The sequence below is a fragment of the Herpailurus yagouaroundi genome, unplaced genomic scaffold (assembly GCF_014898765.1).
Source record: "Herpailurus yagouaroundi ecotype Mexico unplaced genomic scaffold, PumYag 140, whole genome shotgun sequence".
NCBI classification, from domain to species: domain Eukaryota; kingdom Metazoa; phylum Chordata; class Mammalia; order Carnivora; family Felidae; genus Herpailurus; species Herpailurus yagouaroundi.
Window position 1 is genome coordinate 31,388,078 of NW_024412395.1, and position 72,089 is coordinate 31,460,166.

At 34.8% G+C, this 72,089-nt stretch overlaps 1 pseudogene; it reads right to left on the reverse strand.

The window, feature by feature from the left end:
* Positions 1-18,391: 18,391 nt before the first annotated feature.
* Positions 18,392-41,578, reverse strand: LOC121030324 (prefoldin subunit 5-like; annotated as a pseudogene).
* Positions 41,579-72,089: the final 30,511 nt, after the last annotated feature.

The window sequence follows — 72,089 nt, forward strand, 5'->3', positions numbered from 1 at the left end:
TCCATGATTAAATTCATTCTTACATATTTTATTCCTTTTGATGAAATTATAAAATGGGATTGTTTTCTTAATTTCTCTTCCTGATAGTTTTTTTTTTTGTGTGTGTATAGAAATGCCATAGACATTTGTATATTGATTTTGTATCCTGCAACTTTACTTAATTCATTTATTAGGCCTAACATTTTTTGGTATATTCTTCAGGGGTTTTTATATATATATTATCATGTCATCTGAAAATAATGACAGTTTTACTTTTTTCCTTTCCAATTTGGATGCCTTTTATTTCTTTTTCTCGCCTACTGGCTCTGACTAGGATTTCCATTTACATAATATATTGAATAAAAGAGATGAGATTTGGTACACTTGTCTTGTTCCTGATCTTAGAAGAAAAGTACTCAGGTTTTAACAGTTGTGTATGATACTAGCTTTGAGCTTATCATATGTAGCCTTTATTATGTTGAGGTACATTCCCAACTTGTACATTCTACAAGTCTGGTAGAACTCCCCTGGGAAGCCCTCTGGTCCTGGACTCTTATTTGTTGGGAGATTTTTGATAACCGATTCAATTTCTTCGCTGGTGATGGGTCTGTTCAAGCTTTCTATTTCCTCCTGATTGAGTTTTGGAAGAGTGTGGGTGTTCAGGAATTTGTCCATTTCTTCCAGGTTGTCCAATGTGTTGCATATAATTTTTCATAGTATTCCCTGATAATTGTTTGTATCTCTGAGGGATTGGTTGTAATCATTCCATTTTCATTCATGATTTTATCTATTTGGGTCATCTCCCTTTTCTTTTTGAGAAGCCTGGCTAGAGGTTTGTCAATTTTGTTTATTTTTTCAAAAAACCAACTCTTGGTTTCGTTGATCTGCTCTACAGTTTTTTTAGATTCTATATTGTTTATTTCTGCTCTGATCTTTATTATTTCTCTTCTTCTGCTGGGTTTAGGCTGCCTTTGCTGTTCTGCTTCTATTTCCTTTAGGTGTGCTGTTAGATTTTGTATTTGGGATTTTTCTTGTTTCTTGAGATAGGCCTGGATTGCAATGTATTTTCCTCTCAGGACTGCCTTCGCTGCGTCCCAAAGCGTTTGGATTGTTGTATTTTCATTTTCGTTTGTTTCCATATATTTTTTAATTTCTTCTCTAATTGCCTGGTTGACCCACTCATTCGTTAGTAGGGTGTTCTTTAACCTCCACGCTTTTGGAGGTTTTCCAGACCTTTTTCTGTGGTTGATTTCAAGCTTCATAGCATTGTGGTCTGAAAGTATGCATGGTATGATTTCAATTCTTGTAAACTTATGAAGGGCTGTTTTGTGACCCAGTATATGATCTATCTTGGAGAATGTTCCATGTGCACTCGAGAAGAAAGTGTATTCTGTTGCTTTGGGATGCAGAGTTCTAAATAGATCTGTCAAGTCCATCTGATCCAATGTCTCATTCAGGGCCCTTGTTTCTTTATTGACCGTGTGTCTAGATGATCTATCCATTTCTGTAAGTGGGGTGTTAAAGTCCCCTGCAATTACCACATTCTTCTCAATAAGGTTGCTTATGTTTATGAGTAATTATTTTATATATTTGGGCGCTCCGGTATTCGGCGCATAGACATTTATAATTGTTAGCTCTTCCAGATGGATAGACCCTGTCACTATTATATAATGTCCTTCTTCATCTCTTGTTATAGCCTTTAATTTAAAGTCTAGTTTGTCTGATATAAGTATGGCTACTCCAGCTTTCTTTTGGCTTCCAGTAGCATGATAAATAGTTCTCCATCCCCTCACTCTCAATCTACAGGTGTCCTCAGGTCTAAAATGAGTCTCTTGTAGACAGCAAATAGATGGGTCTTGTTTTTTTATCCATTCTGATACCCTATGTCTTTTGGTTGGCGCATTTAATCCATTTACATTCAGTGTTATTATAGAAAGATACGGGTTTAGAGTCATTGTGATGTCTGTATGTTTTATGCTTGTAGTGATGTCTCTGGTACTTTGTCTCACAGGGTCCCCCTTAGGATCTCTTGTAGGGCTGGTTTAGTGGTGACAAATTCCTTCAGTTTTTGTTTGTTTGGGAAGACCTTTATCTCTCCTTCTATTCTAAATGACAGACTTGCTGGATAAAGGATTCTCGGCTGCATATTTTTTCTGTCTAGCACCCTGAAAGTCTCGTGCCAATTCTTTCTGGCCTGCCAAGTTTCAAAAGAGAGATCAGTCACGAGTCTTATAGGTCTCCCTTTATATGTGAGGGCACGTTTACCCCTTGCTGCTTTCAGAATTTTCTCTTTATCCTTGTATTTTGCCAGTTTCACTATGATATGTTGTGCAGAAGATCGATTCAAGTTACGTCTGAAGGGAGTTCTCTGTGCCTCTTGGATTTCAATGCCTTTTTCCTTCCCCACTTCAGGGAAGTTCTCAGCTATGATTTCTTCAAGTACCCCTTCAGCACCTTTCCCTCTCTCTTCCTCCTCTGGGATACCAATGATGCGTATATTATTTCTTTTTAGTGTATCACTTAGTTCTCTAATTTTCCCCTCATACTCCTGGATTTTTTTATCTCTCTTTTTCTCAGCTTCCTCTTTTTTCCATAACTTTATCTTCTAGTTCACCTATTCTCTCCTCTGCCTCTTCAATCCGAGCTGTGGTGGTTTCCATTTTGTTATGCATTTCGTTTAAAGCGTTTTTCAGCTCCTCGTGACTGTTCCTTAGTCCCTTGATCTCTGTAGCAAGAGATTCTCTGCTGTCAGCTATACTGTTTTCAAGCCCAGCGATTAATTTTATGACTATTATTCTAAATTCACTTTCTGTTATATTATTTAAATCCTTTTTGATCAGCTCATTAGCTGTTGTTATTTCCTGGAGATTCTTCTGAGGGGAATTCTTCCGCTTGGTCATTTTGGATAGTCCCTGGCGTGGTGAGGACCTGCAGGGCACTTCCCCTGTGCTGTGGTGTATAACTGGAGTTGGTGGGCGGAGCTGCAGTCAGCCCTGATGTCTGCCCCCAGCCCACCGCTGTGTCCACAGTCAGACTGGTGTGTGCCTTCTCTTCCCCTCTCCTAGGGGCGGGATTCACTGTGGGGTGGGGTGGCCTGTCTGGGCTACTTGCACACTGCCAGGCTTGTGATGCTGGGGATCTGGCGTCTTAGCTGGGCTGGGTAGGCAAGGTGCACAGGGGCAGGAGGGGCAGGCTTAGCTTGCTTCTCCCTAGGTGATCCACTTCAGGAGGGGCCCTGTGGCAGCAGGAGGGAGTCAGATCCGCTGCCGGAGGTTTGGCTCTGCAGAAGCGCAGAGTTGGGTGTTTGCGCGGACCGAGCAAGTTCCCTGGCAGGAACTGGTTCTCTTTGGGATTTTGGCTGGGGGATGGGCGGGGGAGATGGCGCTGGCGAGCGCCTTTGTTCCCCACCAAACTGAGCTCTGTTGTCAGGGGGCTCAGCAGCTCTCCTTCCCTTTGTCCTCCAGCCTTCCCGCTTTCTGAGCAGAGCTGTTAACTTATGACCTCCCAGATGCTAAGTCGCGCTTGCTGTCAGAACACAGTCCGTCAGGCCCCTCCACTTTTTGCAAGCCAGACTCGGGGGCTCTGCTTGGCCGGCGAGCCTCCCCTCCGCCCCGGCTCCCTCCCGCCAGTCCGTGGAGCGCGCACCGCCTCGCCGCCCTTCCTACCCTCTTCCGTGGGCCTCTCGTCTGTGCTTGGCTCCGGCGACTCCGTTCTGCTAATCCTCTGGCGGTTTTCTGGGTTATTTAGGCAGGTGTAGGTGGAATCTAAGTGATCAGCAGGACGCGCGGTGAGCCCAGCGTCCTCCTACGCCGCCATCTTCCCTCTCCCCCTGGGATATAATAGTTCATTGCTATTATTCTTTGCATTTTTTGTGGTATCAGTTGTAATGTCTTCTCTTTTTCATTTCTGATTTTATTTATTTGAGTCTTCTCTTTTTTTTGGTGACTCTGTCTAAAGACTATCCATCTAGGGGTACCTGGAGGGCTTGGTCGGTTGAGCATCCAACTTCATGATCTCATGATTCATGGGTTTGAGCCCCGTGTTGGGCTCTGTGCTGATAGTCAGAGCCTGGAGGCTGCTTTGGTTTCTGTTTCTGTGTCTCCCTCTCTCTCTTCCCCTCCCCTATTTGCAATCTGTCTCTATCTCTCAAAAATAAATAAACAAAAAGAAAATCTTTAAAGACTACCCATCTTGTCCATTTTATTTATCTTTTCAGGGAACTGATTCTTAGTTTAATTTATCTTTTCTATTGTATTTTTATTGTCTATTTCATTTATATCTGCTCTGATTTTTCTTGTTTCCTTTTTTCCACTAACTCTGGGCTTTGTTACTCTTTCTATTTCCTTGAGATGTAAAGTTAGGCTCTTTCATTGAGACTTTTTCTTGTTCCTTGATTCAGACATTTATTGCTATGAACTTCCCTCTTAGAACTGTTTTTACTGCATCCCATAAGTTTTGATATGTTGCATTTCCATTTTCATTTGTCTCAAGCAATTTTTTTTATTTCCTTTTTGATTTCTTCTTTGATCCATTGGTTGTTCAGTGGCATGTTGTTTAATCACCACATATTTGTGAATTTTTAGGGTTTCTTCTTGTAAAACCATTCTACTTTAAATGGCAACCCCTTTTCATCTTACCTTGTTTTTCTTTTTTTTAAACTTGAATTTTCTGATGCATTATGTAATGTACATATTTCTTGTGTGCCCACACTAGAAGCCAAACAACACTAAGGCAAGGATTTTATAAGTTAATACACTTACTTTCTCAAGGAAGTTGTAGATATAGAATCTCAGTTTTTATAAAATTGTAACATGTAAAGCAAGTGTAAATCAAAGTTAAATTGTTTTCAAACGTACATGTGGTCTGGTCTCACCACAGAAGAAATTATATGTTATACATGTACTGATGGGGTTAAAAAACACTTAGAGGAGCGCCTGGGTGGCGCACTCGGTTAAGCGTCCGACTTCAGCCAGGTCACGATCTCGCGGTCCGGGAGTTCGAGCCCCGCGTCAGGCTCTGGGCTGATGGCTCAGAGCCTGGAGCCTGTTTCCGATTCTGTGTCTCCCTCTCTCTCTGCCCCTCCCCCATTCATGCTCTGTCTCTCTCTGTCCCAAAAATAAATAAACGTTGAAAAAAAAAATTTTTTTAATAAAATAAAAAAAAACACTTAGAATATTATAAGGCAAAATTTTAAAGCAAGAACTTCTAAAGAAGTGCTTTTTATCTAAATAGTTTGTCATCTTATGCCTTTTTTGAATGAATAAAGGCAATATTTTTAAGGCTGCTTTAAAACATTTTTTAATTAAGCATTGGAAACTCTATATTTATTTATTTATTCATTCATTTATTAGTAAAATACTTTTGCACTGAGTCTTGTATGTAAGGGATGAATCATGGGAATCTACTCCCAAAGCCAAGACTACGCTGTATACACTATGTATATTAGCTAACTCGAAAATAAATTCCAAAAAAAAAACCAAAAAAACAAAAAAAAACATTAGTGATCCAATTATTTACTGGGGCTTATTTCAGAAGCTTATATGAACAATGAAGGAGACAAAGTCCCTCCCTCATGGAGCTCACTACCTCTTATGGGAGACAGACAGTAAGCCAGCAAATAATTAAATCCTTTAATTTCGGAAAGTGACATATTTTAAAAAGAAAAATAAAATATGGTAAGCAATAGTGGGTGATGAAGAGCTAGGGTGCTATTTTAGTTTAGATAAGGTGGTTAGGGAAGACTGAGGAAATGATATTGAAGCAGAAACCACCCAGATGATATAAGTGGAAGCCAGGGGTGAGGGAAGAGTGGCCTGGGCAGCAGAATGGAACAGCAAATGGAAAGCCTGTTGAGTCGGCAAGAACTAATGTGTCTGAGGCATAGCAAGAAATCTCATGAGCTGTCATAGAGAAAGTAAGGGAAAGAATGGTTTGAAATAAGACTGAAGAGATTGAAGGGGCAAGACATATAAGGACCTTAGAGTTCCTGTTAAGGAATACTAAATTTAGGTTTGTTTTAACCATGAGAAGAAGCCATATGTGGGTTTTAAGTATGGGATTGATGTGATTTGTGGAATTTAAAACATCTTTGGAAAACATTGAGTGATAACTTTGGTGTTTTGTTTAAAAGCAACTCTTTAAAAGCTATAAAATAATAGACTGATTTTTTTTACTATAAAAATTTCTAATGAGTTAGAAAAAAATCCAAAAATTAAATTAAAAGTTATGTGAAAACTGAGAATTAATATTTGGTAGCTACAATAAAGGAGTTGCTGATTTTCGTAATATAGAAAGAGTGCTAACGATTCAATATAGAAAAAATTCGTTTGTATAAACGACATGAACATTCAGTTTATCAAAGAATTGCAAATGGCTAATACACATATGAAAATGTTCAATTTTCCAACCTCTCCCTTGCACTGTGGAACCACTAGTGATTGATTGCTGCCTGTTACTATATTTTATTATTCTTTTCATCATCTTATTTTAGAGTATTTTTATTATAAGTGCTGTAGCAGTTCCTTTTATATTGCATATGACTGATTGTAATGGTTTTAGGTGGCTAGGCATTTTCAAGAGGGGGGTGGGTGTGTTGGTAGGAGGGTCCAGAATATTGTTTCAGGTTCACTAGTCTTCACAAGGGAGTAGGCTTGTCTGTGTCTTCTTTGTGTAGCTCCCACCCACTCTGCCTCTATAAACCTGAGTCTAGTGGATTCTGCTAACAACTCAGCTCACCTCCGTTCCCATACCTGTGATTGCAAACAAGGCAACTTAAGTATGTTATATACCTTCAGGCCATATTTTTTGCTGTCATTTCTGGGAACTGTATGACAAGGGTCCTTTATCACTACATTTCTCCAAGACTGTTTGCCTCACTTACTGTTATGTGGTTTCTGCTAGTCTTAGCTACTCTTGCCTATTTTAGGGTTTGGGGATTATATCTGAATCTTAATATTGCTGAAAATGTATTGTATGGCATTCTCCATGAAGGAAGGAAAGGAAAGAAAAAGGTAGGGAGGGAGGGATAGATGGATCGATGGACAGAGAGGCAGAGAGACAAGAGAGAAAATGAATAAAGCAGTTACCTCTGAGAGCAAAACTCATGGTCTGGAAAGCAAGAAATCTGGGAAAATGTTGTAAAGATAGCACAGGATGAATTACTAGCTGGCCAAACTTATGAAAGAAGTATTTATTTCAAAAGATAAAATTGGAAAGAGCACAAGAGAGACTAGACATTATAGAAAGTACCTTAAGGAACATAAAAGATCAAAATGGCAATGACAAAAAAGAAAAGAAAGAAAGAACAAAATAATTGGGGAGAAAATTTTGTGTGATTGTGTATAGATAGATAAATTGAGAGAGAGAAACTAAAGAAAAAAACAAAATAATAGAAAAATGTATTTAAAGTTAAAATTTAATAACTTTTATAGACAGATGACAATTTGAATCCACTTATTGAAAGGGCACACCATGGGCCAGGGAAAATTAATCTAGATCTATTAATATGAGGACTTATCCTCTTGAAGTTCCTAGATTTTAATCATGAACAAAGAATGATCAAACCACTGATACAAGAAAAGAATGTTCAGGCTTCTCTCTGATTTATCCACATCAACATTTAGTGGCAGCTGACAATGGAATAACATCTGCTGGATCTTGTAAAACAGGAAGTTTTGTATTTTCGTTTTTTTGATGTTTATTTTTTTATTTATTTTGAGAGAGAGAGAGAGCATGACAGCATGAGAGCATGCAAGAGGGGTAGGGGCAGAAAGAGAAGGAGAGAGAGAATATCAAGCAGGCCCAAGCTCAGCAGGGACCATGACACAGGGTTGATCCAATCACTGGGCAATCACTACCTGAGCCCATATCAAGACTTGGCCACTCAACCTACTGAGCCACCCATGCACCCAGGGTTTTGTGTTTTAAATTAAGTCAAACAGTCTCCAGATGTAAAGACTACAGACAGTTTTGAATTGGAGAATATTATTTCTTTTTGAAAAAATTCCTAGAAAATGAACGGCCAACCAGATGGAAATAACTAGAAAAATTACCACAGAAGGATAAGCAGTGAGCATTAAAAGGATTTAACTGTAAAATAAGGACTAAAATTTAAGAACAAAATGTAAACACTATATTCCCTAAAAATTGAAATGATATATTACATCATTTATTTTCTCCTTTCATCCCATGGTTTTATAGTCATAAGTTTGTTGATTCCCTCCTCCTTAATACTTACAAGTCAAGAAATGTCAGTGAAAGCTGCAAATAACAAAAGTATAAGAAGAATTTAATAGTACAACAAAAAGCACAGAAAAATATTAACTGAAGTGTGATGAATGAAAGGAAAAGCTGGACAGAGCAATAGAAAATATGCTAATATAATTGCTTATAAGAGTAAACTAATAGATCTTGAATACAGAAATAAAAAACAAAGTTATAAAAATTATGTAAGTCAATTTGTAAATGAAAAGTCGCATAAAGTTATAACTACTGGAACAGAGATAGAGAGGGACTAAACATGGAGAAAAATGAGATAAATGATGATAATGTATTTTCTTTTTAAAAAATCCAGAAAACAAGTGAAATAAGAACAGAATGAAAACAGACCATTTCTATTTATCAGAAGCCCACTGTCACTTAACACTGTACTGAAGGGAATCAGCCAAGAGAAAAATTAATGTAAATGGACTTAATTCATGTAATTTTTTTAATGGATTTCCAGCTAAAGCACAGAGCAAAATTCTGTTCTCTGATATATGCAAGAATATAAGTAAATTAAGGAATTTGGGGAATGTTGAGGGGTGCCTGGGTGGCTCAGTCGGTTAAGCATCCTGACTTTGGCTGAGGCCATGATCTTGCAGTTTGTGGGTTTGAGCCCTGCATCAGGCTTTGTGCTGACAGTTCAGAACCTGGAGCCTGCTTTGTATTCTGTGGCTCCCAATCTCTCCCCCCCCTCCTCCTCATGCTCTCTGTCTCTCTGTCTTTCCAAAATAAATAAACATTTAAAAAAAAAAGAATTTTAGGAATGTTGAAAACTAAAGAAAGATAAAAATTAAGTCAAATAAAAGCTAACAAAATACTTATTTCAGACCAGAGGAATCAGTCCACATCAACATCCCATGAGATGTACAAAGTAGTTTTTTTAATGCAAAGGGTATAATTCATAATGATGATGTAGAAAGGAAATATCCTTTTTCCTTATGAATATTTACAAGCCAAATAACATGGTATCAACACTTACAAAACAAAAATAGTTCAGGCACCAGGAAAAATAGTCAAAAACACACTAGACATGGGAAGCTTATTCATTCTCCTCTCAGTTCATGACAGTTTAAGCAGATGTTGGGGGTAAATAGGAAAGAGGAAACACTGCAAATGCATTTGCACAAGTCAGGAACATTTGTAAAGACATCTACTGTCATGACTATCATTTAACATCATGGTGAAGGGAACCAGCCAAGAGAAAGATACAAGAAGCTTTTTAAAAATCAAGAAAGTGAAGTTAAAGCCTTGAATGCAGATGATATTATATACCTGGATCCACCACCCCAAATAAATTCAACTGAGTAACTACTACAAATAATAAGATAATTGTGGTACAAGATTAATAATGTATCCATGTGAATAACTTTCATGTATACCAAAATAACTCTGAATTAAGCCTTAGTGCCATATTGTACCTAGGCATATTGTTTGGGTATTTACCATAGTTTAGGCATATTGTTTGTGTATTTATTTATTATGGCTGCTGTAACAAATTACCATAAATGGTGGCTTAATGCTACAGATAATGATTTTCTCACTGTTCCACATGGCAGAAATCTGAAATATGTGTCACTGGGCCGAAATCAAGATGCTGGCAGGGTCTTCTTTGTCTAAAGAGTCTAGGTGGGGAATCATTTTCTTGCCTCTTCCAGCTTCTAGGGCTGCCAGCAGCTTTGGTTTATGGCCACATCACTTCAATCTCAGGCTCTATGGCCACATTGCCTCTTGCCCTTCTATATATATCTCCTTTTCTCGTATAAGGACCTTTGTAATTGCACTTAGGGCCCACCTGGATAATCCAAGATAATCTGCTCTTTTAAAAGTCCTTTAATCACATCTGGAAATATCCTTTTTCCTTAGAAGGTAATATTTGTTGATTCCAGGCATTAGGGCATAATATCTTTAGGTGACCATTATTCAGCTATGTATATGATGAATTAGCTTCCTTTCTATGGCATATAGAAACTACCTATGGTATAACTAAGAAAATAGTCACATATCACATTTTTTAGAATTTAATTCTCTCACTGACCCAAAGTTGGAAAAGTTTGTATTGGTATATGAACTGACAGAATGAACAGGATAATAAATTCCAGACTAAATAAGCGCAGGAATATTGGAAATGATACAGATGGCATCACGTATCAGTGGGAAAAGTGGATTATTTAATGCATGTTGTTTGGACATTGGGTTAGGCATCTGGAAAGAAAAGTTGAATCCATACCTGCATATCGGAAAGAATTAGGTGGATTATCAGCCAGATTGAACATCTACTGAATATAGCTGGTAAGAGAACATAAAAAGAAAAACCACAATAGTTGAAGATGAAAAGAGGGAAATATCAAAAGATGAATCAAACATGTATAAAAGATATCTACAATTAATAAGCTATATAATCAACAGCAAAAGAGGGAATGTGGGATACATCTAGAAGCAATGTAAGGCATGATATTGGAGACAATAGTTAAAGAAATGGAATGAATACACCACATACTATCTGATAGAGCATCTTTAATTGACCCACTATCTGAATTCTCTTATCTGAATTCTCTGCAAGATCTCCTTCTAGGTGGGGCGCCTGGGTGGCGCAGTCGGTTAAGCGTCCGACTTCAGCCAGGTCACGATCTCGCGGTCCGTGAGTTCGAGCCCCGCGTCGGGCTCTGGGCTGATGGCTCAGAGCCTGGAGCCTGTTTCCGATGCTGTGTCTCCCTCTCTCTCTGCCCCTCCCCCGTTCATGCTCTGTCTCTCTCTGTCCCAAAAATAAATAAATGTTAAAAAAAAAAAAAAAAAAAAAGATCTCCTTCTAGGAAATATATACAAATCCAGAAACAACTCAGCAGTAAGGTTTTTTTCTAGTGGGTACTAAATTACTACCTGTATTTAGTGAGAGTCAAATATGCACTGTTCTCTGTAAATTTCAATCATTGAGCTCTGTGACTGAGAACAAGATTGTGTTTCATTCATATTGAAACATAAGAATGAACAAAAGGGTACAATTTGTCATTACTATACATGTATGGTAGGGTATTGTGGTTTTTAAAAAAAATTTTTTTGATGTTTATTTATTTTTGAGGGAGAGACAGAACATAAGCCGGGGAGGAACAGAGAGAGGGGAAGAGGGAGGGAGACACAGGATCTGAAGCAGGCTTCAGGCTCTGAGCTGCCAGCACAGACCGACACAGAGCTCAAATCCACAAGTCGTGAGATAATGACCTGAGCCAAAGTCAGACGTTTAACCAACTGAGTCACCTAGGCGCCCTGGTAGTGTATTGTGTTTTTATGGGTAGAGTTGTACAGGCCGGAAATTGCAGTTCTAAAAAGGCAAAAAGCTCTGCAATCCAAAAGTTTCTTTTTCCCTCAGCACATTTGGGCAAAACCTAACTGACCTGGGACCATTACAGGCCTACTTAAATTCATCCTGAATTTAAAAACTCTACATGACCATATATCACACAAGGGATTAATATCCAAAACATAAGGAACTCTTATAACTCAATAACCAAAAAGCAATCTGAATAAAAAATGGGTAGAAAGACCCAAATAGACATTTGTCCAAAGAAAACTCACAGGTGGCCAACAGGTACATAAAAAGATGCTCAGCACCACTAATCATCAGGGAAATGCAAAACAAAACCACAATGTGATATCACCTCACACCTGTAAGAATGACTATTATTAAAAAGAAATGAGAAGGGCACCTAGGTGGCTCAGTCAGTTAAGAGTCTAACTTCGGCTTAGGTCGTGTTCTCACGGTTCGTGAGTTCAAGCCCCTCTTCCAGCTCTGTGCTGACAGCTCAGAGCTGGATCCTGCTTCAGATTTTGTGTCTCCCTCTGTCTTTGCCCCTCCCCTGCTCATGTTCGCGCGCTCTCTCTCTCTCTTTCTCTCAAGAATAAATAAACATTAAAAAATTAAAATAAAAAAAATACAAAGATATTTTTGTGGGAAAAAGGAACTCTTATGCACTGTTGGTGAGGAAATAAATTGGTATAGCCATTATGGAAAATAGTATGTAGGGTCCTCAAAAAATTCAGAATAGACCTGCCATATGGTCCCACTTCTGGATATATATCTGAAAGAAATAAGATCACTGTCTGAAAGAGAGAACTGCACCCCTATGCTCATTGCAACATTATTTACAATAGCCAAGACATAGAAGCAACCTAAGTGTCCATCAGTGGATGAATGACTGAATAAAGAAAATACAGATGAATAAAATTTAGCCATAGGAAAAGAAGGACATCCTGCCATTTGTGACAACATGGATAGACCTTGAGAGCATTCTGCTAAGTGAAATGTTAGCCAGACTTATGTATGTCCACACTTACTGTGGAATCTTTAAAAAAAAAAAAAAAAGATTGTGATGAGCACCAGGTATTGTATTCAAGAGTTGAATCACTAAATTCTATACCTGAAACTAATACTATACTGTATGTTAACTAATTGGAATTTAAATTAAAACTTGGGGAAAAAAACTCAAACTCATACATATGGAGAATAATAGAATGGTGGTTGTCGCCAGGGGCTGGAAAGTGGGAGAAATGGGAAATGATTTTTTTCGAAGGACACAAACTTCCAGTTATAAAATGAATTAAATTCTTAGGATCTAGTATTCAGCCTGGTGCTGAATGAACAATAACAGTTAACAGTAACTGTATTATATAGTTGAAAGTTGCTGAGAGAGTAGATCTTAAATGTTCTCACCACACACACACACAAATATAATTAGGTGAGATGATGAATGTGTTAACTAACCTTATTGTGGAATCATTTTGCAGTATAAGCATGTACCAAATCATCATGTTATACACCATAAAGTTACTACTGTTGTATGTCAATTGTATCTCAATAAAGTTGGAGGAAAAAAGACACATCCTCTGAGGGGGGGAAAAACTATTTGTGAATATGTGAAATTATTTATGTTCTATGTTTATTTTTTAATGTTTATTTTTGAGAGCGAGAAACAGAATGTGAACGGGTGCAGGGCAGAGAGAGAGGGAGACACACTATGAAGCAGGCTCCAGGCTCTCAGCTGTCAGTATAGAGCCCGATGCAGGGCTCGAACCCACAAACCGTGAGATCATGACCTGACCTGAAGTCATATGCTTGACTGACTGAGCTGCCCAGGAGTCCCTGCATTCTATGTTTATATCAAAAGTGAGGGGCTCCTGGGCGGCTCAGTCAGTTAAGCGTCAGACTCCATCTCAGCTCAGGTCATGATCTCATGGTTTGTGAGTTCGAGCCCAGCGTCAGGCTTTGCTCTGGCAATGCGGAGCCTGTTTGGGATTATCTCTCTCTCTCCCTCTCTCTCTCTGCCCCTCCCCTGCTCACAACCTCTTTCTCTCTCTCTCTCAAAATAAGTAAATAAACATTTTTTAAAAGGGTGAATATTCACTACAAACAGATTAATGTATTTTATGATGAAATGCTGCCTAAATACCATTGGCTAATGTTACATAAAATTAAGTAAATGAAATTACCTTTCTAAATCTGAAAAACTCCAAATTCCTAAAAATTTGTCCCCAAGAGTTTCTTTTTTTCTTTAAGTTTTACTTTTTTTTTAAGTTTATTTTTATTTATTTTGAGAGAGAGCAAGTAGGAAAGGGGCAGCGAGAGAGGGAAACAGAATCCCAAGGGGGTGGGGGAGGGGTTCCAACTCATCAACCCTGAGATCCTGACCTGTGCTGAAATCAAGAGTCAATGGAGCCATGACTCTTGCATGGAACCAATCCATGGAGCCATGCAGGTGCCCCTCCCCAAGAGTTTCTAAGAGGTGTATAAAAATTATAAAATGAGACATGCGAAGAATTATTGATGGTGTTTATCTATAGAAAGAAGATTGAGGCTTTTTTTTCACTTCATATCCTTTTGTGCATTTTGAATTTTGTATTGATCATGAATTTCTTTAAAAAGTGATTTTAAAAATAAGTTATGGTATATCTCTGTGATCAGGAAACTGTCAGTCTATCTCATGATTTTGAAGTGGGTGGTACTCACTTCAAGAGTCTGGGGAAAGTGGAGATTACTATGAGCTGGAGTAGAAAGGATAGACTTTATGGAAAATTTGGGGGCAAATTTTAAAATATGAGAAAGATTTGGAAAATGATACAGACAATGGAAGAGCATAGCAGAAGGAAGGATAATATTAGGTGAAAATACATAGTGTGTACTTTGATTGGTTTGGTCTTCTTGCTAATTGTACAGATCTGTTAATTTTTACTTTATATTACCCAAGAATTCTTTATTTTATATTGTTATGTATAGGACTTGAAAATATCTTGCAATGGAGATTAATTTAGTAGAATTTTCCTTTCATTGTTCTACATTAATTAGTTAATTAATCAATTGATTTTAACGTGGATTGCATGTCATACAATTTTGAAAACATGAAATAAGGGCACTACACTGTTTTTGCTTCACTCAGATAGCTACTTCAATAAGCTTAAATTATTAGACTCTTCATTTCTTCTAGGTGAAATGTGTGACTGGAAATAATTTTGTGATCTTGCCACATACCTAATTCTTGTTCAACATTTTTAGTTATCTGTTCTTGTCTTTTCTGTTACTGGTAAAGATTGTTTGACTATTACAATTCTTTTTATAGGTTCTTTTTGCCTGTTTGTCATTTATATGAGCTCTTCATTCCCCAACTTTTCTCTTTAATTACTTATTTTTTTCTTAGAAACTCTCAAACTAAGCTTTTAATAACAAAGCAAATATTTCCGTGAATTATAAAGTTAATAGAAATAGTGTCACCACGTGCCTCTATAAATATAATACTATACTATATACTTTTACTATATAATACTATACTATATACTTTTACTATAAATTATAGTAAAGGAATTATTTAAAGCAAATTAAATTTTAATTAAGTGTCTCCAGTTATGTTTCTGTGTGGGATTTATTAAACATCTTTATGTTTAATACAGAATTTTTCCAAATCCAAATGTGATTTTAACCCATATTATTACTTCTTTTAATTGGCATTAGCATGACATATTGTAACTGCATTTAATTTTACCATGAATGCATAGTTTTTTAATCACTTTATAAAACTGATTATGTAAACATAGTAGTCCATATAGCTGCATATGCTACACATGACCATTTAATTATATATATTGTTAAGTTCTTTGATATTTTTAGTTTCATGTATAACTTAGTAATAAAAATATAAAATAAAGCTACCTATTGAAGGAAGGCATTAGTTTTTTTATTGCTTTTGCAGTTCCAACTAAAATTCTAATGTAGACTTTATTTAAGAAGCTTAATAAATACTATTTGATCACAGTATCTTTATGTTATATAATAGATCTTAATATCATTTTCATTTCAAAAAGAAAATAAAGCCATAAAACTCCTAATTTTCTGCTGCAAGTATTACCCAATTTCTTCATCCTAAATATTAATACCTACGGGCTAATTTTCGTACAAATCAGTTGCTACTTGCTACGTTATCTTAACATATATGTACCCTTCCTATCATTCTTTTCTACCTCCAATGTTAAGAGTATGCCATTTATGAAAGACTACTATTCTTTTTCTAATACTTCAAACATGCCGTATTATATCATACAAGCTATTCAAGAGATAGCAGGTTTTAAAAAATGATTGGGAAGCTCACAGTTGCTAAAAATTATCTAGATCCAATTATATTTTATACTTTATGTTATTAAACATTATCATAACATTAAACTTATATTGTGATCTTAAAAGGACAAAACAACAAAGGAGAATTTTAAATGTTTTTGTGATTTACCACATATTGGGATAAATATTGGGAGCAGTTAGCTCATGGTCATATAACAGAATCTAGTAATCATATTATCATGTTGTATTTATAAATCAAAACTTATCCATTTTACCTATATTGCTCAATGTGAATAAAACATAAATTATAAAAAACAATTTAGATGACTAAATAAACTGGTAATTTGGTAAGAATTTTATCCCGTTGCAATTTATTTTCTAAGAATATTAAAGAAAGTATGTTGGTTTCTTGCTACATATACTGTTTTTTTTTTTTTTTGTAAATTTTCAATTGTACCTACATTTTATTATTTATATTCTAAAAAAATTGTTTTTAGATATTTGCTTATGTATAATACACACACATATATATAAATGTATACATATAAATGTTATATATGTCTATGTATGTATATATACAAGAGAAGACTATGCAGTATAAATTCAGTGTAGCTTTTCCTAATCTACTGAAGTACATTTCTCTTTTTACCCTTTGTTGACTACTTGTGATCTGCTAGAAGAAGAGGACATTTAGCAGATCTTACTGCCCAAACCATCTTCAGCACAAGCCTGATAGAACATCAAGTCAGGGACCCAACTGATGAACATAATTTTGGTGGGCTTTGCTTTTTCTTTGTTTTCTTTTTTCATTTTTCCTCTATAATTCATCTTTTATAAATTAAAACTTAAGGTTGTTCAAGTGCAGATTCTAGTTTCTTTATTCTTTCATTTTTCTGGTTGAATCTTCAATTTAAAATTTTCTCATTTCCAAAAGCCATTGTCTACAGTGAAAAATAGCTTTATATTGGTTTATAAACATTCTCCAACTTAAACTGGAATAAAATAAATTTGGACTTTGGATTTACAGAGAAAATTGCCATATTAACTTTTTGTGACTGCTTTCATCATTTGATAGAAATTTTTAGTTGTTGTTACATCTTTGAGGTAAGGACGTACTATAGTCTAGCCCAGGCTTATTTTATTATTTGTTTCTTTCCCTATGTTTCTTTTTGTATACATACTAATTATGTGTGCTCCATTTTTAGACCTATTTATGTATGTGTAGATTTTTAAATGTGAAATATCTGAAGAAGTATATTACTGTTTTCTTTTAGGTATATTTTATAAGATCAATGTAGTTATTCAGTCATAAACAGAAATATTTCTCTAGTATAATTTGTCTTGGCAATTCACTTTAAATACTTTAGAAACTGAAGATTATCTGATCAAATGAATTCATTCTTAAGAAAAATTTAGTGGCAGCATTATTGAGATTCAATTCATACACTACACAGTTTACAATTTTAAATTGTACACTTTGGTTCTTTTTAGTATATATACAATGTTGTACATCAACCACCGCTACCTACTTTCAGAACATTTTCATGACCTCAGAAAGAAACCCTACATCTGTTAGCAGTTACTCTCCATTCCCCTCTACTACAAGTCCCTGGCGACCAGTAATCTTTTTATCACTGTGGATTTCCCTATTCTGGACATTTCCTATACATAGAATCATACAGTATGTGGATATTTGTGTCTGACTTTCACTTAGCATAATGTTTTCAAGGTTCATCCATCTTGTAAGCATGTGTTAGAATTTCAGTCCTTTTTATGGCCAAATAACATTCCATTGTATGGATTATACTACATTTTGTATATCTATTTATCAGTTAATGAGAGCCTGTTCTTAGTAATCTTCACTTATTAATAATTATAATCACTTATTAATAATCAATAATAATAATCACTTATTAATTAATAATCACTTATTAATCTTCAGTGACAAGAAGCCTGGAATTATAGTTTAGTACTGAGCAGTCTTTGATGTACGTTGTAGAATTAAAAATTTGTGTTTGAAAAAAAGTTTCTGTATGTCTGTTTAATAGTTCTAAAAGATTTATGCTTGCCTTTCAAAATTTACAAAATTCTTAATTCCAAATCACATCTGGCTCCAAAAAGTATTGGATGAGGGATTGTGTATAGTATCTGGAAATTAAAAGGGAAGGAAAAGTTGGTCATCTATAGGGAATATTCAATTTATCCTTTTTTCTCTGTAGCATTCAGTGGACACTTCTTTCCCTCTCTATATATGTCTAAATAAAGGACACCCTTATTGGCAATAATTTTAAGTCTTTGTCTTACTTTCCTCATCTCATTGGTCAGTATGCCCAGTGGTTTATACCTTATTAAAATCTCTTAATTCATTCTCCCTGTTCTGTCTTCACCTCTAGGAACTGAGTTCATTTTTCCCCCAACTGGCACATTTATTAAGATTAAACATAAGACCCTTCTCTTCCCTTACCCCAGAAAGCTGTGCCCACAAAGTCCCAGGCTCCTGAAGCAGGGTCCCTCTGCCCCACTTCTGAAACAAGCTCTCAGGCTTTGGCAAAGCTCTCAGGCTTTGGCAATAGCCTAAGTTGCCCCCAGGGCTGTGACCTACTGAATCTTCTGGCTCATCATCTCCATGAGAGCCTGTTTCATGGCATGCTTCTCCTGCAGAGCTGGCTGCATTTTCTCCATTTGTTTGGTGAAGAAATCTATCTTCCTCTTGAAAAAGTCCTTGTCATCTTCATTTTCGTTTTTTACGTAGTAGCCTGTTCCCACGTCAATGAGTACATGTTCCACATTATGTAGTTTCCCGGGGACATGCATAGGACTGGTCAGTGGGACGAGTAATTCTTTCCCCTTGTTGTTCTTGTTCAGCATGTTTAGACAGTCCTTGGCTTCCACACACTTGGTCTGTACCACCTTGATCTGGACATCTTGTCCTTGATCTGGACAAGAAATCCACTTTCGGGTCCAGCTGGTTCTTGAGCATTTCTAGCTGCAGCAGGTTCAGCTCAGTGATGTTAACGACTAGGCCGTGTTGGGAAGCAAGTTCATTTTTGTTCTAGATTATAATATAGCAGTTTTTTTTTTTACACCTATCAGTAGTTTACCTTACATCAATTAGAGAATTTTAATCAAATTGTATTTGAACATTCTATATACTTGTCTCTTTTCCAGCCACTGGCCTGAAAATTCCTTGAAAGCAAGACCTGTCATTTATTTCTTAACTTTTTTCTACAGTAGCTATCAAAGAGTTTGTACTCATCTGTTTGTTTGCTGAAAGAATAATGAATGAATGAGTAAATAAACATTTTCACTTAAACTATATTGTTAAAAATTACATCATAAAATTTATTTATTTATTTATTTATTTATCTATTCATTTATTTATTTATTTTACTTATTTATTTGAGAGAGAGCACGAGCATGCAAGTTGGGGAGAGGCAGGGAGAGAGAGAGACTCTCAAGCAGGCTCCACACTCAGAGTCTGATGCAGGGCTCCGTCCCCCAACCCTGGTGTCATGACCTGAGCCAAAACCAAGAGCCAGCTCCTCAACCAACTGAGGCACCTAACTACCCCAATCAAAATTTATTTTCAATGTAAACTAATATTTAATACACATAATAGAGACATTCAAATGGTTTCACTGCTAGTAAGTGACCTGTTCATTTAATTTACTTTTAATTATGTGGAGAGAAAATGATTTGACAAGAGTATGCAATAGTAAATCTAAAATTATGACATTTTAAATAATACTTGACTTGGTGGCCAAATGAGTTTTTAAATGTATGTTGAAAAGTAACTCTAAGCTACAGCATCAAAAGTAGGTGCCAGACTGCTTTTATGATCTCATCTTTTCGAGTTCTTTATCTTCTATGCTTTTGAAATGAGCTGTTTTTAATTTCTAATAAGAAAATTTGGGGGCACCTGGATGCCTCAGTTGGTTGAGCATCAGACTCTTGATCTCAGCGTGAGTCCTGATTTCAGGGTTGTGAGTTTGAGCCCGTGCTGGGCTCCATGCTGAGCCAGGAGCCTACTTAAAAAAAAAACTTGTGGGGGAAGGTGCCTTGGTAACTCATTCAGTTAAGCATCCGACTCTTAACTTCCACTGAGGTCATAATCTCATGGTTTGTGAGTTTGTACCCAGCATCAGGCTGTGCTCTGACAGTGTAGAGCCTGCTTGGGATTCTCTCTCTCTCTCTCTCTCTCTCTCTCTCTCTCTTCCTCTCTCGCCCCTCCCCTGCTTGCATGCACTCATTCTCTCTCTCTGTCTCAAAAATCAATAAATAAACCTAAAAAAAAAGGCTATTTCGCTCAAGAAAATTTGGGATAGGATCATATTCTTTTGAATTTTGACTTTTTAAAAAGTATTTGAGACTTCTAGAAGTTCCTTTTGATTAGATAAATGCAACTTACAGATTTGATGATGGTTGTCTGAAGGCAAATTTATAGGCTTCGTAGAAATTTTATGCTACTCATTAATTATATGTCACCAGAAGTTCTTTGTGTTTGCTATCTTTAACCATCAGTCTATGTGACAGTAAGTTTCAAAAGTAGGCCTGAGAACTAAACAGTTTAAACTTGTATAATAATCACAGACACCATGATATCAAGGAGGTCATCCATATGAACAGCCTTCTGTTCATAGGGAATACACTTCTAAGGTTCCTAGGATAGTCATTCACTCATCTGCCTCGGATGCTCTTAAGGGGAAGAAATATTTAACTATGCAGTTATTATTTCTTATTACAAGTTTAAATAGATGTCATTATTGCCTTTAGCATTATGAACTCCTTGGAAAACTGTGATCTTCTAGGTCAGGGGTCACCAAACTTTTTCTGTGAAAAGTCAGTAGTAAATATTTTAGCCTTCACAGTCCAACATATCTCCAGAACTACTCAGCTCTTATTAAGGTGTGAAGGTAGCGTTAAGCAATACATTAACAGATGAGTATGGCTGTGTTCCAGCTGTAGTTATGGGCACTGGAATTTGAATTTTATATAATCTTCAGATGTCATAGAAGGTTTTTTGTTTTTGTTTTTGTTTTTTTATGCTTTTAGACCATTTAGAAATGTAAATACCATTCTTGGCTCACAGGTCATGCAAAAACAGATGTCAGACCAGATTTGTTTTCTGGGTGAAGTTTGCCAGCCTCTGCTCTAAATGGTTAAATCCACCAGTTGAGAAAATATGCTTTAAGTAATTCTTAAACTCCTCCACTACCAAGTCTTTCACACCATTCCAAAGTTTTTAGTAATTTGAGCATATGCTTGATGACAAAAGGTGTTCAATTTGTACCTGTTCATCTCAAGGAGGTATTAAGAGGTCATGTTGTAATATATGAAATCACTGAGATATGAAAATCACTGGTAAAGTGAAAAGTGTAACATAAATATGCCATTGCGTTAGTGGTTGCACTTTTTATGTACTCTTACATATGATTTCTGACAGAGCTCCCTATGCTGATATACCCCTCTTAAAGATTAGAAATAGATTAAGGGTTGCACATAAATTTTCTCCAGGCATTTTGCCTCCATATTCTCACACTTTTAAGCTACTTTTATCTTTTAACTACATAGATCTCTAGGTTCATTACTAATGGTACTGTAAAATGTTCAAATTATATTCCACATATTCTTTCTTATCACTACTCTGTGAGAGCAGAGACCGTTTTGTCCTTGTGTATCCCCAGGACTCAAAACAATGTCTGGAATGTATTTGAGTCTCATATATAGTGTCTGAGTTGAATTAGTAATTCAAATAATTCCATATGTTTACTTGATTTTTGTTATCAAAAGGAATGCGGAAAGCCATATATAAACAAAATGTTTTTTAATGCATAAAATAAAATACATAGAATTACAAGAAAGATTGACTTTATTCAACTTTACTGAAATGTAGTTCTATTCACAGATAGCCCATGGTTCTTAATATATTGAAAGATTTTTAGCTGGTTATCAGGAAACACACAATCCGTAACTATAAATTGCAAAATTAATAAAATGTAAAACAATTGCAAACTTTATTTGGTCTCTTCTTTAAGAAATCTTTAGTCTGCATTTTTAAATTATAATAAAAGCAATGTATTTTTTAAAAATTCTATTCTGTTAAATTTCTTTTGGTTACAACAAGGAAAACAGGTTCTAATAAGCTTAGTCAAAAAACGCATTTTTCCAAGGAGGTACTGTCATGGAATTGACAGGTGGGAAAGAAAGTAACAGGCGTAGCTCTGGTGATTTCAATTTTCTCCAGAGTAGGTCCATTGATGGTGGCTCCCAGTCATGTGTCCAGATTTCAAAATACCAGAAAGGAACTAGACTGATCCAGCTTGGATCACAGATGCATGCCTGAATTAGTCAAGGTCAGGGGTTGGAATCATGTACTAGAGATATTGGCACTGAGGTCCATTGTATGTTAGCAGAATGAGCTGGAAAGCCACCTCAAAAGATATGTATGTAGACTTATTAATCTGCTTCTAGGAAATAGTACATTTCTTGTACTTAACTAATTTTTAAAAAGAAATGTTTCACTGCAAGACAACTTTGTTGACAACGAGACTACCTTTATAATTGTGAATTTTAATGTGTACCAAATCACCTGCTGCTATATTAATAAATGGCTTAATATCATATAATACAGCTAGTATAACGTAGTGGCACTGTAGCTTAGGTGTTAAGAGTGTGGACCCTTGAGCGAGACTCTGCATGGCTTCATCTCTCATATCACTTAAGTAACTATAAAAGTTCGGACAAGTTACTCAGTCTCTGCCCCATCATTTTTATTGTCTGTAAAAAAAGCAGTTTATCAGTGAGCTTTTGCTGTAGTACCTATCGTAATATCTCACTGGCATACTACCATAAGCTTTTAGTTTTTGCTCAGGAGACTGCAAGTAAGTTGAAGTAAGTATGATCAAGGCTGGGCTCAAATGGACTCAAGTGGAGGATGGATCTAAGTCTGAGCCATATGTCGCTCATACTCCTTGGAGCTAACTAAAGCATTTTTGTCTCAGAGTGAGAAGCAAGGTAACGGGAAGAAGTGCAACTGCACAAGCATATTTCAAGGTTCTGTTTGCACGATGTCTGCTGTTATCCCATTGGTCAAAGCAAGTCACATGGCTGAGTCCAAAGTCAAAGAGCAGAGAGGTACACATATACCTTCCATGGAGGTATACGAGGGAAAGGGAGGAATGATCCAATATACCACAGGGGATAATATTACTACCTATCTGATGGAATCATTGTAAGTTGTAAAGAGCTTAGGATAGTGGCTGGCACAGAGTAAATGATCAATAAATACTTGCTATTATTGGGCATACTCTTATGAAGAAACTCACACAAAAGCTCAGGACTGTATATATGTGACATAAAATGTATTTGACACAAATGGCATTTCATTGGCGTTGAGCAGACATGCTAAAATTTAATTTAAAACGTATCTATTTTTGTTATTGTGATCAGATGAGCAAGGTTATGTATGTATCTTTCAGACTGGTCAGCCAACTGTGATAGAGTGATTACTAGCTCAATTATTTAACTGTTAGTAGAATCATAGAACTACTAAAGACCACTGAGTTCTATGCTCTTGTTTCACAGATAATGCATTCAGCCAAGAATCGTGAGATACCTAAATGAAAGAGAAAGGACTAGATGGATAAGGATGGATGTGTGAATGATAAATAGATAAGGAATTAACTAGAAAATGGGAATGCAAGGAAGATCAAACCTAGATCCCTAGAATTCTAGTTGAAAATTCTTGCCACTGTATCACACAACCCAGGTGTTGTTTCCTATAGTTTTATTGAAAGGCCATTTATCATAGTTTTCTTTTAGTGAACCTTAAAAGAAGAAGTAATTTTAAGAAGCTTTTAAAATATGTTTTTTATACTATTCTTTCAATTGAGAAGAAATATATTCTTACAGGTTAGGATTTAGTTATAATGCAGAAAAAACAAAAACAAAAAACAAAAATCTCTGGTCTGGTGAGCATACCGGGTGGTCATTCCTTTGTGTTTCATGGAATACAAATATACAAGAGAGGCAGTAAACAAATTAATATATAGGATATTCCACAATCTCTTATGTGAAATTCCAAAATCAAAAAGCTCTGAAACTGAAGGTGTTTATAATTCATATTGTGGTAAAACCTGACATAATCTTAATTCATTTAATAGTGAAACTTGTATGAGGCTATTGTCTTTTTTAAAATCCCACTTAGAATGTGTAAATGTTTTGCTATAAATATATTAACCTACTAGACTTCTCAGATACAGAAGGAGGAGCACGTTACCTAATTACAGTACATGTACCGTATTACCTTTAAAAACTCAAATAATACTTAATTCTAAAATATATGTGGTCCCTATAAGGATTGTGTTGGGCTATATAACATCACAAATTATAAATACCATGAATGAAAATGAAGCAGATATAGGTATAAAGAATGGGGTCCTATTGGGAAAGAAGGGTGAGTGTTGGAGGTTGCTTGACTGGAGTAATAAGAGAAGGCATCTCTGAAGGGTGACTTTTTTGTTTGCTTGTTTGTTTGAGAGAGAGAGAGAGAGAGAGAGAGAGAGAGAGAGCGCACAAGCCAAGTAGAGGGGCAGAGGGAGAGAGAGAATCCTAAGCAGGCTCCACACTCAGTGCTGAACTCAACATGGGGCTTAATCCCACAGTGTGAGCCGAAATCAAGAGTCTGATGCCCAGCAGACTGAGCCACCCAGGCGCCCTGGGAGGTGACTTTTGAGCAGATTCTTGAAACATGCAATGATGCTCTTAAGAGAAAAGAAAGTGTTTCAGTTACTGGGGACAAACATTTGGCTATCTGGGGAAAGTGTTCCAGTCTAAGGGAAGACCAAGGTCAAATACAGAAACCAAAAGTGTGCTTAGCATATTTGAGGAAGAGCAAGAAGGCCACTAAGGCTGTAGAATACCAAGCAAGAAGAGAGTTATGAGATAGGCTGACAGGTAAACAGGGGCCAAATCATGTAGCTCAGGAGAAGACTTTATCACAACTGTTATGGGAAATCTTTGGAGGGTTTTGACCAAGGCAGTATCTAAGATACAATTTTCTTTTTAAAAACATCACTCTTTTTCTCTGTGAATAATAAAAATGGCATTCTTTTGGAAAAATAAAGGATCCTAGCTCTGTTTGAAATTCAGAAATTTAATGGTAAAGTTTAATTTATTAATAAAATAGTATCTTAGTCGTACTTTAATAAAATATTTCTTTGAGCAAATGCTGCGCTATGAATTTATCTAAATATTACTAAACTATTGTGTTTTTTTGTTTGTTGTTTCCAGAATTTTCTGTAAGCATTAAGGCTGAGAAATTAGCTTGGTCATGATAATGCTTTTCCCAATCTCCCTCTTCCAAAGATTATTCTCTTCTACCTGCTAAGAGACAACCAGAAGAAAGGGCCCTAAACTTTAAGTAATAAGAACTGTTTCTTCATACTAGCCCTGACACTAATTGACTGTAACTTTGCTTGAGTTGTTTAACCTCTTGGATTTTGGTTCCCTATAGTGCAAAGTATGGGGATTGAATCATCTGATTGACATAGCTCTTTCTTGCTTGCAGTCATAAATTTAGCAACTTGTGTATAAGGTTAAAATTCTATGATTCTTTTTTTTTTTAATTTTTTTTCAACGTTTATTTATTTTTGGGATAGAGAGAGACAGAGCATGAACGGGGGAGGGGCAGAGAGAGAGGGAGACACAGAATCGGAAACAGGCTCCAGGCTCTGAGCCATCAGCCCAGAGCCTGACTCGGGGCTCGAACTCACGGACCACGAGATGGTGACCTGGCTGAAGTCGTACGCTTAACCGACTGCGCCACCCAGGCGCCCCAAAATTCTATGATTCTTAATGAGAACTCATAAACATCTCAAAGTGTCCTTAAATGTGAATCTAAAGAAGTACACAATAACTGGCTATCTGTTCAAAATTGGTAAATTCACTCTTGTTTCCTTTTTAACAGGACCAAGGAAACAAATATCAGAAGCCAAGAGCACAGAATACTTTCTTTCATCAATCCATAGAACCCTGATACTTCTCTAATTCCATCACACACAAAGGAATGACCACCTTGGCAGATGGCCACAAAGGATGTCAACAATTCTTTGGAGGCAAGCAATGAAATATTTATACTATGAGCTTTCTGTTGTTAAGTATGTAGAAATAAGTAGTATTATCTTGCATTTTAATGGAAAAATAAAATGTTCTTTAATATAACAATTTTATATATGAAGCATAGCTAATATAGCTATTTCTTATAGTTAAACTAAGTAACAGAAACTAAGCACCCATGTTTGAAAACCGTGCTATTTGTATCCATCTTGGACACATCTATCATCTAACTACAAATACTAAATAGTTTGGGGGATTATAATTATTTTTTATTTGGTTGGAATGATCCATACCGTTTATGAAATTTTTTTGTTTCATTCCATCATTTTTTCTTACTTATTTTTAACAACTATTCTGAAGTGCTCCAAAATCTTGGAAAGTCATCCCTTTACATTCCTCACAGCTTTATATTTTGGAGAATCCTGCATCAAAAGAACTCATGGAACTTTTAGTTCCTTTCTCAGCAGCTCTTATTGTTCTTGGAAGAGTAGTCAGCCAAGGATTGTGGACCACAGTGCCGTCTTCAAAATTGAAATTAATTACATTACCAGTTAAAGGGAAAGTTTGCTTGGAAAGAAATTGACTGTATTTTAAAGAAAAAAAGTATAAATAAAAGGAATCTGCCTTTGCCACCTTCATGAAATATAAAACCTTAAGTAGATGAATATGAAATGAAATAAAAAATAAACTCATAAAAATTTAAGTAGAATGCACTAAAATTGAATTTTTCAAAGGATTTTATACAAACAAAGAAACTGTAGATATGCTCAGAATTTTTTATTTAGTACTAATTCAACTCATAGGCCTGAGGTCATCTAGCAAACGAGTCTGCTTTTTAAGTTGTACATAGAGGAACACTTTCTAAGTGAAGGAGGACATAAATGTTTAAAAAGTCCAGCGCAGAGCTTCTGAGTTTTCTTTCAGTAACTAGAGTCAGAATTAATTCTTGATTTCCTGTTGAGGAAAATTTCATCTAATTACATTCACATTATTCTGCAACTTTTTGGACAGCAAATCCTGATCACCAAAGAAAGGAAAAAGCAGCTGTGTTGCCCTTGCCTCCACAGTTATAAGAATAGCACTATTATGTAGTCACTGGGCTTGGAGAACCAAGAGTGGCTATCCACTGGCTGCCTTCTGGCAGAGACACTCCTAACCCATTCTGAACTGCTGGCAATGTGTGCCTTCTGTTCCTAAGGATCTTCAAAGAAATAGTTTCCACTGCTTCCTTTAGCAAACCAATCTAGTAGAACAGCTCTCGGGGATAGGAAGTTCATATGACCCTCTACACACTTTCAGTGGTTGTTTCTAAAACTTGTTTTCTTAGCATTATACTTTAATCATGATTTAAAACTTTTCATAGTTTGATACAATCCACTTAACTATTTTAAGAAAATACTTAAAACTGACCATTGCTAAATTAGTAGGAATAGTTTCCATAAACACTGCTTCTCCATAAGCAGCCTATTTTTGTCAAATTTTCCCTAATATTTCCTTTTTTGACTTATTCACATATCATATTCTAAGTTTTTCTTTAACCACAGCAATATATCTTTTTTTAAAAAAATGTTACTTATTTATTTATTTATTTGTTTGTTTATTTATTTATTTATTTTGAGAGAGAGAGGGAATGGGAACAGCGGGGAGGGGTAGAGAGAGAATCTCAAGCGGGCTCTGTGCTATCAGAGGTACCCCAGGGCCTCCCAAGTAGCCCAAAAGCAACATATCTTCTGTCAGATAGCTCTAATTTATATATCTTCCACATTATACTAAAAACCAGTCATTTGTTCTCTTTGAATCACATTCTATTTATGACCATGTTATTAATAAGCCACAGATATTTATAATTCTAATCAAAAGTGTATTTAATTTTTTTTGCCATATTTTAAAGCTTATTTGAATATTATAGTTGTAAAAATTTTTAGTACCTAGAAAGACAATTAGAGCATAGCAGGTATAACTTATGAGTCCACTATATAATAAGTCAAATTCAAAGAACATAGTAACACTAACTAATTAACCACCACTCTGCCACACCTACCATGCTGTGTGACCATGGACAAATTATTGGTTCTCTTTGACCCACAACTTGTAAATTTTTAAAATTTGAATGGTAATATAATTTCAAGAATTAAATGAGATAGGTGATATCATTAAAAATCTTAGGTATTTAGCATTTGCCGTAGCTCATAATTCAATAAATAGGCGATATAGTTATTCTCCTTTTTTAAAACGATTGAAAACAGATTTCCTCATGGTAAGCTCAACTCTTACAAAAGAAATAGTTAATTTTCCCATTATACCCATGCCAAATTTGTTTTACACCATTATGTTGTTGTACTAGAACTAAATTTTGTTTACTGAAATTTCCCAACAAGCAGTTTATGTTTAAACATGTGAAAATGCAGTTTATCAAAAAATCACTGTTTAAAATCATAGTTGTTAGGAAAAATGATTGTTAACCTTTGAGTGTCATGAAAACTATACATTCCAAACTTTGTAAGTAATTTTACTAGGGTACTCATCAACTCACTGCCTGCTCTAAAATTTTAACTTTATATCAACCACTATTATTTGCAGAAATATTCCATGTGCAAGGCAGAGTGGTTTGAAGAATTTTCTTCTTGGGATTAAGTATCTTTTATGTATACATTGATCAGGTGCTTAGTCTGAGAAACTGATATTTCCACTAGAAAAATAAAAGTAAACAGGCAGTTTGGATCTTTTATTAGTTTCCTAGGTCTGCTATAACAAATTACCACAAACTGGGGGTTTAAATTTTGAAAAAAATTATTTTCTCACAGTTCTTGAAGCTGAAAGTCCAAAATCAAGTTCTCTGCAGGACCATGATCTTTTAAAGGCTGTAGGGAAGAATCTGTTACATGCCTTTCTCTTAGCTTCTGGTGTTGCCTAACAATCTTGGCATTCTTCCATTTATGCTCATTACATCAATCTCTGCTTCCCTTATCACATGGTTTTCTCCATGTGTTTCTTTGTCTTTTCTCCTCTTCTTATAAGGCCACAGTCAGACTATAACCCATCCTATATCAGCATGACTCATCTTAACTTGATTACATCTGCAAAGACCCTATGTGCCAACAAAGTCACATTCAAGGGTCAAGGATTAAGATTTAAACATATTTTGGGAGAGGTAACACAACTCAAACAATAATACTGTCATATATTTTTTTGAACTGAGAATAAAGTTAGGGAAGAAAAATTGATTGTAAAAACAAGAGAATTTCCTTTTCCTAGGAAAGAGGTTGTTTCACTTGTGACAAGATACGCTCTATTAGTAGATGTACATATTTTGCTTACAATGATTTGGTAGTACCATTTCTTGAACATAGATGTTTCTTGATAATACTTTTGCCCAGCTACTCTTTAGCTCTATAATTTAAAGTTATAAAACAATATCTATCATTTTGTTGGTTTACTTGAGCTCAGAGTTCAAATATTAGTTTTACAGTTTTATGGTTGAGGCTTGTATCCATATTATATACATCAACAAATGAGATTCCCTAAAGACTTTAGAGATGGCATCGTATTTGCATTTATAATTGTACTGGTAGTTATATTTGTAAATGAACTGAGTTAGTTTTTCCTTTGCTAATCTTGATTCAAACCAGAGCTACTTTTTTATTTTCATGGGTAAGAAATTAACTTTGAATTCAAATTAAGAAACATTGTTGATCTTTCAAAATGAACATAGCCGCTATATGTTTTTAACATTAATTCTATAGCCTATTCTAATAAAGCTAATTCTAGTGAAGTCTTTTTAATATATAATTCAGTATGTGGTATTTATATCATCAGTACATTTTTATCTTTTTTATGGCCATTTCCCATATATTTAAATAATTATCACAAACTTTTCATATAATACAACTTACACAAGATGTACCCTCTTATTTCAGAACTTCAATAAGAAAATTTTCTGTGTGTCTTCTTTGAGCTTCTAAAAAGGAAGGGAAGTAAAGCATTATAAACTGTTATGGGAGTGAAGAAAGATGAAGTAGGAAGATCCTAAGCTCACTTTATCTTATGGCTACAACTATATAATACCCGCTTCAGTGTAAATAGCCCAGAAAATGACCCAAAGACTGGCAGAAAAGACTCTCCACAAGAAATAGAAAGAGGCCACATCATATAGGGTAGGAGTTGTGGTCAAGAGCCAAACTGACCCAGAGGACTTTCTGCAGGAGGGAAAGACACTAAAGGCATGGATAGAGGAAAGAAACAGACCCTCACCCCAGGCATAACAACCCACCTAGAAAAGACAAATCTCCGTAACATTTGGCTTTGAAAACTTGTGGGGCATAATTTGAGAGTTCTTACAATCACTGGGGCATAACACCTGGAACTTTAAAAATCAGTAAGCTCGGCTACAGGAGAGCTGGAAGGACAAGAGGAAATTGAATCCCCACCCTTAAAGAGACAGCACATCTGCTGAAGGGACTGTCTTTTTTCCATTGGGATATTCTTTCCTGATTTGTTGAAGATTAGTTGGCCATACGTGTGTGGGTCCATTTATGGGTTCTTTATTCTATTCCATTTATCTATGTGTCTGTTTTTGTGCCAGTACCATACTGTCTTGATGATTACAGCTCTGTAATACAGTTTGAAGTCTGGAATTGTGATGCCTCCAGCTTTGGTATTCTTTTTCAACATTACTTTGGCTATTCGGTCTTTTCTGGTTCCATACAAATTTTAGAATTGTTCTCTATGAAGAATGTTGGTGTTATTTTGATAGGGATGTCATTGAAAGTGTAGATTGCTTTGGGAGATGTAGACATTTTAATAATATTTGTTCTTTCAATTCATGAATTCAATTCAATTCAATTTTTGTCTTTAATTTCTTTCAGAAGCTTTCTATAGTTTTCAGCATACAGATATTTTACCTCTTTTGTTAGGTTCATTACTAGGTATTTTATGGTTGTTGATGCAACTGTAAATGGGATCAATTCCTTGATTTCTCTTTCTGCTGCTTTGTTATTGGTATAGAGACATACATCCGATTTATGTACATTGTTTGTATATCCTGCAACTTTGCTGAATTCATGTATCAGTTCTAGTAGTTTTTTGGTGGAGTCTTGCAGGTTTTCCATGTAAAATATCAAGTTATCTGTGAAAAGTGAAAGTTTGGCTTCTTCATTGCCAATGTGGATGCTTTTATTTCTTTTTTGTTGTCTGATTGCTGAAGCTAAGAGTTCCAGTATTGTGTTGACCAACAGTGGTAAGAGTAGACATCCCTGCCCATAATAGGCAAAGAGAGCCATTGCAGACCACTGAACTGAAAGCAAATGCAGCTCAGCCACAACAGTAGGGCACACAAAACACACACAGGAGATACCCCTGAAACACCAGGTTTTGGTGAGCAGGGGACATTGCATTGCAGGGTACTATAAGACCTCTTCTTTATAATGCCACTACTTGCAAGAGCAGGAGATGTAGCTGACTTTTCCTATCACATAAAAACAGATCAGAGAGTTAGACAAAATGAAGAGACAGAGGAATATGTTCCAAATGAAAGAATAGGACAAAATCACAACAAAAGACCTAAATGAAATGTAGGTAAGTAATATACCTAATAGAGAATTAAAGTAGAGATCATAAAGATACTCACTAGACTTGAGAAAATAATGGAGGACCTCAGTGAGACTCTTAAAAAAGAATAGAAAACATAAAAAAGAACCAAATAGAGATGAAGAACTCAACACCTGAAATTAAAAATCACTAGAGGGAATAATTAGTAGACTAGAGGAGGCAGAAAAATGGGCCAGTAACCTGGAGGACAGAGTAATGGAAAGCAATCAAGCTGAACAGGAAAGAGGAAAAAAATAAAAAATGAAAATAGATTGAGATAACATAATGACACCATCAAGTATCATAACATCATATTATAGAGCTCCTAGAATAAGAAGAGAGTGAAAAGTAGGCAGAAAATGTATTTGGAGAAATAATAGCTGAAAACTTCCCAAATCTGAAGAAGGAAATAGAAATCCAGATTCAGGAGGCACAGAGAGTCCCCAACAAAATCAACCCAAAGAGGTCCACACCAAGTCACATAGTAATTAAAATGCCAAGATAATGAGAGAATTTTAAAAATAGCAGGAGGAAGGAAAACATTTACATACAAGGGAAACCCCTTAAGGCTATCAGATGATTTTTCAGCAAAAACTTTTCAAACAGAAGGGACTGGCCTTATATAGTCGAAGTGCTAAAGGGGAAAAAAAAAACTTCAATCAGGAATCCTCTATCCAGCAAAGCTATCATTCAGAATGGGTGAGTTTCCCAGACAAACAAAAGTTAAAGGAATTCATCACCACTAGACAAGACTTACAAGGAATGTTAAAAGAGACTCTTCGAGTGGAAAAGAGACCATAAGCAGGAGGAATAAAAGTAGAAAGCACAAAAGCAGTAAAATTAAATATATCTATAAATATCAGTCAAAGGATTCACAAAATAAAAGAATGTTAAGTGTCACACCATGTACCTTAAACATGGGGGGAGAGAGTTAAAATTTAGTGGTTTAAAAAAAATTTTTTTTACATGTTATTTGTTTCTGAGAGAGAAAGAGAGAGAGAGAGAGAGAGAGAGAGAGAGAGAGACAGAACACAAGTTGGGGAGGGGCAGAGAGACAGGGAGACACAGAATCCAAAGCAGGCTCCAGGCTCTGAGCTGTCAGCACAGAGCCCGACACAGGGCTCGAACCCATGAACCGTGAGATCATGACCTGAGACGAAGTCAGTTGCTTAACCAACTGAGCCACCCAGGCACCCCTAAAATTTACTGGTTTTAAAATGAGTTTAAACATAAGTGACCATAAAGAACTTATCAAACTCAACACCCAAGAAACAAGTAATCCAGTGAAGAAATGGGCAAAAGACATGAATAGACACTTCTCCAAAGAAGACATCCAGATGGCCAGCCGACACATGAAAAAATGCTCAATACCACTCATCATCAGGGAAATACAAATCAAAACCACAATAAGATACCACCTTACACCTGTCAGAATGGCTAACATTAACAACCCAGGCAACAACAGATGTTGGTGAGGATGCGGAGAAAGAGGATCTCTTTTGCATTGCTGGTGGGAATGCAAGCTGGTGCAGTCACTCTGGAAAACAGCATGGAGATTCCTCAAAAAATTAAAAATAGAACTACCCTACGACCCAGCAATTGCACTACTAGGCATTTATCCACGGGATACAAGTGTGCTGTTTTGAAGGGACATATGCACCCCCATGTTTATAGCAGCACTATCAACAATAGCCAAAGTATAGAAAGAGCCCAAATGTCCATCGATGGATGAATGGATAAAGAAGATGTGGTATATATACATGATGGAGTATTACTCGGCAGTCAAAAAAGAATGAAACCTTGCCATTTGCAACTATGTGGATGGAACTGGAGGGTAGTATGCTAAATGATATTTGTCAGTCAGAGAAAGACAAAAATCATATGACTTCACTCATATGAGGACTTTAAGAGACAAAACAGATGAACCTAAGGGAAGGGAAACAAAAAATAATATAAAAACAGGGAGGGGGACAAAACATAAGAGACTCATAAATAAGGAGAACAAACTGAGGGTTACTGGAGGGATTGTGGGAGGGGGGATGGGCTAAATGGGTAAAGGGCACTAAGGAATCTACTCCTGAAATCATTGTTGCACTATATGCTAACTAATTTAGATGTAAATTTTAAAAAATAAAAAATAAAACAAGTTAAAAAAAAGCAGTTTAATAACTTTAAAAAAAAAAACATAAGTGACCATCAACTTAATATAAACTGCTATATGCACAAAATGTCATATGTAAATCTAATGGTAACCACAAATCAAAAATGGATAATAAATAGGTAAAAAATAAATAAAAGAATCTAAGTATATCACTAAAGAAAGCCAGCAACCTGTGAAAGAAAAGAGCAAGAGAGGAAAGGAAAAAAGAACTACAAAAGCAATTATAAAACAAGAAATAAACTGACAGTAAGTACATACATATCAATAATTAGTTTGAATGTAAGTGGACTAAGCACTCCAATCAAAAGACCTAGGATGACAGAATGGATTAAAAAGCAAGACTTATCTATATGCTGCCTACCAGAGACTCATTTCAGACCTAAAGACACAAGTAGTTTGAAAGTAAAGGGATGGAAAAGCAATTATCATGCAAATGGAAATGAAAAGAAAGCTGGGATAGCAATACTTGTATCAGACAAAATAAAATTTAAAACAAAGACTGTAACAGGAAACAAAAAAGGACACTATATAATCATAAAGGGAACAATCCAACAAGAAAATGTAACAATTGTAAATATATATGCACCCAACAGAGAGCACCCAAATGCATAAAGCAGCTAATAACAAACATAAAAGAAGTAATCAATAGTAATACAATAATAGTAGAGGACTTTGACACCCTACTTATGTCAATGGATAGATCATCCAAAAGAAAATCTGCAAGGAGACAGTGACTTTTAATGACACATTGGATCAGATGTTTCTAACAGATAAACTCAGAGCATTCCATCCTAAAACAGTGGAATACACATTCTTTTCAAGTGTACTTGGGACATTCTCCAGAATAGATCATATGTTAGGCCACAAAACAAGTCTCAACAGATTCAAAAAGATTGGAGTCCAGCATGCATCTTTTCCACTTTCAGTGCTATGAAACTAGAAATCAACCTCAAGAAAAAATCTGTTAAGACCAAAAATACACGGAGGTTAAATAACACACTAGTAAACCATGAATGGGTCAAGCAAGAAATCAAAGAGGAAATTAAAAAAAATACATGGATACAAATGAAAATGAATCTTGAAAATGCAGCAAAATCTGTTCTAGGAGGGAAGTTTATAGCAATACAGGCCTATCTGTAAGCAAGAAAAATCTCAAATAAACAACATAACCTTACACCTAAAAGAACTAGAAACAGAAAAATAAACAAAACCCAACACCCAAAGGAAGAAAATAATAAAGATTACAGCTGAAATAAATGAAATGAAACAAAAAACAAAAACCAGTAGAACAGACCGATGAAACTCATAATTAGTTCTTTAGAAAAATCAACAAAATTGATAACCGTTAGCCAATATCACCAAAAACTAGAGAGGATGTAAACAAAATCAGAAATGAAAAAGGAGAAATAACAAGCAACACCACAGATTTACAAAGAATTATAAGAGAATATTGGGAAAAATTATACACCAACAAATTGGACAACCTAGAAGAAATGGATAAATTCCTAGAAATATATGAACTCCCAACACTAAATCAGGAAGAAATAGAAAATTTAAACAGACCAATTACCAACCATAAAATTGAATCAGTAAAAAAAAATATAAAAGTTAAAAAAAAAACCAAACAAACCAAAGTTCAGGACCATACGGCTTCATATGTGAATTCTACCAAACATTTACAGAAGAGTTAATACCTATTCCTCTCAAACTATTCCAAAAAAATAGATGAAGAAGGATAGCTTCCAAATTCATTCTATGAGACCAGCTTTACCCAGATAACCAAACCCATATAAAGTCACTACCAAAACAAACAAGTAAACAAAAAACAAACAAACAAAAAAACTCTACGAGCTAATATCCCTAATGAACATAGATGCAAAAATCCTCAACAAAGTATTAGCAAACAGAATCCAGCAATACCTTTTAAAAAGCATTCACCAGAAGTGGGATTTATTCCTGGGATACAAGAGTAGTTCAATATTCACAAACCAATTAACATGATATGTCACATTAACAAGAGGAAGGATTAAAACCATATGATTATTTTAATAGATGCAGAAAAAGCATTTGACAAAGTATAACATCCATTCATGATAAAAACCCTTGAGAAAATAGGTTTAGAGTAAACATACCTCAATATAATAAAGGCTATATATAAAAGAACCACATGCTCAATAGTGAAAAACTAAGAGCTTTTGCCCTAAGATGAGGAAGATGTCCACTGTCACCACTTTTATTCAACATAGTACTAGAAGCCCTAGCAACAGAAATCAGAAAAACAAAAAGAAATAACAGTCTTCTAAATTGGCAAGGAAGAAGTAGAACTTTCACTATTTGCAGATAACATACCAGTGTATGTAGAAAAACTACTAGAACATATAAATGAATTCAGTAATCAACATACAGAAATCCACTGCATTTCTTTTTTTTTTTTTTAATGTTTATTTATTTTTGAGAGAAAAGAGACAGAGCGTGAGCTGGACAGGGGCAGAGAGAGAGGGAGACACAGACTACAAAGCAGGCTTCAGGCTCTGAGCTGTCAGCACAGGGCCCAATGCGGGGCTCAAACTCACGAACCACGAGATCATGACCTGAGCCAAAGTCAGACACTTAACCCACTGAGCCACCCAGGGGCCCCTCCACTGCATTTCTATACACTAAAAACGAAGCAACAAAAGAGAAGTTAAGAAAACTATACCATTTTCAACTACAGCAAAAATAATAAAATACCTAGGAATAAATTTAGCCAACAAAGTAAGAGACCTGTACTCTGAGAACTACAAAACACTGAGTAGAGAAATTGAAGATGACACAAGGAAATGGAAATATATTCCATGCTTATGGATTGAAAGAACAAATATTGCAAAAGTGTCCACACTACCCAAAGCAATCTATAGATTTAATGCAATCCCTATCAAAATACCAACTGCATTTTTTACAGAATTAGAACAAATAATCTGAAAATTTGTATGGAACCACAAAAAAGCCTGAAGAGCCAAAGGAATCTTGAAAAAGAACAAAACTAGAGGCATCACAATCCCAGACTTTAATATATAACAGCTATAGTAATCAAAACAATATGGTACAGGCACAAAAATAGACATAGATCAAGGGAACAGAACAGAAAACCCAGTAATAAACCCATGATTATATGGTGAATTAATCTTTGATCAAAGAGGAAAGAATATGCAATGAGAAAAAGTCTCTTCAACAAATGGTGTTGGGAAAACTGGACAACTACATGCAAAAGAATGAGACTGGACCACTTTCTTACACCATTCACAAAAATAAACTCAAAATGGATTAAAGACTTAAATGTGATACCTGAGATCATAAAAATCCTAGAAGAGAGGATAGGCAGTAATTTTTCTGACATTAGCCTTAGCAACATTTTTCTAGATATGTGTCCTTAAGGAAAGAAAACAAAACAAAAATAAACTATTATAACTTTATTAAAATAAAAAGCTCGGGGCGCCTGGGTGGCGCAGTCGGTTGGGCGTCCGACTTCAGCCAGGTCACGATCTCACGGTCCGGTCCGTGAGTTCGAGCCCCGCGTCGGGCTCTGGGCTGATGGCTCAGAGCCTAGAGCCTGCTTCCGATTCTGTGTCTCCCTCTCTCTCTGCCCCTCCCCCGTTCATGCTCTGTCTCTCTCTGTCCCAAAAATAAATAAATGTTGAAAAAAAATTAAAAAAAAAAATAAAAAGCTCTGCACAGCAAAGAAAACAACAAAACTAAAAGATAGCCTACTGAATGGGAGAAGATAATTGCATGTGACATATCATATCCAATAAAGAGTTAGTATCCAAAATATATTAAGAGCCAATACAACTCAACACTCCAAAAACAAATAATCCAGTTGAAAATTGGGCCAAAGATATTAACAGACATTTCTCCAAAGAAGACATCCAGATGGCCAACAGCACATGAAAAGATGCTCAACATCACTCACCATCAGGGAAATGCAAATCAAAACCACAAGGAGATATCACCTTACACCTGTCAGAATCACTAAAATCAAAAACACAAGAAACAAGTGTTGGCGAGGATGTGAAGAAAAAGAAATACCTTGGGGCTCCTGGATGGCTCAGTCCATTAAGCATCTGACTTTGGCTCAGATCATGATGTTGCAGTCCATGAGTTTGAGCCCCACATTGGGCTCTGCATTTACAGCTCAGAGCCTGGAGCCTGCTTCAGATTCTGTGTCTCCCTTTCTCTCTGCCCCTCCCCTGTTGATTCTCTCTCTCTCTCTCTCCCCCCACCCCCCCCCCCTCAAAGATGAATAAAGATTAAAAAAAAAAAAAGAAATACTTTTGCACTGTTGGTGGGAATGCAGACTCGTGCAACCACTAGGGAAATCAGTATGTAGGTTCCTTAAAAAATTAAAAATAGAGTTATTATATAATCCAGTAATTCCACTACTGGGTATTCACACAAATAATACAAAAATACTAATTCAAAGGAATACATGCACCTTGATGTTTATAGCAGAATTATCTATAATAGCCAAATTATGAAAGCAACTCAAGTGTCCATGCATAGATGAATGGATAAAGAAGATATAGTGTATTTATGCAATGGAATATTACTCAGCCATAGCAAAGAATGAAATCATCATTTGCAACCTGAATGGAGCTAGAGAGTATAATGCTTTGTGAAATAAGTCAGTCAGAAAAAGACAAATACCATATGATTTCACTCATATGTGGAATTTAAGAAACAAAAGCAATAAAGAAAAAAGAGAATAAAATAGATTCTTAGCTATAGACAACAAATTGATGGTTACCGGAAGGAAGGTGGGTGGGAGAATGGGTAAAATAGGTGAAGACAATTCAGAGTACACTTACTATGATGAGCACTGAATAAGTGTAGAATTTTTGAATCACTATATTGCACAACTGAAACGAATACTGTACATTAATTATATTGGAATTAATATTTTTAAAAATATAAAAGATAAAAAAAAATTCTTGAATTGGAGCCCTTTTGTTTTTTTCTTTGTTACATGAAACACATAAAATTTCTGAAACATACTCTTCTTTCAGGTAAAAACCTGCTTCACATTATTATTTGCATATAATAGGTACTCAATAAATGTTTATGAAGTGAATGAAGGAAATTAGCCCCTCTACTTATAGACGGCATCCAGAAAGAATGATACTGGAAGTAAGGAAGTTCTGAAGCTAATTCAGTTATACACCTTTCACATTAAATATCTTCTTTAAATTTGGTATAGGAGATAAACAGACAGAAACCAGAGAGCTTGAAATGCTGCAGAGTGGAGATATGTTCTTTATTTCCCAGAATTTTTCAGTAAACTGAAGGACTTACGGCTTTGGTTTATATTTTTATCTCATTTTCCAAATGAATGTTGAAACTCCGGGGAAAGAAAACAAAGTACAAGATTAAATGAGCAGTTGACTATTTAAGGAATGGAGTTTGACTTTCTAAACTTTGGATCAAATTACTACAGTAGCAGTTCACCACCCTGACTATGCTTCAGCATAACCTGGAGAACTTTTTAAAAATGTAGATGTTTTAGCCCTATCTCTACTGGTTAATTTCAATTCTGGTAATTACTACCTGTGTGACTGAGCATTATTTATTCCATAGAATTGGATTCTGTAGAAGTGGAAATGATACAAAAGTATTGGACGTCTGGATAAGAATGTGCCTCACAGAAATTGAAATCATAAGATCTACTTAGAGGTGTGCTGATCTAATTAGTAAAACTTTGAATGGAAAAGTAAGGAATTTGCAGACATAAATTAGCACATAAAACAATAAGGATTTTATAGTTTGATAGACATCAGTAAGAGTGAAGTAAATACCCCGAATTACTGGTAACATACCTAGGGAAAACATTAGGGCATTGTGCTTTTGCCCTCAAATGTCTATATTCCAAGGCCCAACGTATATCTGAGACTGAAATGGACTGATTTCTTTTATGGAGGACTTAATATCAATAGCATGTTCCTGGTGAGAGTGAATGAGCTTATATGCTAGGAGTATGACAGTGATAGTTATGGTGGGGAGTAATAGGGTAGGGGCGACTTATGGAATTCTTACAGTTTTAGAAAACTTCTAGGGCCCTCTCTAACCTGCTCTATCCAATCTGCTATGTTTGTAAGTAATTGACAGTTCTTCTGTTACAAGTATTTATCCATCTATACATTCAGAAAGCTTTTATGTGTCAGACACCATACTAGTAGATACAATTTGTGGATGTGAAGAAACATAGAACATAATAGATTTGATAATCGCTACAGTAAAGTATCATGGAAGCAATTGAGTAATTGCATTTCATTTATACATGAATTGGTTATTTGTATTACCACTTAGGCGTTAACCAAAATACATGAAATAGGAATTCCAGTGTACTTAATTGTTCAGAAAGAAGTTGCATTATGAATATTAGAAAAAGTTTCATCTTGATCCAGGATGTTTGAGGAGAAACTTCTTGAAAACTCTATACGATATGCTATAGGCTGTATCTCAAATTACTAAAGGCTAAGACTCGGATAGTAATGTTAATTACTATCATTGTTCCTTGCCTGTATGCTCATTTACTGAGTCTACAACTGATCAAGTTGCTTTTGATACAGCTATTGCTTGTTAATAGCCAGAATCTTGGGGAGAGAGGCCAGTTTCCTGGAATAAAAACTGCTGCAGATAGAGAAACAGCATTCATAAGAGAAAGGTCTGAGAATGTAATGGGCTTTGGAGGACGGAACTCCATTGATTTGGAGCCTCAGTGGGAGTGAAGGGAAAGGAATTTCTAGAGAAAACTCTGTGGTTCTGACTTGAAAGAAGCAAAATGAAAACAATAATTATTTTCTTTCTTCTGCTGTGTACTTCAAAAACAATTTGAGAAGAAAAAAAGTCCTTAAGTAAAATTGAGTTTACATTTATATTTAGATAACTTCCCTTATTCTAGAATTTTACTGCTTTTTGTTTTACTGGATTTTAGTAAATCACTACCTGTTTTGAAATGTTTAAACTCCATAATAGAATTCAGTATGTAATACTGTCAGTTGTGGAAAGAGGGACCACAGAAATTTTAATGTGTGTTGGTTTAAACAATCAGCATATTACGGTAAGTTTCTTCAGAAGGAATATGTTGTGTTAGGTTTTGCTTTTGAATTATTAAAGCAATACATACTCATGATTTTTAAAATAAGAAACAAATAATGTGAAAAAGCATAAAATAAAAAGTAAAATTTGAAACTATCCTATTTCTACTTTCCACAAGTAACTTGTATTAACTTATTTTATGTATAATTTCAGAAATCCTCTATCCACATACAAGTTTATGTGTGTACATACATTTAACACATACATATATATGCACACTTATACATAGGCATATACTGTATATGCTTTCTTTTACATAAATGCAGCATATCCATTTTTCTTTACTAATGGCCTTTCCTTTATCTCTTATTGAATTCTAAGAATTCTTGGTACACTAATAAAATGTACCTTTTCTCATGTATTTCACACCTTTTCCTACAGTTTAATTTGCACTCGACTTGATTTGTGGTAGTTTCTTTTTTCCCATACTGAAATTTTAAGTTTTGGTTTAGTCAAATAATCAGTCTTTTCTCTAATAGCTTCTTTAGATTATGTCCAAGAGTATAACACCATTTTTTCTTTCCTACTCTTATGGATTAATTTTTGTTGAGAAACTTTATTATAGCAGTTTTAGGTTTATAGTAAAGCTGAAACATATAGAGTTTTCCCATAGGCCCACAGCCCCCAAACATTCATAGCCTCCTCCTTATCAATTTCCCCACCACAGTGGTACATTTGATACAATTGATGAACCTACATTGATACATCATTATTACGTAAAGTCTCCAGTTTACCTTAGGGTTCACCATCGGTGTACATCTTATGGATTTGGACAAATTTATAAAGGCATGTACCCACTATCATGATATCATGCACAGTAGTTTCACTGCCTTAAAAATCCTCTATACTCTGCCTAGTCATCCTTCCCTCTCATTTTTTTTAAATAAAGTTTTTATATTATATTTAAATCTTTAAATAACCTGGAATTTTCTTAGTGTCCCAGCAGCTCTTACTGATTAATCATTTTCTATTTTATTTTATTTTTATTTTTTTGGTATTGACTAATCTTTTTTTTTAAAGTCACCTTTATCATATGTATATTGGATTAAAATCTTATGTATATTGGAATATATTTCAGGATTCTCTGGTATACATTTTCTATTTGTCTATTTCTTCTCTAGTATAAAAGTCCTTAATTACTGTATCTTCACAGTGTTTTTATACTCTGGAAGGACTGGTCTCCTCTTTCCTCCTCTTTTTTTTTTTTTTTTTCTTTTCAAAATATTTGTAGATAATGACATGTTTTTTGATGAACTTTGGTGTCAGCTTTCAAGTTCTCAAAATAAAAAATCTTACTGGTATTTTAACAAGAATCTTATTAAAAGACTAATTTAGGCAGAAAAACGAGTCTTTGAATAATGGTTATATCTGTCCTGAAAACAGATTACATGTCTTATAGATATCCGGATTTGTTTATTCTGAGTTACTTATTTTTGTTGTGATTTTCATATTAAATGAGTTTGTTACTAGTTTTTATTTTATAATTGGGCATGTCATATATATATAGGAGAATCATTGACTTCCATATACTAATTATGTAATTAGTACCTTTCAAAATTCCTTTTAGGGGGTTTTCTGTTGACTTTCTTGGGTTTCTCAAATATACATGCATGTTATCATGGAAATAAGGATACAATTATCTCTTCCTTTCCCCCCACCTAAGTTTATTGAGTTGACATATAACATTGTATAAGTTTAAGGTGTACAATATGATGATTTGATATAAGTATGTATTGCAGATGAATACCACAATAAGTTTAGTTAGCACATCCATCACTTCGTATAGCTCCTGTGTGTGTGTGTGTGTGTGTGTGTGTGTGTGTGTGTGTGTGTGTGTGTTTGTGGAGAGAAGGTTTAAGATCTGCTCTCCTAGCAACTTTCAGGTATTCAATATAGTATTGTTAACTCTAGTCACCATGCTGTGCATTAGATCCCCAGAACTTACTCATCTTATAACTGGAAGTTTGTACCCTTTGACCACCCTCACCCATTTCTCCCACCTCAGCAGCCACCAATCTACTTTCTGTTTCTATGAGTTCATTTTTATTTTAGAATCCACATATAAGTAAGATCATACAGTTTTTGTTTTTCTCTTATTTCGTTTAACATCATATTCTCAAGTTTCATCCCTGTAGTCACAAATGGCAGGGTTTCCTTCTTTGTGTGGATGAATAATATTTCATGTTATAAACACACACACATGCATGTACACATCAGATCACATTTTCTTTATCCATTGATAGACACAGGTTGTTTCTATGTCTTGGCTATTGTAAACAATGCTTCAGTGAATATGGGGATGCAGATATCTCTTTGAGATAATGATGTTATTTTCCTCAGATATACGCCCAGAAGTGGAATTGCTAGGTCATATGGTAGTTCCATTTTTAATATTTTGAAGACCCCCCCATACTGTTTTCCATAATGGCTGTACCAATTTATATTCCTGCCAGCCGTGCTCAAGGCTTCTTTTTTCTCCCCATCCTTACCAGGATTTACTATCTCTTGTATTTTTGATAATAACTATTTTAACAGGTGTGAAGTGGTATCTCATTGTGGTTTTTGATTTGCATTTTCCCGATGATTATTGATGTTGGGCTCTTTTTATGTACCTTTGACCATACCTTTGGTATTTACTTGGGAAAAATGTCTATTTATTTTCTTTGCCATTTTTAAAATTGGATAATTTGTTTTTTTGCTGTTGAGTTGTAGGAGTTTCTTACATATTTTGGATATTAACCCCTTATCAGGTATATGATTTGCAAATATTTTCTTCTGTTCCATAACTTGCCTTTTCATTTTGTTGATTTTCTTTTTTTCGCAGTGTAGAAGCATGTTTAATGTAGTCCCACTGGTTTAATTTTTCTTTGTTCTTGTGCTTTTGATGTCATATCAAAAACATCATTGCCAAGAGCAAGGTCAAGAAGTTTTTTCCTATTTCTAGTAGTTTTATGGTTTCAGCTCTTACATTTAAGCATTAAATTCAAGTTAATTTTTCTGAGTGGTATAAGATAAGGGTCCACTTTTGTTATTTTGCATGTGAATATCCAGTTTTTCCAACACCATTTATTGGAAAGACTATCCTTTCCCCATTGAATTTTCTTGGCTCCTTCCTTGTCAGTTTGGGCCCTTGTTGACCATATATATGGGTTTATTTCTGGGTTCTATATTTGATTCCATTGGTCTTTGTGTCTGTTTTTATGCCAATACCATATTATTGATTCCTTTAGATTTGTACTATAGTTTGGAATCAGGAAGCATGATGTCTCTAGCTTTGTTCTTTCTCAGGGTTGCTTTGGCTATTAGAGGTCTTTTGTGATTCCATAAGAATTTTAAGATTTTTTCTATCTATAAAAAAAATACCACTGGAATTTTGATAGGGATTGCACTGAATCTATAGATGAATTTTGGTAGTATGGACATTTTAATGATACTAATTCTTCTAATCTATGACATGAGATATCATTTCACTTATTTTTGTCTTCTTCATTTTCTTTTATCAGTGTCTTACGATTTTCATTGTACAGGTCTTTCACCTCCTTGGTTAAATGTATTCCTAAGTATTTTATATAACCCTTCTTATACAGGGTTTTATTATGTTGACATTTTTGTTGAGGGTTTTTATCATAAAAGTATGTTGGAACTTGTCAAATGCTTCTTTTGCATCTATTTAGATTGTATGATTTTGATCTACATGCTGTTATTATGATATTTCACATTTATTGATTTGCATGTATTGAACCATCTTTGCATCCTAGGGATCTGTCCCACGTGATCATAGTGAAGACCTTTTTAATATGCTGTTGAATTCAGTTCGCTAATATTTTGTTGAAATTTTTGTCTGTATATTCATTAGGTATATTGACCTGTAGTTTTCTTTTACTATAGTATCCTTACCTGCCTTTTTAGTAGGATAATTCTGGCCTTGTAAAAATTATCTTAGAAGTCTTGTCTCCTCTTAATTTTTTTGGAAATGTTTGAGATGGTTTGGTATTCTTTAAATGTTTGGTGGAATTCACCAGTGAAACTATCAATCCTGGGTTTTTGTTTGTTATAAAATTTTTGATTACTGAATTAATCTTACTCATTGGTCTATTTGAGTTTTCTCTTTCTTTATGATTTAGTCTTAGTAGGTTGTATATTTCTAGGAATGTATTCATTTTTCTAAATTGTCCAATTTATTGGCATATTATTGTTCATAGTAGGTCTGTTATTCTTTATATTTCTGTGGTTTCTGTTGTAACGTCTTCTCTTTCATTTATAATCTTATTTAGAGTCCTTTCTTTTGCTTAGTCTGGCTAAGGGTTTGTCAATTTTGTTTATTTTTTTCAAAGAACCAAGTCTTAGCTTTGTTAATCCTTTGTTTCCTTATTCTTTCATTTATTTCAGCTCTAATTTTTATTATTTCCTTCCTTATGCTAATTTTGGACTTAGTTTAGTCTTTTTCTAGTTCCTTGAGATGTAATATTAGGTTGTTTATTTGAGATCTATTTTCCCTGTGTATGCATTTATAAACCTTACTGTTAGAACTGCTTTTTGCTATACCCCATACATTTTGGTATGTTGTGTTTCCATTTTCATTTGTTTCAAGATATTGTTTAAATTTCTCTTTTGATTTCTTTGCTCCATTGCTTTGTTCAGGAGTATACACTTTAATTTCCATATATTTGTGTATTTTTCAGCTTTCCTCCTATTATGATTTCTAATTCCATTCCATTGTGATAGAAAGCATACTTGCTATAATTTCTCTATTCTTGAATTTTTTGAGAATTGTTTTGTAGCCTAATACATGATCAGTCCTTGAAAATGTTCCGTACATGCTTGGAAAGAATATATATTTTTCTGTTAATTGGATGGGGTGTTCTATAGTTGTCTGTTAGGTCCATTTGATCTATAGTATTGTTCAATCCACTATTTTCTTATTAAGTCTCTATCTGAATTTATCCATTATTAAGGGTAGTGCCTCTTCCTTTCTAATATTTATATCTCTATTTCTTTCTTCTACCTAATTAGCTAGTATATCCAGAACAATATTAATTTAATTATTTTAACTTTTTTTGAACCTATAAATACTTTTCCCACTATAGATATGACACACACTATCATAGCTCTCATAGCTCTGAGTAAAGGAAAAGTAGGTTCAGTAAAACTTTGATTTGCAAGCATAATTTGCTCCAGAAACATGCTTGTAATCCAGAGCACTTGTATATCAAAGCAAATTTCAAGAACCATTGGCTCAGCTGTGATCATGTGGCATTCAGCGACATATACTACTTGTATTGCAGGACATCACTGTTTGTCAAGTTAAAATTTATTAGAAATATTTTCTCATCTTGCAGAATACTCACAGAATAAATTACTCACAATCCAAGGTTTTACTAATTGCAAATCAAAAAATTCTTTAAAAAGTGAAATAGGGCTGAATGAACAGTTGAATTTCTAGAGTTACATCAATTATAAGAATCAGTTCTCTGATGACAGAATTAAATTTTCTTTTTTCCTGTGGCAACTCTAAGATTTACTCTCTATCCATGTTCTTTAGCAATTTGATATGATGTGCCTAGATTATGTTTCTTTGTATGTTTTGTTCTTGAGTCTTGCTGAGCTTCTTAGATCTGTAGGTTAATGTTTTTTCACCAAACGTGGGAAATTTTACTTATTATTTAATCAAATATTTTTTCCTGCCTATTTTCTCTTTCTTTTTTTTTTCTGGGACTCTATATACATGTATGATAAATTACTTGATTCTGTTTCTTGGCTATGTGGGTCACTGAGACTCTTCAGAAATTTCTGTTCATCTGTCTCCAAGTTCTCTGGCTGGTTTTCCTGTCATCTTCAATATGCTGTTAAGCCATCCAGTGAATTTTTTGTTTTGATAAAGCACTTTCAGTTTTATAATTTCAATTTTAATCATTACAAAAATTTATTGTGGTAAGAGGTACATAATAAAATTTATAATTTTAACCATTTTTAGTGTATTTGATTCTTATTTATTGTTTCCATTTCTTCTAAGAATCTCTGTGTACTCATCATGATGATATTTTTTATATTCTTGATAGTATTTATTTTTATTTTTAAGATTTTATTTTTAACTAATTTCTATACCTGACATGGGGTTGAATTCACAGCCCCAAGATCAAGAGTCATATACTCCACCCACTAAGTCAACCAGGGTTCCCATGTTCTTGATAATATTTATAATAGCTGCATTAAAGTACTTTCTCAGTCATTACAGAATTTGTTCTGTTGTTGCTTTTTCTATGAGTTTTTGGTCACAATTTCCTATTTGTTCATGTGTTGAGATTTTTTATTCTATACTGGGTAGATTATATACTTTAGAGACTCTGGATTCTATTATTTTCCTCTGGAGAATATTAACTTTTTTTCTAACAGTTAAATTACTGGCTGCTTATCTTTTTCTAGGAAAGGCTTGGTTTTATGTCTCGTTAGAATGGGTCTCTTTTGGTTTTACCTTAAATCCTGGGGTGACTCTTTTAATACAGGGATATAATCTTAACTCCAAAAATGTGGCCCTTTGGGGATTTCTGTGGAAAGTCTAAGTTGTTCACCAAGCTGCTTCAGTTTGGTGGGATTCAAACTCCAAACTCTTTGTCTTGTGCAATGGGAAGCAGCAGAAATCCCTTTTCATCCTTTCAGCTATTTTTTTCCAATAGGATCTTTGAAGTCTTCCCCATGTGTGTGTAGTTCAGGGGTGGGAAATATATGCAAAATTTTTAATCTATCCTTCTGTGTTTCCCTGCTTTCCAAAATCCACGTCCTACTACAACCCTCAATTTTCAACCATTGTTTCAGCCCTAAACTCTGGCCTCTAATACCTCAAGCCAGTAAGAATGTGACTTTCTGCTTTAGCTCTGGCTACTCCCACAACTTTTTACCTCAGAGGAAAAGCTATATAAATATAGATCTTGTCCAGGAATGTTCTCTTCTTTCAAGGGTCGGAGTCTCTTTTTCTGGTTTTGCCTACTTTTGATCAGTCTCCAAATAGTTGTTTTTTATTTGTTTGTTTAAGGATTTTTTTCAGTTTGTAATTGTTACCATGGGATGATAACAAGTCTGGTTCAAGTTACTGTACCATTACCAGGATTGCAGTTCCTGGGATTTTTTTTTTTTTTTTTTTTTGCTTTTATAATTACCTATTCACTTCATTATCTTACTTTCATATATTTTATTTCACTTCATGATCAGTTTAGTCATGTAGACCTAGGTTTGATTCCTGGTTATGCCATTTATTATGGCATTACTTCAAATTTATGATTTTTTAGTGTCCTTATATATAAAGTGGAAATGATCATATTTACCTTATAAGGTTGGTTGCTTTGAATATTAAATGTGACAATATATGTAAAACAAGTGGCACAGGGCCTTCATTGGACTTCTTAAATGCTGCTACCCTTTATTACCATAGTTATTCTATAAGGTTGGAATGTCAAATATTACTATGTGGGATGACTTACCTAAGATCTTACTACTAAGTAATAAGAGCACAGATTAATTAAATCATTTCTGCAAGATAAGTTTATGCCTCCCAGGGGTTCCACTTTCAATTTCAGTATTATACCATATAAGAAGGAGAAAAGCCTCATTATGATTTAGAGGAGGAACAACAAAACAAAGATTACTAACAGTAAGACTACATGGTCAGTGTACTGAGTGATGATGTCCTTTTCTCTTCTGTGAGCACTTAGGAGCCAGCCAACTGACTGGTGACCAGAAGATAGCACTGTAGCATTTTTGTCCTATCAGAGAAGAATGAGTCTAAATAAGTTTCTAATTTTAGAGCCAGACAGAATATTCAGTGAGAATACTCAGGCCTAGTAAAATAAGTAGCATTTGTATATATGGTCAGTAAAGAAAATAATACAAAATATACTGCTATGCAACTATTCTGCCCTCTGGGTTTATTTTAACTCACAAATGAATGATTTGTACCCTGGGCAAGCATGTAATTTCAGAAATTGGTTATTGGATGAGGTTTTCTAGGAATAGTTAACATCATTGTTTTGTCTACTGAAATCATGCTATGGATGTGTATATGTGTTATTTTGTGTTATATTTTAACTAATGCATAGGATTTTGTGTGTGCTTTTCAAAAACATTTTGCTATAGAGGAAACAATTTAATGCTAAAGATAAAAGGAGAAACTGGTTGAGGTCATATCCACTGTCTCTGGTAAGCATTATTACAGTTACGATTCACATTTATGCCTATTCAGATAGAAACCCATCAATCATGTAAACTCAGGGCCAGAGTCATATCTCTAATGCATAGTATGAATTGCCACATATCTTATTTTTCCACACACACAAAAAAATGCTCAGTATCATCTCAGATTAAAATCTGTCTTTTCAAATTGATTTTATTTTTATCTAGACTAAAAAGCAAAATGCAGTGTCAGAAGAGGAAATAAAATAATTCCTGCCAGGATGTGGTTTCTTTTTTTATATTAATTCTTACATAATCAAGTATTCATATAGTTCTGTAATCATAATAATGGCTCTGAGAAAAAAACAGAAAAATTATTATTTATCCTCTTTAAAATGGAATCAATTTATCCTTGTGCAATCATATGTCCTAACTTGGATTGTAGGGGAAGGCCATGTTATAAAAAGAAAATTACCTAAGGTTATAAAATATGAAAAGCAAATAAAATCTATTTACATACTACATGCGATTTATCAGCATGGATCTCATATGTTTCCATGAAAATGTAACAATTTTATTAAATCTTACCAATAAAAGATTTAAAATAATAAAACTGTCCTGTTTTTGGAATTTATGGTTTTTTTAAGTGTAAGATAATTGCACAGAAGATTGGAAGATAAAATCTTCATTTACATTTTCTCTCAGCCAAGGAAATTTAGTTCAATTTACACATAGTGTTATTTTTGAACAGTGTTTATTAGGAACTTTTTATGAGCAAAGCACTGTGCTAGGCATTTTTAAGGGATATAAAAATAAACCTGGTACCACCCTGCCTAAAAGAAGTGTGTAGCTTAGTAAGACAAACAAAAGCACACATGTCACACATGCATATGAACAGAGTGTGGAAACTTTCAGAGTCTAGTTCTCAACAGTGTGGTTCCAGAGAGCAGTGTTGGTATGTGGCATTTTTTGTTGTATTTCAGAATTACAAGTGATCTTTAGGAGAGCCTAGCATAGGACCTGGAGTATAATTAGTGTACAATAGATGTTGAAAGAATAGATAAAATATTGTGTCATGGTTGGGGTTGGACAGCAGGCGAGATGTGGTAGGACTGCCAGTTATTTTAGAATTAGGCTGATTTTTTTCTCTGGGTACTATCATCTTTGTGACCTTGTGCAAATTACCTATTTAAACTCCCCATTTTCTTCATCTGTCAAATGTGGTGATAATCTGTTTCATAAGTTTGTTGTGAAGGGTGAATGAGATAATAAATGTCAGGCCTATATTATAGTGACTATAGTATTTTAGATTAAAAAACATTGTTACATTTACTATTACTGTTCTCATTAGTTTTGCTACTAAGGGATAGGTGAAAATACCTCATTATGAAACAGAAGTAGTGAAACTATACCATTGACTTTACATGCATGTAAGTGGCAGAATTTTTCCTACAAGTGAAACTTCACTTAATCTATATTATTCTATTTTTTAAATGAAGGAAAAATAATTCATGCATTATAAATAAAATAATTTATTATTTAATTTTGTACTTGGTCATTTTATCTTTGCGGAATGTAAACTCAAATAATCACTTAAGAATTATTCACTCTTTCACTCATTTATTTATCCATTTCACAAATATTGACCAAGCACCTGCTATCTGCCAGGCATTGACACTGTGGTAAACGCTGGTGACTAAGTCCCTGTTATCAAAGTTTAAATTTAGTTTGAATTCTAGTTCATTGTTCACAGACCTGGATTTGCAAATCTGGGCCTTCAAAGGTGGTTCACAGTATCCTAGATGCTGTGCTTGAGATATAGGGAGTAGATGTCACATGAATGAGCATTTCTCTCTTTGACTCCATGAATTATAACAAGACATGACAGCATCAGACTTGAAAAGTTATGTCAATAGCCCACCTTCTTTAAAGTCTGTCATTTTAAAAGAATGATAATTTTTTTTAATGTTTATTCATTTTTGACAGACAGAAAGAGACAGAGCACAAGCAGGGGAGGGACAGAGAGAGAAGGAAACACAGAATCTAAAGCAGGCTCCAGACTCTGAGCTGTCAGCACAGAGCCTGACACCGGGCTTGAACTCAAGAACTGTGAGATCATGACCTGAGCCAAAGTCAGATGCTTAACCTACTGAGCCACCCAGGTGCCCCAAGAATGATGAATTTTTTAACACGCTTTACAGTTATGAAGACTTAGGTACAAATGAATAGGTCAGGAAGTGCATGATCACAGTTAAATCTAACTCTGCTATTAGAGTTCTGTTAGGTCTATTATCTAGGCTACTTTAAGTAAAAATAATTACATTTCTCTCTACCTTTTGAATACTAGGAAGCCTTGGACCTTGGACTGGTACCTAGATTCACAGCTATTTTCTGTTTGGAACTTTTCTTATATCTTCCCCACCATTAATCACCCTATTGCTAACTATAATGAAAAAAATTTGTTGATTAAAACATTCTACAAAACCTCAGAAAAGGCCTTTTCTGCTTTCCTGTTTATTGTTTAAATGAGGCAGAATTATTTTTGAGAGAGACTATTTGCAGATTTGTTTCAAGTTTAAGTTCCTACTAATAGAAAGATATGGTCATGCATGCTTATCCTTTGTGCTCAACTGTAAAATGCAGATAATAAAACTCACCTGATAGTTATATGATTTAGATTCCAAAATAAGATTGTAGCTTTAGAAATTATAAACTTTGATTGAGTTTGCTGTTGTTTTCCTTAGCAAGAGATAATGATTAATAATAGCAACTACTATTAAACAAGCATTTTCTACATGCCATATGCTTCACGTAGGTTATTGGTAGTCCTCACAGTAACTCTGCATGGTAGAAATCATTACCGACTAATTATATACAAAAAAATGGCCTGTAAAATATTAAGCGACATCTCACAGATGTTTGAATTGGTCAGTTGCAGAGCCAGAATTCAAACCCATATTTGTGTGTATCCAAACCCAACCCTCATCACGCTACATCGATTCTCCATTGGATACTAAATGCAGAGGTGGAGTGAGAATGCATAGGCAGCCTTAGATTCCCTGTTAGGGCCTTACTCTTTTCCCTTTGTTTTTTAAGAAAAGAAATATATTATTTGCGTATGTTGAGTCAAATGGTATTAAGTGTCCCCTCCCTACAAGCCCACCAACAGTTAACTGCTTTTAATTTTTAACTGCCTTAACTTTCACTTGCTTTTATTTTCCCAAGTAATTCATCCACCTATTTGTAAATAATATGGGGAGGGGGGGGTTACTGCTCTATGTACGTTTACCATTATTATACATTGTTTACAGATAGAAATTATAGATAATTTATCTATTATCATTAGATGATGACCTAGCTCACTTGTACCACCTGGTAGCTCTCTGCCCCCGCGTCTTGCCAATGTAGTTTTAAAAGTAAATAGTAAGGGGCGCCTGGGTGGCGCAGTCGGTTAAGCGTCCGACTTCAGCCAGGTCACGATCTCGCGGTCCGTGAGTTCGAGCCCCGCGTCGGGCTCTGGGCTGATGGCTCGGAGCCTGGAGCCTGTTTCCGATTCTGTGTCTCCCTCTCTCTCTGCCCCTCCCCCGTTCATGCTCTGTCTCTCTCTGTCCCAAAAATAAATAAACGTTGAAAAAAAAATTAAATAAAAAAAAAGTAAATAGTTAGCTTACTGGTGTTATGTAAATATTCTTCATTGCAAAACCTAGTATACTATAATTACATTTCCTTCCATGTAGAGCACTTTTTATTGCCTAGAGTTTTTCTCTTGTTCTCTGTCATGAGCTTTCTATAATTAGAAAAAAAAATTCTTTCCACCTATTCTTTTTCCTATCTGTCACTATTCTTTGAAAGTATGGTTGGCATAAATGTTAATTTTTATACAGTTGTTTTTTTTATTAAACTTTATTAAACTTGTGGCAGGTTTTGTTGCAGCTTCTGCAACCCATCCCTGCCAGAAATGAACTTTAATTCTTAAAGAGCTTTTTCCCTTGTTTCCAAAAGTTTTCCAAAAGCCATATTTAAAACATCTTTTGATAAAATAGACAAAATTTAAAACAAAGATCTTTGATCTTTTTCTCACAATAAATAACTTCTATAGTTGGTGGAATATTTTAATCAGTTCGTACTTTAAATAAATTAGTATGGGTTTTCAGCACATCTTTAAAATATGTGTAACATCTATCTTCTTAGATTCTGGACATCCAAAATATTGGTAAATGTCACTAATTGTTCATTTGATCTCTCAGAACTATTCTTTCATAGCACATGTGAACAGCCAGAGAAGGTGGTACCTCAAAGCCAGTGAGAATATTGAGTCCCTTTAAGGAGTATAACTACTTTAAATCTGCTTAGTGTCATTTGAAATAACACTTGCATAGCATGTTGGGAATATTTTGTAAACCTACTATTAACTAATAACTTACAAATTTCTAAACCCATTGAGGTTGATAACTTCTGATCATGCAGTCTGACAAAGAGAAGTGAGAATATCAAACCTTGAAAATATGTTGAATCTATGTTTATTGGTAAATAACATAGTTATAAGTGAAATGTGGATCCGTAATGAAACATTGCATATTTAATAAAACAAGTTAAAATACACTTTCAGAATGTCTTTCAGAAAATAGGATTCTATATTGAAGAAAAGACAAAGAAATTCAATATTTGCAAGACAGTATTTTCTTTTGAAAATATTCATGATGTAGATCTATAATTAATGACATGTTAAATTCTACCTGATGTATGTTTGTTTATTTTTTAAAACCATGTTAAGGAGCAATAGGGGAATGTTTGTAGGCATAACACTATTTTTGTAAAAATAAAAATATATATTGTATGAGAGCAAACTATAACAGTGTCTTTTCCTTAGAGTTATGGGGAGGTTGGACAGGAGGCTGTGATTTTTTTACTTTTATATTTCCATATCACTTGAGTTTTTTTTTTTTCCAAAATGAGTATCTTGTATTTTGAAACCAGGAATTAAAAAAGAAAAGAGAACAGATAGATAAGGTGAGGAGAAAAATAAAATTTAACTTTTATGTCTTGTTAGTATGGTGAACTAGACACCCTAGCATTTCATGGTAAACAATTAAAAATGATATGATTGATATAAACATAATATTGCATTCAACTATGATCTGGAAAGATGGTGTGAAAGATGGTGATGGTGTGTTTATCCTAAAAGGCTAAAACAAAACAAAACAAACAAACCTAGGTAAAAGTGCCATCCAGAGAGGTAAGCTTTAGGGTATTTGTTGAGCCTGGTTAGCCCTGGGCTAGGGTTTCACAGACTGTCCTCATTGAAAGAAAGAGGACCAGGAAAGAATCAAAGTCCAAGGTTCTTCATAAACATAAGGTCCCCTCAGCATAGACTTCCAAATCTTTGCACCTTCACTGTGAAAGTGCATAATAAGATCAGCCTATCACTTCCCATAGCACTTCAAGAAAATCTGATTGGTTCCAATCTTGGCCCTGAGAATAATAAAATACCTCCCTAATCATTTGTAACCACAAGCTGGTCTTGTGGGTTTGCTACTGAGCTTCACACTATGAATATGATACGAAAAGGAAAATTAAAGCCAAGATTTAGTGTGGTCCCAAGTTTAAAATCCCCCAAGTCACTGGTAGAAGCAAACATGAATTCTCTCCTAAAGAATCTATTTAGAATATAGGACTCAAAAAATTGCCACAGATGAAATCCATCCCCGCCAAAAAAAATGAGCTTACATTAAATACTTACAATACAAGGTATCAAGAAAGAGTATCAGAAACCATACTATCTAAGAAGAAGATTTGCAAACATTTCACATGTTAAAACTATTGCACAGAACATAAAAGAAATCTGTTTAATAAATAAAAGATGGGATTAAGGTAATGATATTATACTCTTTAAGAAGAATTAGGTGGGGAGACTTGACCTACCAGCATTGAGGATTTAATATAAAGCTTATACTGGTGCAAAGACAGGTGGGGTGGCCAGTGGAGTGAATTAGGACAGTCCAGAGACATTTATATGGTTGTGACCCCTGCTTCATACCTTCTATGAAGACCAGCTCTAAGTGATGTAAAGAATTAAATGTGAAAGGCAAAACTATAACATTTTAAGAAGATATCTTCAGAGTAGGGAAAAATTTAAGATACAAAATGAAAAAAGTCATTAAGGAAAAGATCATTAAATTTTATTGCATTATAATTGTGATGTTTCTTCTCTCAAAAGTCACCTTAAAGAGAATGAAAAAAAAACAAGTTACAAACTGGAGAGGACATTTTAACACATATAATTGAAAAAGAATTATTACAAATCAATACCCCCTCAAAAGAAAAAAAGAAAAATGGACAAAATACTTTTTATATTTTAATCTGATTATGCTTTCAAATGACTATTTCTAATCCTTTTGCCTGTCTATCCACGTGCCATCTACTACCATGTTTTCCTCAGTTAGTTTTTTGGAAAAAAAAAAAAAAGAAAGTTAAAATTGGCACACTGAAAAAAATCACCGCAGACCTGGCTCACTCCCATATCTTTGTGTCTACCCCCACCCAGTTCATTATTTCTTTCGCTCAGCTTCTGACCTTCGACACAGTCATCATATGACATTTATTCTTCGTCTGCTCATTACATGATCTACTTGAGAGCTACTGCTGATAGTTTTCCCCAGACATGATTCATATAAACATATATCATTTTTGTGTTGATAAATCTTTTAAAATTGTGCCTGTTTTTTAACTGTGAATCTTTTGGGCAGTATTATTAGTTACCTCACTCTTTTTTCTTTTTCTTTTCCTTCCATTGTTACCATCTAAATCAGCGATTCTCAACCAGGGGCAGTTTTTCCTCCTAAAGGAACATTTGGCAATATCTATTGGCAATTGAGGTTGTCATGATTGGTGGGGTATGATACAAGGCGAGGGATGCTCCTACGCATCTAACAATGCACAGCACAGCCCCCCACAACAAAGAGCCATGGGGCCCAAAATGCAATTAGTGTTACAGTTGAGAAACCCTGCCCTAGAGCTGCCTTTCTAGCTACTTTCATAGCATGCCTGTCTACTTTCTATTTTTGGCTCTTCTGGAAATAGCTGCCTTCGTAGACCATTTTCCCAATGTAAAAAACAGTGTTTCTGAATTCTGCTACTACAGCTAACATCTAGCCATACAATACACCTTTTTCTTCACTGGGTCCCATAAGATGATACAGAAAGTGGAGAATGACTTGGCAGAAATAGGTTTGAATGAAGACAGCCAGGGCTTTCCTGCTCTTCTATACATTGTGATAGTGTTTTTCCCCTATAAATTATGACATGTAGGCAAAGTAATGAAACTATAAAAAATCCCACCAGTTTTTGCTCCCCCTTGCTTTCCATTCCTAGACTTATGGAAAAGAAACATTTAATGGGTGGCTAGTTAAGTGTGCCAGTCATTATACTATGCTGGTATTTTCAGAGATTTAGCTCATTAATTCTCCAAACAACTCTAAAAGAAATGTTAATATTCTTACTTTACAGAAAAGAAAACTGGGATTTAGAAAAAGTAAATATAAATGTCTTGCCCAATTTCACAGTAATTTGGATTTGATCCCAAGTTTTCTAACTCAAGTTTAGTGTTCTTTCTACTATTCCATTCTGCTACTTTGCACTTTGTGGCTTGTACCATGCTTGTTACATGTAGTTCTTTTTTAAGGCTTTTTTTTTTTTTCTAGAAAGCAAGCTATTTGAAAAATAGTGTGTTTTTAAAAATACATCCTTTTTTCTTGGTTCCCTTCATTTTTTAAAAAGACTATTTTTAGAACAGTTTTACATTCACAACAAAATTGAGAGGAAGGTACAGAGATTTCCCATAACCCCCTAACTTCACATATGCACAGCCTCCCCCGTTATCAACATAACTTACCAGAATGGTACATTTGTTACCAAGGATGAACCCACACTGACATATTATAATCACCCAAAGTCCATAGTTTACCTTAGGGTTCATACCTGGTGTTATACATTCTATTGGTTTGGAAACATGTATAATATCATACAGAGTATTTTAACTGCCCTAAAAATCCTTTGCTCTGTCTATTTATCCCTACTCCCACCCCACCCATGACAACTGCTGATCTTTTATTGTCTCCATAATTATGCCTTTTCCAGATGTCATATCGTCGAAACTCTAGAGTATGTAGCTTTTCAGATTGGCTTCTTTCATTTAGTAATATGTGTTTAAGATTTATCCAGCCTTTTCATGGCGTGATAGCTTTTTAGTACCGAATAATATTCTATTGTCTGGATATACCATGTTTCTCTGTTCACCTACTGATGGACATCTTGGTTGCTTCCAAGTTTTGGCAATTATGAATAAGGCTGGTGTAAACATCTGTGTGTAGGTTTTTGTGCAGACATAAATGTTAAGCTCTTTTGCTTAAATGCCAAGGGGTGCAATTACTTGATCATAAGGTAAGAGTATGTTTAGCTTTATAAAAAAAAAAACACCAAACTGCCTTCCCCAATAGCTGTATTGTTTTGCACCCCCACAGGCAATGTATGAGAATTTCTTCTGTTCTACATCCTTGCCAGCATTTGGTGTTGTCAGTGTTCCAGATTTTGGCCATTTATAGGTGTGTAGCGATATGTCACTGTTGTTTTAATTTGCGCTTCCCCTTTTCCTTCATTTCTTGCCCTGACATAATTCAGAGTACTTAATAGAGTGCTGTGGGCACACACACAAAAATGTTTAATAAATATTCTTTATAAAGAAAAAGCTAGGAATCAGATGGGTGCAAAGAGTAAAGGTAGGTATGCCTGACTTCTTCGAAACAATGTAAGAAACATGCCAGGGCAATTATTCAAAGTAGAAAAGGTTAGATTCGCATTATAAAATAAGACTTTGTTTATATTTCCAATTGAAATATAAAAACTCTACTTCAGAAGACTTTATTATTTGATGTATTTGAATCATTTATATCACTGATTTTTTGTCTTGTTGCAGTGAGGTTGTCATAAGTAAAGAAAGCCAAGAACTCCCATACAATTTGTACTTCTTTGTAGTTTGTCATTCTTATTATCATCAAAATGAAAAATTATTGGTCTTCATTTTTATGATATTTTTAGTTTGGATGACCATTTTGATGAAAATGACAGGCATTTGAAAATATTCAGTATCTATTCATAGTATTTTTAAGAAACTTCCCAGTAACTTACTATACCTAATAATTAGATAGGTAGAATTTTCCATAAAAATCTATTTAAAACATGCATTTTACATAATTTCTATTCAATGTAAAATATCTGTTAGTCATGGATTTGAAGAACTGTGGTCACTTTTCGGAGGAATTCCTTCATATTGTAGGAGAGAGTGCCAAGTTTGCAGGTTTAACTAACTACAAATAAAAATAGTTCAAAGATAATGTTTAGCAAGTATATACCTATTCAATTAATGCAAGTGTTGATTTTTCTTAACATCTTACCTCTGTAAAGAAAAAATACATTTCTTGAGAGAGAAAATAAGTAACCCTTACCTTTGCCTTGAGTTCATCAGTAAGATATAGGGACAAAGTAATAAGTATACCAGAGAAATGGATATATTTTAAAGGTTAGATGAATGATCTAACTGAAAATGATCCTCATCTAAGTGTGATCATTTTTGTTCCCCCTGACTCTTGCTCCCCAAAGAGAGTTTGGAAATGTCTAGAAGCATTGTTGGCTATCACAGTGATGGGAAAGAGTTATTGCCATTGGAGAGTTCTAGTGGAAGGGTCCAGAAGTCTCAGATTTCTTGCAGAGGATGGAACGGTCCCATCTAACAAAGATTTTTCCAAAGATCTATCCAAATTATAAGAGGTGTCTTCATTAAGAAACACTGAAAGAAAATGATTCATATTCATATTTTAATTTTGAATATGTGTAAAATACCAAATATGTTTATGAAAAGCCTCCGAGAGTTAAGGGATCTCCAAGGCAAAATCTTTAAACTTAACAAACCTCATCCGTTCCATGAAGATGTTTTAGTGGGGAAAGAATCAATTTTAATGATGTCACGATGGCATTGTAGTGTTTGAAGAATGTGCCCTGAACTATTGTTAGAGACATTTTTCTTCAGTGTTGGCCCTTCAGAAAAAGACACAGAAATGGAAAAGTGACTTAATTTCTTATTATGAGATTATTGAGGTTGGGATACTGAAACTCAGCAGTGACAGTTGGCTTAGATCCAGGTAAAAGGGCTCATCACCAAATGACCTAGTACTTTGGTGGAGGTCAAAATTAAAAGCAAAGAGAACTCTAGTAGGAAATTGTCCTACCATCATCCCCATCCCCATACAGACTGAAAAATTGATAAAGAGAATTGACATATTATTTGGTAGACACTGGGAAAGGCACTTTATATATATTCATTCATTAACTTGTAGAATAAAATTTTGCTGATGTACAGTAGGAATGTACAGATGTACAGTAGGAAAGCCACTGGAGGCTATGTAGCTCCTGCAATCCAAGAACATCCATTGTGATGAAGAAGACAGAGAAATAGTCCATTGTAACTACATGTGATAAACGTTATGATCTAGAGCACATACTGGGGCACTGGCGGCATATACATTGATTTCTGCCTTGGGGAATTGAGAGATCAGAGGATATTTTAACAGAGAATATGACATCTAATGTGAGTCTCTTTATGTTGTCTAATATCAAAAAACCTGTGTTGTACATATTACTTCTATTTATAGATAGGGCGACTGAAGAACTAAAAGGCTATATATCTAGGTAAGGCCATATAATAAGAATAGCATTTACATGGCTCTGTCAGAGCTTTCTATTTATTAATGTAATCCTCACAACTTCTCTGTAGTATAGATTCTTTTGTTATCTCAGTTTTACAATTAAGAAGATCATGTCTTACAAATTTAACTAATAGTTCCAAGGTCATCTATTAATAAAGATAATGTTGGCATTTGAACCAAGGCAAACAGATTTTAGTGTCTGTGTGCTTACCCACTATAACATACACTTTCCCCTCTCCCTAGTTGATGATTAAATCTGGTTCAGAACTTAACGGTAGACTCCAGAACCCATGTTGTTAAGTGACGGAATGAGATTGGTATCTTAAAAAGATTGTTTTAACAATAGTAAAAACAGTGGACTGAAATAAGACAGACCAGGGCTTTTTGTTTGACTGACCAAGTGTAAGTTGGTAGTTGGGATAGAGAATACAGGAGAGAAAAGAAGATTTAAGGAGCAAGTTTCTGAGTCTTTCATTCACTTTAAATTTTGTGTTTGATATGCCCATAAAGCAACCAAATGATGATGTCTAGAAGGTAGAGACATTTGTGAATCTGTAGCTCAGGAGAAAGATCAGAGCTGGGAAAGAGTAAAAGACCAAGCAGGAAAATGTAGGATTGCCAAGCATTTTTAGAGACACAATTGCAGTTTCAAATCAAAATATTTCATGGCTCAAATGTATACAATTGTGGGTGTGGGGGTCTGGGGGTGTGGGCATGAGTATGAGGGAGAGAAAGAGAGAAAAGGGGGGGCAGGAAGGGAGAAAGGGACAAGGGGAGAGATGGTTGGGAATGAGGGAAAGAGAAATTTAGAAGGCATGGGGAAGGATAAAAGATTATGAATACGTAAAAGTTAATCAATCTTTTTCTGTTTGCTCAGCTTCAGGGCCATTTGTGTGTGTGTGTGTGTGTGTGTGTGTGTGTGTGTGTGTGTACACTGTTTTATATAGATGGGAAGGGAGGAGTATTGAAAGAAGCTGAGAAAGCTTCTTTTACATTAGGAAGTTAAAGGGAGAAAATAATCCAGAAAGACTGGAAGAAAGGGTGTATTAAGGGAAAAAGTTATATTAGGTGGAGTTTAGAGAGATAGTTTGAGGAAGATTTGAGGGTCTAAGTTAAGATTCTGGGCAGCTGCCCTACTCTGTGATTTAAGGAGATGACAAAAGAGAATTTTAAGATTTTTTGCTATGTATTAGCAATGAAATCTTACATTAGTTCTTCTTCATGAGAGTTCAGCAAAGATTTAAATTCTTTTTTTCACTTTTCAGTGCTGTTTTGGATATGGGCTACCATTTTGTTTGTGTTTATCTGAACATAGCATTGTGAGTCTGGGCAAAGGGCAGCTTGACTTTATATGGGCTATTTCTAATTTCTCTACCAGAACTGCAGTAGCTGATGCATAGTATGAAAGAAAGCAGATATTTAGATTTATGCATAGGAGTTTCATATTCTGATGAGATAGAAAGAACTGATCATATTGGCAAGCGGTGTTTACAGTGGAAGTATACATGAATTAAAAGTGTAGATATAATGTGAGCCACAGAATAAAGGAGCAGAGTTAAGAATTTCAGCATGGGACATGTGAAATTTTAATATGATCATGTTGAATCCTCATAATAATTAACAAATGAAGAGATTAAGACCTAGAGAGACTAGATCTATTGTCCAAGGTCACAAAATAGTAAATATCATTGCTGGTATTCATACCTGATCTCTCTGGCATTAAACCCATGCACTCTCTAGTAAACTTTTGAACTACCTAGAAAAATAGTGGCAATTTTTGAAATGCAAGAGCATTAACTGGTGATAATTGCAAAGCAGTTGTACCAGATGCCAGCTATACCAATTGAGAATTATACCATATGCCCCAGTATGTGCTCTAGATCACAACGTTTATCACATGTAGTTACAACTGACTATTTCTCTTTTTCACCACAATAGATGTTCTTGGATTGCAGGAGCTACATATCCTCCAGTGCCTTTCCTACTATACTGTACATTTCCTACTGTACATCTATTCTAAGCAATAGAAGCTGAACCTGTCTAAAGCACAAAAGGACTCTTTTGGAAACATATCATAGAGTTCTACAGAATTTGTATGGGCACTGGAAAACCAGGCTTAAGAATGTAGTAGAAACCAAAAAAGGCAAAGCGTAGCCAATATCTTGCCATAAGAATTCTGCTTTAGGAGTTGCTGCTAACATAGTTTCCACTGGACATTCTTCATCATGCTGCTGCACTCTGCTGCCCTTGGACACTCTTGGAGTTTGGTATCTCAGTTGGGCACATGTTCAATGAGTAATCGCTAATGACTTCTGTGTCTCTGCATTGCTGTCACAGAATTGAAAGTTCTAGATGGAAGCATTGGTTTGCCTGAACCTAAGTCACATTATTGCTCATTAGTAATTTGTTGTGAGATTCCCCAAAATAAGAAGTGTGTTCAGATACTGAGTAGCCCACGATAGATGTCATTTACACACACACACGTACACACACTTGAATATTTGATCTTACTTCCCAAACCCAGAGATTTTTCATTAAATTGGTGACAGCGTGATATTAGAATTTGCTTTAAAATTATGCTTTTCAATGAAAACATAGTGTTCATGATAGAAAGGTAGAAAAATATGGGTAAAGGAAAAGAAAAAGAGTTTTGTTTATCTTAGTACTAATGGTAAACCATAGCAATATTTTTGTGCACATTCTAGGCGTTGTTCAATATATAGAAGTAAACTTTTTTACCAGAATCGAATGATTGTGCGTATTATATTACCATCTTTTTAAAGTATGCAATTTGTCCTAAACATCTTTCCATGACAACTTTAGAAGTACATACTGTTCCACTCAATGGATGTATCATAATTTATTTAAAAATTACGTATCATTGAACAATTGGGTTGTTTGCCATTTTTCCTGGTAAACAATGCTTTGATAAAAAATGTTTTCACATTATTAGAGTATATCAAAAAAATAAATTGCTATAAGTACCCTTCTTTGGTCAAAGGTATCACACTTTAAAGGCTTTTGGTTGCTATCTTCGAATTACTTTTTAGAATATATGCATATAAATGTATGTTCATTTTTTCCCCAAAGTGTCAATATGGGCATTTCAAGCTTTTTATCTTTGCCAGCCTGAACGATGAAAAGTAGGATCTTATTTCTTTCATTTATTCAACAGAAATTTTGGAACCCTTGTTATAGGGTTATAACAAGGTTATAGGTAATAGAAGCCAAATTTCCTAGGAGACCCAAACTCCTTACTCTTGGAGCTTACATTCTAGAGTATGTGTGAGGTGGTAAAATGCAGGAAGGAAAAAATGGGGTCAGGTAATAGAAAAAATAAATTTGAAAAGAAGGGAAGATTAGAAGATAATTCAGATGGTGGCTCAGACTAAGGTGAAAAAGGAAAGAAATATTTCAGAAACAGTGGGAAAGTGTCTCTCTTTTGGTTTTAATATCAAAATAAGGCAAAAACAATAAAGAAAGAAAAATTATATTCCAGTTTCACATGGAAACTTTGATGCAGGAATTGTAAATAAAATATTGGCAGATTGAAGTGAATAATGTTTATGTATGTGGGTGTTATCTCCTGAGCATGTAGGCTTTATTCCAGGAATGGTTCAATGTTTTTTTAAAAAAAAAAAATCTATCAGGGTAATCTACTACATTGAATATATTAAAAGAGAAAAACTGTATAATTATGTGTAAAAAGCATTCAGTAAAATTCAACAACAATTACAACAAATAGCAAATTAAGAACTGAAGGAAAATTTCTTAATCTGATAAAAAGGTATCTACAAAAATCTAAAAATAAAATTTATAAAACAGCAAGCATTCCATTTGAAAGTCTCAAAAAAAAAAAAAATGTTGCCTATCATCACTCCAGCATCTCAACTTACTACAAGTTCTACCCAATAAAATAAGAAAAGGAAAAGAAGAGAAATATATAGATTGGCTAGCAAAACACAAAATATTATTTTCAGATTAAAAGAAGATAGCAAGTTTGCTGAATAAAAAATAAACTCACAAATTTAGTAACTCCCTGTTTACCAATACCAATTTTTAAGAAGAAAGAAAAAGGATATTAATAATAATAAAAATCATACAAAGGATAAACATAAAAGGAATTCCATTTACAATTTAGCTGAAAAAATTGTAAAACTTTGCTGGGAGACATTTAAAACCACATTAACAAACAGATCCATGTTGGCATGACTAAATATGATAAAGATGCAAAATATCCTCCCATTAGTCTATTAATATAATAAAATCCTAGCTTTTCAGGGTTTTTTTGTGCATTTTTTTAAATGAATGAATTCACTGAACAAATATTCAGACACTACTGTATGTCAAATTCTGTGGAAGCTGTTGAGATACAGCAAAAAATAAAACAGAAATCCCTGTCTTTATGGAGCTGGCATAAAGTATTCCAAGCTTCATCAGGAGTTATTCCAGATCTTCTAACATTTACTTGGTATGCTATGAGGGACAATAAACACAAAGGAGGTACCAGGCAAATGTTTTGGGGAGGGGAAGAAGGACAGGAAAGAGAAGGAGAAGTAATATAGGTTTGGCCATCTATTCATTTATAAACTTATTTTAAAGGGTTTAATAACTAAAACATTAGTACTGAGGCCAGAATAGACATTAAAAAGAATAGAACGAAGACAGAAATAGAAAAGCATAGAAAAATTTACAATATGATACGGGCATTTCAAATTAAAATGGGGAAAGCATGGATTATTCAATAGTGTGGCAATGGGAATAAAATTAGTCCCCTAATCTCACAATTTACACCAAAATAAAGATCAAATGGACTATAGATGTTGCAAAGTTTCTATTTTTCATTATGAAATATTTCAAACATATTAAAAGTACAGAAAGTAATAAAGTAACTCAATCAAATCAAGCTACACTTAATTCTGATTTATCTCCCACTTTTTAAAATTTTCTTATTTTTTAATTTTTTTAAGTTTTTTTATTTATTTTGAGAGACAGAGACAGCATGAGCAGGGGAGAGGCAGAGAGAGAGGGAAAGAGAGAGAGAATCCCAAGTAGGCTCCACATTGTCAACACAGAGCCCAACATATTGTCTAGTAGAGCTTTCTTATTCCCACTGATTTTAATAGTGCAGCTTCTATGATATTACCATTACCATTGTTGCTGTTGTGAACTCTCTTTTTTTCTATTACATGTTCTACTATGTTTCTGTTTATATAAAACTCTTCTTGTTCTTATTTTTAATGTACATTTATTGTTTTTAATTTTTTTTATGTTTATATAGTTTTGAGAGAGACAGAGCGTGAGCAGGGGAGGGGCAGAGAGAGAGAAGGAGACACAGAATCCAAAGCAGGCTCCAGGCTCTGAACTGTCAGCACAGAGCCGGACGCAGGGCTGGAACCCATGAACCGCAAGATCATGACCTAAGCGGAAACCGGATGCTTAACCGACTGAGCCACCCCTGCACCCATTGTGCATTTATTTATAACAGGCATGAACTATCTTACTTCACGAAGTATCTTACTAGCTTAACTGGTACACTTGAGTTTTTTCATGTACATAGTTTTATCATTGGCAAATAATGATAATTCCAAATCTTTTCCAATGTTTGCATCTCATATAATTTTATCTGGTTGCACTGCTAATTCTTGCAGAATAATGTTAAATAAGTATATCATGCACAATTTCTTATTTACCTAAAGTATTTTTAATAGAAGTAGATATTGAACTTTATCAAATAACTTTAACCATTTTTAAGGATGATCATATGGGGTTTTTTGGCCTATCAATATAATAATATATTTTATTAAATACTCAACATAGATAGCTCATATTCCTCTTATAAACTGTACTTGGTCATGTATTGATTTGCTTATTTTCAAAATAAGCAAATGGTGGTGGGGTAGGGATTTGTCTTTTTATTCATTGCTTTATCCATAGTCCCTGGTGCAGTACCTGAAATACAGTACACTCTCAGTAAATACTGAATGAAAGAATAAGTGAGATTAGTTTTCAGTTTTTATTTTTGCTTTATCATTGTCATGTTTTATAGCAAAGTACATCAGTTTCTTAAAGTAAATTTAAAGGTTTTTATTCTTTCTCTAAGATCATTCAAAATACTGAAATAGTACCAGAACTATTTGTTTTACTGGACTGTAGAAACGGCCAGCTTTTGTTTGGTGGTCCAAGTGTACCATTTTGTTTTTGTTTTCTTTATTTCTGTTTTTTATCACTGTTCATCTCTTTGTTCTCTTTTCTTTAGGTTTATATTATTTTTCTTTTCTTGATCCTTGAATTAAATGCTTGGTTCATATGTTTCAAAGTAGGTTTTTTTTTTAATACATAAATGTGTTTGTAAAACATTTTTAAAAACTTTTAAAGCTCTAGGGTTTTTTTCTGAGGTCAATTATTTCTAAATAGTCTGTAATCTATTTTTTATTTCCTCTTTAATACAGGCATTATTTAGAAAAATATTTTTTTTAATTCAAAGAGGATATGTGTTTAGTTATTTCTTTGCTGTCAATTGATAGTGGTTTTTTTTTTTTTTTTTTAATTTTAATGTTTATTTTCGAGAGAGGCAGAGACAGAGTGCGAGCAGGGGAGGGGCGGGGTTGGGTACAAAGAATCCGAAACAGGCTCTAGGCTATCAGCACAGAGCCCAATGCAGGGCTCGAACTCACGACCCATGAGATCATGACCTGAGCCAAAGTCAGATACTTAACCGACTGAGCCACCCAGGTGCCCTGATAGTGTTATTTCTTAGTTTAGATGATATGCTCTGCATAATTTCTACTTCGGGAATTATTGAAATTTTCTTTATAGCCTAATACATAATCATTCTCTATGGGTATTTACAAATAATACGTATTTTCTGTTGATGAAGCTTAATATTTCTGACATTTATTTTTGACTACTTGGTTGTTAATTTGTGAAAACACTCTATTTAGTTTTCTACTATGGTTGTAGATATGACTATTTCTCCTTATATTAGTAAACAATATCTGTGTGTGTATGTGTATACAAACAGATATGTACTATGAATATTGTGTGTGTGTATATACACACAGTATATATATTATACTATATGCTATTATATACTAATATAAATACTATATATTATGTAATATATACTATTGTATACTAAACTATACATACTACATATATTAATAGTATATATATGTGTATGTGTGTATGTATGGAACATATGTTTCTAAATAAGACTAAGGCATCAAGATTATTATTATGTTTTTGTTGGAATTTGACTTTTTCAATTTAAATACCCTTCATGTCCTAACTAATGGATTTTGTCTCCAATTAAAAAGTTTTTTCTGTGTGCCTGTGTGGCTCAGTCAGTTGAGCATCTGACCCTTGATTTCTGCTCAGGTCGTGATCTCATGGTTCATGAGATCAAGTCCTGCATCAGGCTCTGTACTAACAGCATAGAGCCTGCTTGGGATTCTCTCTCTCTTCCTCTCTCTCTGCTCCTCCCCTGTGTGCTCACACACATGTATGTTCACTCTCTCTCTCTCAAAATAAACATTAAAATAATTTTTTATCTGATAACTGCTTTCTTTTGTTAGCATTTATATGGTTTATCTTTTTTATCCTTTGATTTTCAACATTTCTCCATCATATTGATTTAAGCGTGCCTTTTTAAACTAGTTTGTCACTGGAATTTCTACCTTCCTTTCTTGCTTCCTTCCTTCCTTCCATTCATCCTTACCCCCTTCCTTCCTTTCCTTCTTTCTTTGTAGCCAGAGTCTTTTAATGAAAGAATAGAATTTGTTAGTATGCATTATGATTATTGATACACTTGCACTATTTCCTACCTCATAATTAGATTTCTACTTATTACTTTTTGGCATATTTGTTTATCTTATTTTTTTTCCTGCTTTCAGTGGAACTGATCTAATATTCCTTTTTATCCTGGTTTTTCTTTTTGTGGTTTGGAAATTTTACATCCTGTATTAATTTTTTTCCACATCCACGTATAAGAAACTTTCATTCTCTTAATAAAATATAGACGTAATCAGTAAATCCTAACAAAACAAAAACTTTAAAATGCTTGAATTTCCTCTCACCTTTCTCTACACCCACAACCATGATAAATTATAACTTAATTTTCTTTTGCCAATGCACATTAACAATGAGACTTAACTGAATTGGCATGTGTTTTTGCTAAATATTCTTCTGTGAATTACTCTTTTTTCCTTCAGTCACGCCTTTTTATTCAATTTGCTAGTCTATATTTTAGTCTGAGAGTTAAACATGTGTCTAATCAAATGTCCTGAGTGAGAGTTATTTCTTTGATCCCTGAGTCTTCCTCTTTCTTGATTTCCTCTCTTCTTTTGCTAGATTAGATGCAAAAGCTCAAGTAATCATTCCAGAAAGTATGTATAGGAAGTAAATTCTTTAAGTCCTTGTAGACCTGAAAAATTCTTTATTCTATTTCCATATTTGAAAACTGCTTTTGCTAGATACCAGAGTTCAAATCATTTTCTTACAACTTTAAGACTGCTCCATTTCTTCCAGTATTGCTCATCAGATGATTGCTATCTGACTTGTTTCTTCTTACTAGAAGGCTTTAAGATCTCCTTACCTAGTGGTCCAAAGTTTCATGAAGCTATGCCTAATTATGGATTTTTTTTTTAAATCTATTATACTTGGCATACAGGGATCCTTTAATCTGGAGTTTTATATCCTTTTTTTAATCTCTGGATTATCCTTTTATTTCTATGATTATTTTTCCTTGTTTATATCCCCAGTTTTTTTCATTCTGAGGCTTTTTTGTTAGTTGAATGGTAACCCTTTAAAATCAATCCTCTGTAACTCTTAACTTCTTTCTCAAAGCCTATCCTGTACTTTTTATTCTGTTTTTTAAAGATATTTCTTAACTTGATTTTCCAAACTTCCAAATATTGAATTTGGTAATCATATATTAATTTCCAAGGACTCCTTCTTATTTTGACTTCATTCTTTCTTAATGATATCCTGTTCTTGTTTTATGGATGTATTGGAAGCTTTTCAAAGTTATTTTATATTTTGTAAATATTCTCCACTTTCTCCATAGTCAGTTTCCCCCCATTTGTGGTCTTTATTTTTCTCTTTGTTGTGGCAGATATACTTCAAGTAGTTGGTGATCTTTGGTCCTTGTTTACTTTTTAAATAGAGTAAATAGAAGAGCTTTAGTATAGACTCATATATTGGCTGACTTCACTTTGTATGAGATATATATGAAAATAGTCACTGTGTTTTACAAACCCTAAGTGTAAAATGCTGATGTCTCTGATGGGAAACACTGCCTCTCCTAGCCACCATGATTCATACCAGATGGTGTGTGAAATTTCTTTGGACAAGAAACCTCAATTTTTTTTTAATTGAACTAAGGGTGGAAGTGACTGCTGATCATCCTAGGGTGACAAGTAGTTGGGAAATGCACAACTTTGTCTTCTGACTTTCATTTATTTCCTGCTTTCAGCTCTATGTCTCTCTACCAAAGTCTGATTTTGTGTTTTCTGCATTTCCGGGCTACCTCAAGTGGGTTGGCTCCCTGCTTTACTGTTCTGCTTTAGCACTTAAAACTCCTTCTACTTTCCTTCTCTCTGAAGTTGTTAAACTCCGTTTTCCACTAATAGGTTGTCTTCCATCCCTTCTCTTTATTGTATGTTTTTTCCCTTTAAAAATTCTTTCTTTACTAGTATTTTAATGAGATCTCAAGAGATAGGAGATAGAAATATGAGTTCAACCTCTCATCTCGTAACTGAAACCTAATTAAGAACTTTTGACTGCCTTTTTGTTATTTTTATTTTTTTTTATTTTTTTAATTTATATATGAAATTTATTGTCAAATTGGTTTCCATACAACACCCAGTGCTCATCCCAAAAGGTGCCATCCTCAATACCCATCACCCACCCTCTCCTCCCTCCCACCCCCCATCAACCCTCAGTTTGCTCTCAGTTCTCAACAGTCTCTTATGCTTTGGCTCTCTCCCACTCTAACCTCTTTTTTTTTCTTTTTTTTTCCTTCCCCTCCCCCATGGGTTCCTGTTAAGTTTCTCAGGATCCACATAAGAGTGAAACCATATGGTATCTGTCTTTCTCTGTATGGCTTATTTCACTTAGCATCACACTCTACAGTTCCATCCACGTTGCTACAAAAGGCCATATTTCATTGTTTCTCATTGCCATGTAGTATTCCATTGTGTATATAAACCACAATTTCTTTATCCATTCATCAGTTGATGGACATTTAGGCTCTTTCCATAATTTGGCTATTGTTGAGAGTGCTGCTATGAACATTGGGGTACAAGTGCCCCTATGCATCAGTACTCCTGTGTCCCTTGGATAAATTCCTAGCAGTGCTATTGCTGGGTCATAGGGTAGGTCTATTTTTAATTTTCTGAGGAACCTCCACACTGCTTTCCAGAGCGGCTGCACCAATTTGCCCACCAATTTCCCACCAACAGTGCAAGAGGGTTCCCGTTTCTCCACATCCTCTCCAGCATCTATAGTCTCCTGATTTGTTCATTTTGGCCACTCTGACTGGCGTGAGGTGATACCTGAGTGTGGTTTTGATTTGTATTTCCCTGATAAGGAGCGACGCTGAACATCTTTTCATGTGCCTGTTGGCCATCCGGATGTCTTCTTTAGAGAAGTGTCTATTCATGTTTTCTGCCCATTTCTTCACTGGGTTATTTGCTTTTCGGGTGTGGAGTTTGGTGAGCTCTTTATAGATTTTGGATACTAGCCCTTTGTCCGATATGTCATTTGCAAATATCTTTTCCCATTCCGTTGGTTGCCTTTTAGTTTTGTTGGTTGTTTCCTTTGCTGTGCAGAAGCTTTTTATCTTCATAAGGTCCCAGTAATTCACTTTTGCTTTTAATTCCCTTGCCTTTGGGGATGTGTCGAGTAAGAGATTGCTACGGCTGAGGTCAGAGAGGTCTTTTCCTGCTTTCTCCTCTAAGGTTTTGATGGTTTCCTGTCTCACATTCAGGTCCTTGATCCATTTTGAGTTTATTTTTGTGAATGGTGTGAGAAAGTGGTCTAGTTTTAACCTTCTGCATGTTGCTGTCCAGTTCTCCCAGCACCATTTGTTAAAGAGACTGTCTTTTTTCCATTGGATGTTCTTTCCTGCTTTGTCAAAGATGAGTTGGCCATACGTTTGTGGGTCTAGTTCTGGGGTTTCTACTCTATTCCATTGGTCTATGTGTCTGTTTTTGTGCCAATACCATGCTGTCTTGAAGATGACAGCTTTGTAGTAGAGGCTAAAGTCTGGGATTGTGATGCCTCCCGCTTTGGTCTTCTTCTTCAAAATTCCTTTGGCTATTCGGGGCCTTTTGTGGTTCCATATGAATTTTAGGATTGCTTGTTCTAGTTTCGAGAAGAATGCTGGTGCAATTTTGATTGGGATGGCATTGAATGTGTAGATAGCTTTGGGTAGTATTGACATTTTGACAATATTTATTCTTCCAATCCATGAACAGGGAATGTCTTTCCATTTCTTTAAATCTTCTTCAATTACCTTCATAAGCTTTCTATAGTTTTCAGCATACAGATCCTTTACATCTTTGATTAGATTTATTCCTAGGTATTTTATGCTTCTTGGTGCAATTGTGAATGGGATCAGTTTCTTTATTTGTCTTTCTGTTACTTCATTGTTAGTGTATAAGAATGCAACTGATTTCTGTACATTGATTTTCTATCCTGCAACTTTGCTGAATTCATGTATCAGTTCTAGCAGACTTTTGGTGGAGTCTATTGGGTTTTCCATGTATAATATCATGTCATCTGCAAAAACCGAAAGCTTGACTTCATCTTTGCCAATTTTGATGCCTTTGATTTCCTTTTGTTGTCTGATTGTTGATGTTAGAACTTCCAGCACTATGTTAAACAACAGCGGTGAGAGTGGGCATCCCTGTCGTGTTCCTGATCTCAGGGAAAAAGCTCTCAGTTTTTCCCCGTTGAGGATGATGTTAGCTGTGGGCTTTTCATAAATGGCTTTTATGATCTTTAAGTATGTGCCTTCTATCCCGACTTTCTCAAGGGTTTTTATTAAGAAAGGGTGCTGGATTTTGTCAAAGGCCTTTTCTGCATCGATTGACAGGATCATATGGTTCTTCTCTTTTTTTTTGTTAATGTGATGTATCACGTTGATGATTTGTGAATGTTGAACCAGCCCTGCATCCCAGGAATGAATCCCACTTGATCATGGTAAATAATTCTTTTTATATGCCGTTGAATTCGATTTGCTAGTATCTTATTGAGAATTTTGGCATCCATATTCATCAGGGATATTGGCCTGTAGTTCTCTTTTTTTACTGGGTCTCTGTCTGGTTTAGGAATC